The 69,978-nt window shown below is 49.8% G+C and overlaps 2 protein-coding genes across 2 annotated transcripts; both read right to left on the bottom strand.

Annotated features, from left to right (window-relative positions):
* Positions 1–26,918: 26,918 nt before the first annotated feature.
* Positions 26,919–54,294, bottom strand: LOC135278291 (TOG array regulator of axonemal microtubules protein 2-like). The gene is made up of 17 exons (XM_064384848.1): positions 54,094–54,294; positions 52,681–52,895; positions 51,677–51,837; positions 50,317–50,363; positions 49,903–50,114; positions 48,195–48,355; positions 47,698–47,744; positions 41,081–41,213; positions 39,379–39,484; positions 38,405–38,640; positions 36,730–36,882; positions 35,442–35,559; positions 34,351–34,454; positions 32,778–32,982; positions 31,388–31,605; positions 27,614–30,315; positions 26,919–27,160 (listed from the first exon to the last, which is right to left on the bottom strand). The coding sequence occupies exons 1-15, from the start codon at positions 54,131–54,133 to the stop codon at positions 31,597–31,599; spliced, it is 1,947 nt and encodes a 648-aa protein (XP_064240918.1). The 5' UTR covers positions 54,134–54,294; the 3' UTR covers positions 26,919–27,160; positions 27,614–30,315; positions 31,388–31,596.
* A 10,829-nt stretch (positions 54,295–65,123) lies between these two features.
* LOC135278290 (serine/threonine-protein kinase pim-1-like) lies at positions 65,124–69,078 on the bottom strand. The gene is made up of 9 exons (XM_064384847.1): positions 68,850–69,078; positions 68,630–68,736; positions 68,134–68,258; positions 67,892–68,013; positions 67,069–67,245; positions 66,671–66,820; positions 66,336–66,452; positions 65,585–65,719; positions 65,124–65,299 (listed from the first exon to the last, which is right to left on the bottom strand). The coding sequence occupies exons 1-6, from the start codon at positions 69,076–69,078 to the stop codon at positions 66,714–66,716; spliced, it is 867 nt and encodes a 288-aa protein (XP_064240917.1). The 3' UTR covers positions 65,124–65,299; positions 65,585–65,719; positions 66,336–66,452; positions 66,671–66,713.
* Between the last annotated feature and the right edge of the window lie 900 nt (positions 69,079–69,978).

Raw genomic sequence — 69,978 nt, 5'->3', positions numbered from 1 at the left:
GGCAGCCAGCTCAGCTCCCAGCGGTGCTGTGTCTGACACCCCCCTGAGACAGAGCTCTAACCCTGCAGAGCTGCCGCGGCCATGTGGAAAACCATCATGGGCTCAAGCAGGACTGCGGAGCTGGCACAGCTGGTGCTCCTGGATGTGCTGGGGAGCTGGCCGGAGCACAGCACGTGCACCTCCGATGGGGACAAAACGGGTGTCTTTGCCCTGGCTGTGAGTTTCTGCAAGTGGCCTTTGCTGGCCCCAAGGCTGCCTCTCCAGCAGCTCTCCATCCTCCTTCCCCCACTGCATCTCCCTGCCTCAGGCACTGGCCTGAAACCTGGCCCAGGGGCAGCTTCAGGGCCACCAGGCCCCCTGCTCCCCCCGCGTCTCTCCGGGCCTCTCCCTGCCACGCTCGGGCCCTGCCACACGGACACCTTGGCACTGAGCGCTCTCTCTGGGCCTTTGTCCTTTGCAGGCAACTCTGGTGATGTGGAAGGTCCTCCAGGTGCCCTGTATCCCACGTATAATGAAGGTGTATTTCCCACACCTCTTTGTGCACCTGCTCTTCCAAGTGTTCTTCAGCACTCTGGATATGCCAGAAGAGGTGGATACCTTCTGGAAGGGATGCCAGGAAGAACACGGCCTTGCCACCAGCCCCAACAGGTGCTCCATCCTAGAGCTCCTGTCCCTGCCACGTGGCCTGGGAAGGAGCCAGTGCTCCCAGTGTGACCTGGGCTTTGCTCTGCACACAGGTTTGCAGTGCGGACCCTCAAGTCCCTGCTCTGCCTTCTCCGCTGTGAGGATGTGGTGGTGGCAATGGAACGCAAGGGTGCCTGGGACACGCTGCTCTGTGCTGACACCCACCACTATGCCGTGGGTCTGCTGGCCAGGTGAGACCCCCTTCTCCCCATTGCTCCAGCCACTTGTGCTCTGTGCCCAAGGTGCCCCACACAGTCCCTGTGGCTGTGGGCCAGAGGCCCTTGTCACTGAGGGATGGCCAAGCAGACTGGAAAAGGCTGGGAGAGGAGGCTGCTCTGGAGCAAACAACTCCCAAATAGCCCAGGGCCCCTTGCTGGGAGGGTGGTGAGGAAAGATGTGAACTGTGTGTGTCACTCCTGGCAGAGGTTTGCCCCACTGGCTCAGGGTCTTGTTTCCTTTTTCCTCTTGTCAGAGAAATTCGCCTGTCATCCATACACTTTTGTTGTGGGATTGCATTCTACCTGCTCGGCCTGCTCAGCAAAGAGATGCCATACTGGGATTTCCCTGCCCTGGTGTTCATTGTGGAGGTGAGCCTGAAGGCCAGCGCTGCCTGGCTGAGCTGCCTCCCAGCTCTCTGCCCTCTCGTAGCCGCAGCTGCCTGGGACGGTGCCCGTGCCCTGTGCTGCTGCCTGGGCCCAGCCCTGTGCAGTTCCGGGCTGCTGCTGGCCAGGTGCCCTGTCACTGCCCTGTGCCTTTCAGGTCCTCGAGTGCCTGGACTTGAGGGAATGCAGCGACAGTGTTCTGGAGATCATGACAAAGAACCTGCGGAGCGAGGACGGGGAGAGGCGTCACTTGGCACTCCGAGGCCTCGTGGTGCTGGGCAAGAATCCCTTGATGGTGAGAAGGGGGCAGTGGCTGAAGCCCTGCCGGCAGTGTGGGGCTGGAAAAGGCTGTCACTTGGGCTTGGCTGGGCTTTGGGCCCGGGGCAGCTGCTCCCAGCTCTCCTGCCTCCCGCTTCAGCTGCCCGAGTGCTTCGGGACGGACTTTGGCCTCTAGGCCCTGCTGCAGCCGGGTGGCCTTTCACAAACTTGTGTTCCACACAGGCCGAAAAAATGTGGAGCCTGACTGAAAGTCTTGTGGAGCTCCTGGAGGAAAATGATAGTGACGTGATCAGGATGACCATTCTCCTACTCAGATATTTATTCCTGGATAATGGTACCCCAATACCCAGCTCCCTCGCCCTGCAGCTGGCTGAGGCGCTCCTGCCACTCTTTGACCGCGTAAGGCTCTGTGCCCACAGCCACGGCCACTGGCTGCTGCCCGGGCACTTGGTGCCCTGTGGAGATGCAGGCCTGTGCCCTGCTGGACCCGAAGCAGCTGATGCTGAGCTCTTTTGTTCTTGCTTTCATACAGGATGATAGCCAGGTGCAGCTGAGCTCCATGATGGTCTTTCAAGAGATGCTGGAGTTATTAAAGGAAGATGGAAAACATGCCCTGAAGTCACCCGTGCACCACAGCCTGCTGCCACTCTACTTCCACTGCCATGATGAGAATCAGATTGTTGCTGAGGTGAGGACTTGTGGCCGGCTGCTGTCTCCCTGGCAGGGGGCTGGGCTGCCTCCTGTCCTGGCGCCTTGCAGGCTGCAGCCTCCCCCAGGCTGTGGCACTGGGATGCTCCTGTGCCCTGGGCTGTGGGGCCATCTCCACGTTTCTGCTGCTCTCCAGTGTTCTCGGGAAACGCTGCTTTGTGCAGCCAAGTTCCTGAAGAGGAGGGATATAAAAAAGCTGGTGAAGGAGGAAAAACTGTGGAAGTTCAGCAAGTGCCTGGTAAGGACGACCGAGAATCCCCAACCTCAGCCTGGAGAAGGCCCCTGAGCGCGGTGCTCAGTGTGCGGGGCTGGCAGCTGTGCCCCTGCCCGCTGCTGCACCCAGAGGCCGCGCGGGCTCTTCTCCAGGCTGCTGTGGGCCCGAGCCGGGTGCCCATGGAGCCCCGCGGCTCCCCGGGCAGCAGCCGGCCCTCTGCCCCCTGCGGAGCCCGGCGCCAGCGGCTGCTGGCCGCGCCTCAGGGCTGTGCGGGCAGGGGAGGCCGGGGCTGGGTGCAGGGAGCGCCCGCCACAGGGGCTGAGCCCACGCCGAGCCTTCCCTGCTGCCGCTCTCTGCAGCTGGCAGAGGACACGAGCCGAGCGGCCGAGCAGCTGCGCCGGGCCCTGCGCTACCTGGAGAGCCCCCAGGAGCCCCTGCGAGAGGCGGCCATCAGGTTCATGGGTGAGCCCCGAGGCCGGGCTCCCTCCCCGGCCCGCCGCAGCTGGGCCCCAGCCCCGCCCGCTGCCCCGGCAGCGCCATCCGGGCCCGGCGCCGTGGAGCCCCGCCTGGCCCGGGCGCTGCTGCCGCCCTCTGGCAGCCGTGCCCTTGGGCGGCAGCGTGCGGCAAGGGCCCGGGCTGAGCCCTGCCGGGCCAGCAGGGCGTGTGGCCGCAGCGCTGGCAGCGCCGCTGGCAGGGAGCTGTGCCGCTGCCGCCCTGACAGGCTCTGTGTTCACAGGGGTGGCCGGGCGGCTCCTGAGGGGGCAGCCAGGAGAGCTCCTGATGATCTACACTGGTGAGTGAGGGCAGCGGGCTGACACCAGTGGTTGGCGGGTGAAGACCTGCAAGCCCTGCCCCAGCTGTGGAGGGCTCTGCTCCCGGTGCAGAGGAAAGCTGGTCTGGGATGGCCCTGACAGGGGACTCTGCTCGCATCCCCACAGGTCCAGGTTCTGACCGTGACTCTGTTCCTTTCTCTTGCAGCCCTTGAAGAAATGGCCAGTGCCATCAGCCTTGGTGTCGGAAGCCTGGCCATTGAAACCTTGTGCATCCTGAGGTCAGCAGAGCGGGCTCCAATCTCCAGGTTCCAGAGGCTGCAAGATCAGCTGCGCAGGGTGTGGAAGGCTCGGCCGCGTCTCTCGCGTCTCCGCATGCTGAGCTGCTGGAGCTCAGTGGAGAACTAATCCCAGAGGCTCTTTTTGCTGGGACCCCCTGAGTAATGGGGAATTTTTTTTTTCCTTCTAAAATGTTCTCCTTTTTGTTTGCTTTTACTTTATAAATATAGAATGCGTTATAATACACAGGCTCCAGGATGTTTCTTTTGCTGCCCTGCATCCACAGGGCATAGATGAGGAGGGGGAAAATGGTGCTTGCACTCAGCCAGCTGCCCAGGCGTGCAGTGCTGCAGGGACAATGGCCAGAAGCCCCTTGGCCTGTGGTGGTTCTGCTGAAGCCTTTGTGCTGCCGGCAGAGCGGGTGGGCAGGGCCGGCGCTGCAGGGATCCCTGCTGGAGCGGTGCCTGGAGATGGCCACAAGGCCTGTGGCAGGCAGGAAGCGCCATCCGTGTCCTCCTGGCCGTGTGCTGCTGGCTGCATTGCTGAGGGCTCCCAGGTGCCTCTGGCTGGGGCTCCTCTGGAGCTCCTGTGGGGCTGCGGCGCTGCTGCCGGGCAGCTTGGCCGGGCTGGGGGAGAGCCTGAGGGGCTGGGGCACTGGGAAGCCCTGAGCAATTGGGTGTCAGAGGCCATGAGCAGCCCCCTTGCAGCCGCCTTGTTCCTGACAGCCGGCTGCTCTGGCACTTCCTCAGTGGGCGTTTGGAGGGAACCCCTGGCATCAGGTGTGGAACCCTGGTCCGGGCCTTTCAGGGCTGTGAGGCCAGGAGTTGTGGGGCTGGGCGTGTGCCCTCCCTGTGCTCGAGACTGGAGCCCGCGGCCCCTCAGCCTTAGGCACTGAGCTCCAGTGCCTGCTTGCCGAGTCTTGTTCCTGTTGCCGTGGGGGAGGCCGAGCTCTCTGGCTTTAGGCAGGATTGAGCCAGAAGAGCAGCAACTCTGATAAGCAAATTAGTTATTATGAGCGCGCAAATGAGGCTCCCATCAGAGTGGCGGCTTAAAGGAGAAAGGGAGTAGCCATATAAAACTTCTTTGTGCACCAAGACCCTCGTGAGGAAAGGAGGCTGTGAGTATCACGAGGTTTTGGGTCTGGGGGGCTGCTGTGTGCATGTGTGAGTGTGTGTGGAGTATCTGAGACGGGGGCTGGGCAGCCTTGGACCCCCAAAGTGAGTGGGAGCTGCCGGTACCGCGTTTGCGAGATCTCCGCCAGGAGACCGGCCGAGAAAGGAAGAAAGCAAGAAGTGAACAAGGGAGGCCCCTGGGAGGGATTGACCAAGGAAGGAAGGGAGTCCCTGGTCCAAGAACCTGTGGGAAGGTCCTTGAGCAGGAGAGAGTGACTCAGTAAGGAGACAAGAAGAGTGATTGAATTAGTTCAATTTCCTTTGAAGAGTTGATAGCTAGAGGTTTAGTATGTGATGAAATAGTGAGAAGAGGTAACCAGAAAAGTGTAAAATAAATGAAGAAAGGAAGGTAGAAATAGATTGAGAAAGAAGGAGAAAATTAAAAAAGATAAGTGGAAATAGATTGAGAAAGAGAGAAAAATAAATAGGTGTAGAACAAGTAGTTTGAGAAGGTAGTGTGACAGAGGAATAAGTGAGGCAGTGGAACCACGGGGTGAGTGTGAGAAACCAAAATTCTCCTGCTACTGGAGTTTGGTGCCACAAGGGATAAGTCAGGGAAAAAGTAAGTGCCTAAACCCAGGGGTTGCGGATTGTGTGAAAAATTCGCAGGAATTTGGAGGATCTGAGGACAGTGAAGGAAATTCTCAAGAAGAGAGCATTCCTCAAGACAGCCCGCTGGGGATGATGATACAGTTTTAAGATGAATGAGAATCCCGAAGGGGAAAAAGTAAGCAGAAAATGATTAAGTATTGTATGTTTGAATAGACAAAGGAAATTATCCAGAAAAATAATTTATATCAGCCTAAGTTTGGATTATTTGAGGATTGGATTTGCCAGGCTCTAAATATAGATGTGAATTCCAAAGAGCCTGTTAATCAGGAAGAGAGTGAGTATGCTGCCTTACAGATCCCTGAGGGGAGAAGTGGGTTTGTTGCTCAGAAGCAAGAAGGTAAGGGTTACCCGTTGTATCCTTTATTAAGCAAAGAGCAAGCGGTCAAAAGGAACAGGCAGGAGCCGTGAGACCCATTGAATCATCTCCCACCCCCCTATGGACAACCTAAGCAGCTAGCTCAGCCTCAAGTCCCTGAGGGTCCCCCTGTGAATCCAAAGGCACCTCTTATTCAAGAGGAACCAGTGGCACACAGCACCAGAGGCAGGGGGAGGCAAGGGGAGGAGAATGATGGAGATGAGGGGGAAGAAAGGGAAAATCGATTATTACCCACTTAGAGGGGTTCCAATGGCAAATGCAGGACAGGGACCACCTATTAGTTATGTGAGTGCTCCCATAAATACAGGGGATGTCAGGGAGTCTAAGAAGGAGATGGGTGAGATGCAGAGGACCCCGTTGGAGTGGCAAAATAGTTGGATGAGGTTTTGGCACCAAACACATATACCCGGGTGGAGTTGCAGTCTGTCCTAGGAATTTTGTTTACCAGAGAAGAAAGAGAGATGATCTGACAGGCAGGGATGCGGATTTGGTACAGAGAACATCAGGGACCAGAGCGGGGTGATCAGAAATGGCCTGTGCAGGATCCAAACTGGAATAATCATGATGTGGCGCATAAGCAGAATATGAGTGATCTTTGGTGGACAATTATTCGAGGAATTTGGGAGGCAGTGCCCAGGGGGCAAAATATGGGAAAAGCTTTGAGTGAGCATCAAAGAAAGGATGAGTCCCCGGCAGCATGGTTAGAGAGATGAAAGGAGGACTTGCAATTATATTCAGGTATAGATGCTGATTCTGCAGCTGGGCAGGTTCTTTTGAAAACTCAGTTTGTGGCGATATCTTGGGGAGACATCAGAAAGAAGCTGGAGAAACGAGAAGATTGGCGGGACAGGGGGCTTCAGGAGTTCCTGAGAGAAGCACAAAAGGTGTATGTAAAGAGAGATGAGGAGAAGCAGAGGGCAGATGCAAGAATCTTGGTGGCAGCAGTTAAAGAAATGCAGGCAGCTTTGAATAGAGAAAAACCCCCAGGAAAGAACAAACAGCAGATGTCAGGTCCTATTTTTGGAAACCCAGGACCCACGTGCTTTTCTTGCCACCTGAAGGGACACTCCCAAAATTCATGCCCTACCTTTAAGGGTACAGGACCCACCTGTTTTTATTGTCATAAAAAGGGACACCTACAAAAAAGTTGTAGGAGAAAGCAGCAGGGTGAGAAAAATTTTCAGGAAGATTAGGGTGGTCAGGGGCTCTATTAAATGAAGGGGACTGAAACACCACCAGAAGAGCCCTTGATAAAGTTAAAAATAGGTCCCCATAGTGAAGAAATTATATTTTTAGTGGACACGGGAGATTCTAGGTCAACAGTAAGGAAATTACCACAGGGATGTAAGATAAGTCAGGAGAAAATTCCAGTAATTGGAGTTAAGGGAGAGGCTTTTCCAGTTCCTGTATTTAAAGGGGTGCAAATAAGAGACAGATGAGAGATTTGGAGTGAGTGACTTATTGTTGCTCCCGGAGGCTGAGAATAATTTGTTGGGCAGAGATTTAACAATAGCCTTGGGAATACAGATAAACCCCTGTGAAGGAAAGCTCAAAATCTATTCTTTAAATGAAGAGGATAATCTGGAAATTAATAATACCTTTTGGCATTCAGGTGAAGTAGGGAGGTTGAACATTCCGCCCATTCAAGTTGAAATACAAAATCCAGAAATACCAATCTGAGGGAAGCAATAAACAATATCACTGGAGGGCCGGAGGGGATTAAAACAAGTAACTGAAAATTTAATACGGCAAGGAATATTAGAACCTTGCATGCCACCCCATAATACTCCCATTTTACCGGTAAAGAAATCTGACGGGAGCTACAGACTGGTTCAAGATTTAAGGGCAATAAATCAAAGAACTATTCCTCATTTTCCCATAGTTGCTAACCCATATCCTTTGTTGAGTCAATTGCCCCCTAATTACACCTGGTACGGTGTAGTGGATTTGAAAGATGCCTTTTGGACTTGCCCTTTGGATGAGGGCAGTAGAGACTATTTTGCCTTTGAGTGGGAAGATCCGGATACAGGTAGAAGGGAACAGCTTGGGTGGATGGTGCTACCGCAAGGTTTCACGGAGTCACCCAATCTTTTTGGGAGAGCATTAGAAAATCTCTTGAAATCTTTTGAGTTGCCCAAAGGTATCTTCTTAGTCAGTGGGAATGGCCTAGAAGGGGGGGGGGGAATTCGTGGCCAGCTGATCCACTTGATACCCCCTCTCTTGTGGCCATGGCCAGAGCTGGGTGGGATGGCCCTGGCAGGACGGTCTCCTAGGATTCCCACCGATCCAGGCTCTGACTGTGGCTCTGTTCCTCTCCCTTCCAGCCCTTCAAGCCCTGAGGAGAGATGACAGCCCTTCCCAGGCATACATGTTAGTTCAACAGATAGTCAGTGGGAGAGCTGCAGAACTGGCACAGAAGAACCAGAGTTTGTTGAAGACCTGCAAATGCCATGGAAGATGAGACTGCCTTGAGACCAGAAGAGACCAGCTGGAGCTCCAGGCACCGCTGATGATTGGCACAGCTGAGACTGTGGGAAACTTGCATGGCTTCAGCCCTCTCCTTGCTTATAGATAGCTCCCTCCCTCCAGCCCTCAGACTCTGCCCATCCCTTCTTTTTCCCTCCATTCTCCCTCCCTTTTCACGGCTCTTTCCCTCTAGTCCTCAGATCCCGCCCTTCCCCTTTTCCCCACCCAGCTCACTCCTTTGCTTCGCCTTCCATTAATAAACAGTTTGGCTTCTTCACTTTGCCTGCATCCCTGTGGAGCTGCAGCAGAACAAATCCGGGGCCCTGGGACACACAGGCCCCTGCTGCCGTTCTCTGCCACGCCGTGTTTTGTGCACAGACCCAGAGGAACGAGGGCAGCTCAGGCTGGCACGGTCCCTGTGCTGAAGGTGCAGTTCCACAACCCTGTGCAGGTATAGATCCTGCTGAGCACACGGAAGGCCAGCAGTGGCACAAGGAGCCTGTGTGTCAGGAGCCAAGTCGTGTCTAAGGCCCTGCCACATTTGATCCGCTGCTGTGCACGTCAGCAAGATAATGAAGAACAGACAGTGAAGGAAACCTTATGGTTGAACTGGTGGGAATGTGACCCTTGAGAGAAACAATGGATTGGTCAATTGATGGGAAATTAACCTGTGAAAGAGGAACAGCACACAGTGGAGCTGTGGTTGGCATGGAGGTGGTATCAGAAGCCATTGCGGCCTCATCTGATGCGCTGGCCAAGTGTGAGATGACGTCCTAAGTGGGAAAACTGCAGAGGAGGAGATGTCAGGCCTGGTTCTGGTGTGGAGGGATGAAAAGGCCAAAATGCACGCCCTGTTGATGCAGGGGATGCCCTGAAGGTGGGTGGCCTGCCTGCCCCTCCCACTGGAGCACCATGCTGAGATCCCCTGAGAGGAGCCCAGTGCTCCTTGCTCCTCTCTGCTGACACGTGAGCCTTTGTCTGGTTTCGGGGTGGCCCTGGCTGTGTGAGGGGGGCTCTGTGGACGCGAGACAGCCGGTCCTGTCCCGCTGGGTCCCAGCAGTGCCTGGCAGCTGTCCTGCATCCACGTCAGGATGCTGGCCAAGAGCAGTCCTGGAAGCTGAGGCACAGGTCAGGGCCCATGGTGTTCCCTCAGGATACAGCAGTCCCGAGGGGTCTCCCTAATTCAAAGAAATCTGCAGACAAATGCATTGTCCACCAAAAGCCCTTTTCTTGAGCTGACGGGAGGGCAGGGTCTGCACCCCACCAAAATGCTTCTCTGCCATGTATAAATTTCAGTGGGTTGATGTAGGAATTGCATCAAAAATACCATCCATCTTTACCCTGCTGAGGTGATTGCATAGGCAGGGGGTTAGAAATACATTCTGTCAGATTCCTGTACTTGAAGCTGATGTGCAGGCGCTGGCCAGAGCGGTCTCCACGCCCTAAAGCAGCACTTCTTCCTCATGGCTTCCCTGCACAGGGCTCATTGCCTACTTGCCCTTCCTTCTTCTGCTAGAATGTGTCTAAAGCTTTTTTCAAGTCCCTCTCCTGTCAAGTTAGGCCTGCCAGGTTTTTCTTATGCTAACTGGTGCTAAGTACTTACCTGTGTCTGTGCTAAGTACTTGTTTGCTTATGTGAATTGCTTGTGCTTGTGTCAAACAAAGGCCTTGTTTCATCCTCCCTTTCTCTTTATCCTGATGCAAATTCTTTTGCAAGATTTCCTCCACAGTCCACAGGACATATGTACTGTTATGCTGCTCTTTTAATTTTCTACCACATCCATAGGTTCATGATGGTTTAGAGGAGGGTTCATTTTTTTGAAAATTAGAACGGGTTTGCTGAGGAAGCTAAAAATCTGAGGAGCTGTTGGTGATTGAAGATTTGTCCATCACAAGAAGACATCTGACTCATGATGTTCTCTATCTTTCTCTATTTTGGTGATGATTTTGGTAACTTCTTTGATACCAGTTTGAGTGTCCATAAGGCTCTGTGAGATGCATTTTTGACTTCTGCCACTGGCCATTCTATATTAGGCTGGTACAGCATTTGTTTTAGTACATCAATGTTCCTTCCAGTTTGGAATTTGGGTGCTTCATGATACACATCATACACATTCTGCATAATCTGAAGAGAAGTTATTGTGTGGTGCAGCTCAAGTCATATCCACTTTTGGTTGTGAATTACAAATAGAGAAGTTATTACCATTAGCAGTTTCATTAAATGAATCTGTTGTCATTGTTGTGCAAGCAGATCTCACACAGGCCAAAATTGGAATTACACAGTATTTTGTTGCATTCTTAATGGTTAATGTAAAAGACTGCAGCGTTCTGTTCATTCTATGTGAAACTGACCAATTGCCACCAAGTGTGGAAGTCTTTTTCAAACTCCTTTGTGGTTTCATTTTTAGGCATGATTTAGTTAATTCTCATGGTAATTTCCCCCAGCTCTCCTTTTTTTAAGTTTTCCTGAGATTACAAACTGTAGCCACAGCTGAGCTTGTCTACACTGAAATGCTAAAGAAATGTTACCCTGTAGTTTCCCCATAAAGCCAACGACTGCTGGAAACAATCCTGCTGTGTATTGTTGGCCAGGGTGGTTGATAGGTTAGCTGCCAGGCTTTGGGTTTGTGCAAGTGTTATCAGGGCTGATCTGAGAGGAGTTTGTGTCTGTCCAATATAAGAACTCACAGTGCTTCATTTATTAAGACTTCTTGATCAATAGAATTTCATATTCCCAGTTCAGACCCAAACCATCCCCTTAAGCCTTTTTTAGACCTATGATTTGGTGTCTGGGAATGCATCCATGACTCCCAGCCTTTTAGGCTTTGCTGTATGAATGGGTAGTATTGCTGTTTAATTTTGGATCTATTAGCCTGTATCTTTACCTCCAGCATTTTCAGAGAGTACCTTGGATTTAGAAGCAACAATTGTTCATTTATTTTTCTTACCACAGAGTGAAAGACTATATTATTTCACACATGGGTCCCGTGCTATGCCATTGTTTGCTCATGTAAAGTTGTTTGTTTTAATTTTAAATGCCTGTTGTGTGACCCGTTCTGTTTCGCTCCTTGTCGAGTACCCAAGGCATGGTAACTGGTTTCTTCAGATACATTGCCTGCCTTTAGGCAAGCGTTTCAGAAACCTTCAGAAACCTTACACTGGCCCCTGGTAGTATTACAAAGGACACTTACTTTACTAAATTTCCCACTACAAATGGCTGAGTATTCTGAGTACCTCAGCCCATAAGAGGATGTAGTTGTGCTGTCAGGAGTCCATGCATATCTGGGTTGCCATCACGCGGTCATGACATTGGGCATGATATACCCTAACAGGATGATTGTGCTCCCGGCTTCCCCTCCAACTGGATTGGTGACTATTTCTGATGGCCTGGAATATGCCAAGAATGAAATTCAGTTCTCAAAAGCAGATGCTCTGTGAGACCTGTTCCACGTACTAAGCATACCAACAGGACAATTTATTATTCTAGTGGCACAAGAACTGCCTGCTGGAAACAATATGTGTTGGTCGCATTCCTGGCGGGCTCAATTCCTGTATCTCTGTGTGATGATGGTCCTCCCACCCCACCTGTGCCCTGCAGAAGAAGGGAACTATCTTGTGCTAGGTTATCGTCTCCCATTTTAATTTGCATAGCGCAAAATCCTGATAGGAATCACATTAAAATGGATTCACACGCTGCTTGTTAGAAATCTCACGGATGTGCATGGTCACAGTAATAATCACAACTAAAAGAGGTTTGTGAGTTTCAAATTCACACACCATAGAGGTCCTGCTTTCAGGTGGGACAAGAAAGGCTGGCATGGAGTCAGGTTTTCCTCAATCTTCAACTGCTTGGTCATTAATCCTTAAAATAGCATAAAGTGTTTTTACCTTATTATTCCCTTTTAGCCAATTAGGTCCCAAATATTTTTGAATGTTCCATCTAGCAGGATCTCGCAGGCCAAGGAGATCATGATGGTAGTGACAGTCACCTACTGTGGCTTGGATTCTGATCAGAAATATCGGGAAGATGATGACGGTGTGAAGCGCATCTTGGTTTCTTCTGTTCTTTCTGAGGTCCACTTGTGTACTCCTCTTGCCTTTTGCAGAAGTCTTTTAATTCTGGAACAGTGTAGCCAAGAGGTTAACGCTTCAAGCCTAAAAGGCTGTATTAGTGATTAAAAGTACTAAATAGAGTCCTTTCCATTTTGGGGTAAGAGGCTTTCCCCCAGGGGATTTGATGTATACCTGGTCCCCAGGCTGGATTTGTGGAGAGGAGCATCCTCTTGCTCCTCTGCTCAAAATGTGTTGATATATTTGATGCAGTGTCCTGGTTTCGGGCAAGTTTGGGAGATAACCCCCAAAGGGGCTTCTCTACAAAAGCAGATTCAATTGCCCCTCCCCCCTCCAACTGGTTGGGGAGAAAATATCTCCTTGGAGAAAAGTGGAAAGAAACCTGTTTATTAAACAATAGAAACCAAACAATATTAAACAATAAAACTTCTCACTGATCCAAGGAAAGCAAACTCAGAACAGTCCCCTCCCCGGGTTGCAGCTTGGCTCACTCAGTCTTTGATCAGTCTCTCTGGTGCTGGAAATGCTGCTGCCCAGGCCCGGCCAGGGGGCCACAGGTGGAGCTGCCGGTGCTCTTCTGCGTGTTCAGTGCAGAGCAGGCTTGAACAGGTCCAAGAAAAAAGGAAAAAATCACAGTCCAGGGAACTTCTTTGCCTCAGCTAGCTAAAACTAACTAAAAGCAAGAAAAAGGAAAAAAGGAGGTCTGTCCGGCTGTCTGTCCATCCACAGACAACACAGTCCAGGAGCAGGAATGTGGAGGAGTGAGAGCAGTCTGAAAACAAACTGCGCGCTTCTTCCCTCCCCTCCTCACTGTCTGGAAGAGAGTCTTAAAGGTGTAAAACTTATTATTCAGTATAAACAGAACAAGATGATTGGGGATAAAAGTATCATATAGTCAACACAGGACATTCCACCCCTTATCCCCATATCGTCACCTTACTACTAAAACTAATATATATATTCTAACTCTACACACACATACATTATACATCTAATATACAGCTATACACAGACAATGGTGGCAACATTCATCAAACAGTGATATTTATACATGGTTCTCACCCAACAATCAGATCTCCCTGAGGTACACATCGTGTTCTTCCATCTTTTTGCATTATCCACCATGTGCAACCTGGTCCCTGAGCAAAAACAACCCCGCAAATGGGTTTGTCTGTACTCGAGGCAGGATTGATCCAAACTGTCTTCCCTAACAAACCCCTGACATGTACCACTGGGACTTTGTCTCCATCTACTCTATGCAAAGGCTCTGATTGGGCAGGGCCCACTCGGTTAGTAGAGCCTCGGGTATTAACTAACCAGGTGGCCTTTGCCAGATGCTGCTCCCAATTTTTGAAAGATCCCCTACCTAAGGCTTTTAAGGTGGTTTTTAGCAGCCCATTGTACCTTTCCACTTTGCCCGAAGCTGGTGCATGGTAGGGGATATGGTACACCCACTCAATGCCATGTTCTCTGGCCCAGGTGCTGATAAGGCTGTTCTTGAAATGAGTCCCATTGTCTGACTCAATCCTCTCAGGGGTACCATGTCTCCACAGGACTTGCTTTTCAAGACACAGGATGGTGTTCTGGGCATGAGGCACAGGGTAGGTCTCCAACCACCCTGTGGTGGCTTCTACCATTGTGAGCACGTAGCGCTTGCCTTGGCGTGTCTGGGGCAGTGTGATGTAGTCAATCTGCCAGGCCTCGCCATACTTGTACTTGGACCACCGCCCACCATACCATAGGGGCTTCACCCTCTTGGCCTGTTTGATGGCAGCACACGTCTCACAGTCGTGGATAACCTGAGAAATACTGTCCATGGTTAAATCCACCCCTCGGTCTCGTGCCCACTTATAGGTGGCATCTCTCTGCCCTGATGACCTGAGGCATCATGGGCCCATCAAGCTAGGAATAACTCTCCCTTGTGCTCCCAATCTAGGTCTATCTTGGACACCCCTATCTTTGCAGCCTGGTCTACCTGCTCATTGTTTTGGTGCTCCTCATTGGCTCTACTCTTGGGGACATGGGCATCTACATGGCGGACCTTCACAGGTAGCCTCCCTACCCTGGTAGCGATGTCTTTCCACTCTTCAACAGCCCAAATTGGTTTTCCTCTACGCTGCCAATTAGCCTCTTTCCACCTCTCCAGCCATCCCCACAGAGCATTGGCTACTATCTATGAATTAGTGTAGAGGTAGAGCTTTGGCCACCTCTCTCTTTCAGCAATGTCCAAGGCCAGTTGAACAGCTTTGAGTTCAGCAAGTTGGCCTGATCTACTTTTTCTTTCAGTTGTCTCTGCAACCTGTTGTGTGGGGCTCCATACGGCTGCTTTCTACTTCTGATTCATTCTTACCATGAGACAGGAACTATCAGTAAAAAGAGGATATTGTGTTTCTTCCACTGGCAGTTGGTTATATGGAGGAGCTTTTTCAGCACGTGTCACTTCTTGTTCTTCTTCATCAGTGAGACTGAAGTTTTTACCTTCTGGCTAGTTTGTAATTATTTCCAGAATCCCAGGGTTGTTCAGCTTTTTAATACGGGCACACTGTGTTATGAGAGCAATCTACTTATTCCATGTAGCACTGGTGGTATGGTGGGTAGAGGGAACTTTTGCTTTGAGCATCCACTCCAGTACTGGTAGTCGGGGTGCCAGGAGGAGTTGTGCTTCAGTGCTTATTACTTTTGAGGCAGCTTGGACTCCTTCATAGGCTGCTAAAAATTCTTTTTTTGTTGGAGTATAGTTGGCTTCAGACCCTCTGTAGCTTCCACTCCAAAATCTTAGTGGTTGGCCTCGAGTCTCCCTAGGCACCTTCTGCCACAGGCTCCAGGACAAACCATGGTTCCCGGCTGCAGAGTAGAGCACATTCTTCACATCTGGTCCTGTCCTGACTGGGCCAAGGGCTACTGCATGAGCGATCTCCTGCTTAATCTGGACAAAGGCTTGCTGCTGTTCAGGGCCCCAGTGGAAAGTGTTCTTCTTACAGGTGACTAGATAGAGAGGGCTCACGAACTGACTGTACTCAGGAATGTGCATTCTCCGAAAACCAATGGCGCCTAGGAAAGCTTGTGTTTCCTTCTTGTTGGATGGTGGAGACATTGCTGTGATCTTGTTGATGACATCAGTGGGAATCTGACGCCCTCCGTCTTGCCACTTCACTCCCAGAAACTGGATCTCTTGAGCAGGTCCCTTGACTTTGCTCTTCTTGATGGCAAAGCCAGCTTTTAAGAGAATCTGGATGATTTTTTGTCCTTTCTCAAACACTTCTGCTGCTGTCTTCCCCCATACAATGATGTCATCAATATATTGCAGATGTTCTGGAGCTTCACCCTTTTCTAGTGTACTCTGGATCAGTCCATGGCAGATGGTAGGACTGTGCTTCCACCCCTGGGGCAGCCGTTCTAAATGTACTGCACACTTCTCTAGGTGAAGGCAAACTGAGGCCTGCATTCTGCTGCCAGTGGAATGGAGAAAAATGCATTGGCAATATCAATAGTGGCATACCACTTTGCTGCCTTGGACTCAAGCTCATACTGGAGCTCTAATATGTCTGGCACAGCAGCGCTCAGTGGTGGAGTCACTTCATTCAATGCACGGTAGTCCACCGTCAGTCTCCATTCTCCTTCAGATTTACGCACAGGCCAGATGGGGCTGTTGAAGGGTGAGTGGGTTTTGCTGACTACCCCTTGGCTCTCCAGCTTTCAGATCATCTTATGGATGGGAATCATAGCATCTTGAGTGGTTTTATACTGTCGACGATGCACTGTGGAAGTGGCAATTGGTATCTGTTGCTCTTTTCTCTTCAGAGGCTCTATTGTAGATGGATTCTCAGACAGTCTAGGCAAGGTATTCAATTGCTGGATGCCCTCTGTCACTACAGCTACTATCTTAAATGCCTACTTCAGTCTTTTTGGGTCTTTGAAATACCTACTTCGGAGATAATTTATGCCCAAAATACATGGGGCTTCTGGGCCAGTCACAATAGGGTGTTTCTTCTACTCATTTCTAGTCAAGCTCACATCAGCTTCTACTAAAGTGAAGTCTTGTGATCTCCCTGTTACACCAGCGATAGAAACGGATTCTGTCCTTACATGTCTTGATGGAATTAAGGTACACTGTGCACTAGTGTGGACTAAAGCTTTATACTCTTGTGGTTCTGATGTGCTAGGCTAACGAATCTACACTGTCCAGAAAACACGATTTTCCTTAGCCTCTACCTGGTTAGAGGCAGGGCTCTTCTAAGCTTGGTTATCTTTCTTTTCTTGGGCATATATCTTAGAGGTTCCTTCAAGGGGATCGGACATGTCATCATCATCATCATACCTGGCAGTTCGGCTATGGGCAACTGGAGTTGCTTTTCTTGTAGTGGAACTTCTTCTCTGAGCTCTGTCTTCTTTCAATTCATGCACCTTTCGGGCCAGAGCAGCGGTGGATTTTCCATCCCACAGCCTCATGTTTTCTCCACAATCACGCAGAAAGAACCACAGCTCAGCTGGTGGGGTGTACTTTCTCTCTCTATCTGGGGAACGTCTGTGTTGGGTACCAGAACTTTTGATCTGTACTGCTGAGATTTGGAGAAGGTCTTCTTTAATCTCCTCTCTGAGCTTCTTATGATTCTCCTCTATCTTATCCTCTAATCTCTGCAGACGTGTTTCCACTGCTGCGATTCTGGCATGTGTTGGGCTATGTACAGCATCTGCATAAGCTCGGAGGTTCTTTGCCATGTTAAGCACGGTCTCATCCCTGTCATCCCGCTTCATGATAGCTAGAGCAGAAGCATATTCATGTGGCCCAAGTCGTACCAGTTTTCGCCACATCACAGATGTGCATGGTACCAAGTCTGGATTCCTAGTTGTTATGTCATCTGAGAAGATAATCTCAGCCACTGCCATTTCTCTCAGGCGTTGAATCCCTTGTTCTGTGGTCTTCCACTGTGTTTGCTGCATGTAGAGATCATAGGCACACAGGTATCTTTGCGCCACACTGTCCAAGACCAGAGGCTGTGAGGGTTAGCTCCCCTCATCATGCCTTGGTCGATGACAGGATCATGTGACAGGGATCCCAAATGCCTCGCTTCCGTGCCGTCCAGAATTGTAGCCTCGCTTGCAGCATCCCAAAAACGGACTAACCAGCTAATTATGGATTCATCAGGTCATCGGGTGTAATCCTTCCTTAGGCCACGCAGGTCCTTCAGGGAGAAGGACTCAATATTGGCCTCTGATCTTGTGCCAGTTGCTTTGACTCCTGATTTTATGTCAGGAAATGTTGAGGGTCCTTCTCCTGCATCATCATCATCATCATCCACTGGTCGATCGGTCTTGTCTGTGCACTTCCCTCTTCTAGTGCTAGTAGCAACAGCCATTGGTTGAGGCTTATTGTCTGGTTTAACTGCTGGCTTAGGCTCACTATGTGGTTTAGCTGCTGGCTTTGAGCCTGGGGTGTTGGCTGCAGCCTGAGTGACTGCGATAGCTCTTGATGTATCTCCCTGCCCTCTTTCTTCTGTCTGCTGCCCTAGAGTATCTAGCAGTGTGTGATAAGCATATGCTAGGGCTTAGCTCACTGCAATGATCTTTTTCTCCTTAGGGTCATTATGATATTTCTCTTTCAGATATTTCTTCACCGTAGCTGGGTTCTGAATTTGTTCATGGGGAAAGTCCCAGACTATAGGGTCAGAGAATTCTTTCAGGATTTGGCCCATATTTTCCCATTCTCCACCCCACTCAGGATTCTCCACATGTGGGTCTACTTCTGGGTCAGGGGTCTCATCAGCCCTTCTAGACATCTCAGCCCTCATTCTAGAGAAGCTGAAGACCATATAGAGGAAGCTTACCAGATTAAATACCAGAAAGATGGTGTCTTTAACATTCAGGGGAAACTGAACATTCTCCAAAAGTGACGTAACAGATTCAAAGGAGAAGAAGGAAAGGAAAGGCTGGAAAGCCTCATTCCCGCTCCTCCTCTAACTAGCTGGGTGTAATTACTAATAAATTCTCAAAACATACTGTTAGAACTGGGATGCAGGGTAGGACAAAGGAACCATAAACCACACATATCGTAAACAGACGCCAGTATCTTTGTAAACGCCCTATAAATCATTATCACCAAGGCCAGCACAATAGCTAATCTAATCCGTGTCTTTTTACTGGAAAAACTACATGATAGGGACAATAATTTTAGTGACCAGAAAGGTATTGAAACCTCAAAAAGGTCTAGAGACCAGAGCCACATAAAGGCCTCCCCAAGAGATATTACAAATTCAAACAACACGGCTACTGGATACTTTAACTTACTACACAGCAAGCATAACCAACCTGCAATCAATAAAGGGGTTTCTCTACTTTCTCAAGCCCTACATTGGGCGCCACTACCTGTATTTGTCCTGGTTTAGGGCAAGTTTGGGAGATAACTCTTAAAGGGGCTTCTCTACAAAAGCAGATTCAATTGCCTTTCTTTTTTCTAACTGGTTCGGGAGAAAATATTTCTTTGGAGAAAAAGTGGAAAGAAACCAGTTTATTAAACAATGGAACCCAAACAATATTAAACAATAAAACTTCTCACTGCTCCAAAAAAAAAAGCAAACTCAGAACAGTCCCCTCCCCGAGTTGCAGCTCGGCTCACTCAGTCTTTGATCAGTCTCTCTGGTGCTGGAAACGCCGCGGCCCAGGCCCAGCCGGGGGTCCACAGGTGGAGCTGTTATTGTTCTTTGGGGGGTTCAGTCTAGAGCAGGCTTGAACCGGTCTAAGAAAAAAGGAAAAAAAAAATACAGTCTAGGGAACTTTGCCTCAGCTAGCTAAAACTAACTAAAAGTAAAAAAAAAAAAAAAAAAAGGAAAAAGGAGTTCTGTCCGGTTGTTTGTACATCTGCAGAAAACACAGTTCAGGAGCAGGAATGTGGAGGAGTGAGAGCAGTCTGAAAACAAACTGTGCGCTTCTTCCCTCCCCTCTTCACTGTCTGGGAGAGTCTTAAAGGTGTAAAACTTATTATTTGGTATAAACAGAACAAGATGATTGGGGATAAAAGCATTATATAGTCAACTCAGGACATGTAGTTAAAAACATTTTGTGGATTTTAATTGTAATTTTTTTTTGTTTTGCTTACATTTTCATGGTTTTTACGCTTTTGTAAAAAAGCCATGGGAGAAGCCTTTTTAATGAATAAAGGTAGTGGAGTTGTGAAGGCCAGTGGGCCAACAGGGAAAAGTCTACAACTGTCCCCTGGATGGAAAACCCCTCAAGCAATAACCACTCTTGTCAAGGTGAGAAGAAAGGCTTCTTCCAGCATGCCTTGCTGTGATATGCAGATTCAATGTATCCCATTGGCCCTTCCCACTCTCTCCACCCCTGTGCCCTCATCCCATTGGCCCTGGTGTACTGTCCCGCCCCTCAAGAACCCTATATAAAGCTGTGCTTTCCCTGCCTGAGTGGCTCCTAGTCCCCAGACTTTCGTGAAGAAGCAGCTCAATGAAGGCTCTCCTTGGAACCCCACACAAAGACCCCATCTCTCTTTCTGCGTCGCCTGGATCTCAGAAGAGCAGAAATCACCCTGCATGAGCGCAGTCGTGCCTTGTGCTCCTGAGGAGTCTTTTCCAAGACACTTCTTTGGGAAGGTACTCTAGACAGCCACCCGGCACGACAAGTGGTGCCCAACGTGAGGCAGCAATGCTAAGGGCCCTGAGGCCCTGATGATCATTGATTGCCAGTGTACCAGACACGCTCCCCTTGGTAAGAAAGGAGAAGAGCTGAGCATCAGAGGCAGCAGAGACCGGGTCAAGACCAACAGCCCCATAAGTCTTTTTTTTAAAAGTGCTGTCAAGCTAGGACAATTTTATAAAGAAGACCCAGGTCTCATCCCCAAGAGCTTTCAGGCCAAGATTGCAGGAACCCCCAGTCCTAGTGTTGCATGGGGGAAAGTTTACAGGGACAAAGATAAAGAAGGGAACAATAATTACAAAGGAAGAACAGGACATTTATAAACATTTTAAAACATTTTTACATTCTTATGGGACAGAGTTTTCTAAATGGGATCTGAAAAGAATTGTTTGGTGGCTTTACAACACTTTTCCTGGTGCATCTGCAAGACTCCATATTTACCATCAACTTTTGGGACCTAGTTTGTGTGAAGAACACTCACTATGGCACCTGAATTGCTGCCCATATCCTCTGCCATCCAAGAGACCTTACACCATCATGCAGCACATCGAGGCCTCCTGCCTTTGGTCACGTCTCCCATAAAACCCCTTCTAGCTTCTGTGAAGCTCCCCTTATTCTGCCCCTCTCTGATTTTCCCATACCCTCCCCAGTCCCTGATCTGGAGTAGTGTTGGCCATGCCATCCCAGACCCTCCTTTTCAAGATGGTAATGGTCACACCACCTTGAAACTGTTTTCCAGCTCTTCACCTTCTCTTTCTGGCTCTGATCTCGCCTCTGGCTCTGCCTCTTCTCCCGAATGCACCACCTCTGGAGGCTCTGACCATTCCATCATAGGGCACGCCTCTTCTAGGGAAGATGGAACCAGAGACCCCGCTCTGGAAACCATTCTTTTTTTTACTCTGCCAAAATGGTGGCGCCCATAACCCCCCTACTGGACCCCAGACAACTTGCTACAGTTAACCAACATACAACATCAGGGCTTCTACTCCCTCTCCTGAGAGGGTCTCCCCCTTAGTTGCCTCCACCAGCACCATACAGCCCCTCTAAAGCCAGGCTGATCCATCAGACAGTTTGGGACATGTGTTCCAGTGTCGAGAGCCTCCTTGGAATGCGGCCATTGCCATCCGGACTCCCCAAAGAAACTTCATATTCAATGAATTTGTGCCTGCGCCAGTGACCACCGCCATGGATTGCAGTGGCAGGCATGTCCAGCATGCTGTGGCAAACTGCATTCAACAAAGTTTGACACCTAGAGCTCCCAAGCGCCGCCAGCAGAGGAGAAATCATCACCAAGCCTGCTCCAGACAGCAAATTAATGTAACTGTACAAGTTTTCTATAGAAATCATAACACTTCCCCTTTTATTCCTCCTTCCTGGTAAATATATTTTCAGTTGTATTTAGATAATTTTAAGTTTAACCAAGTTCTAGATCACCTTGAAGATGTGTTTGTTTGATTAACCTTTTACAGCTCCCCAGTCTTCATTAAAAAGGAGTAACTTGATTTAATAGTATTAATTGAAGTGATGTAAGCTATTCAATACCAGTACTATTATTTTGTTGGTTAAAGTTGATTTAGTTTTTACAGACTGTTATTATCTCTTTCAATTTTAATATATACAAAAATGTAAATAGTTCTCAACTAAAGTTACAAGAATTTAATATGACAGAAACAATCCTAACTCCCATTATTCATGTTAAATCTTTAAATGCCTCTATTTTAATTAATTGGAAAAATCGAGTTTTTAGAATGCACTCTTTATACCCTGTCTATTGTCCTTTCTGCAAGGAACCCCGCAGAAAGACAATATCATATTGTAAAAGTATGTGTCTGTCATAGGTTAAGAAGGAAGTGAGTTTTTTTGGGAAGCTGTGATTAAAGCAATCAGTGCTTAGATTTGAATATTGGCACTTAGCTTGGCCACTGAAGGTATGGAGTGCCTTTGAGAACACCAGGGGTGAAAAGAGCAGAGAACTCCTAAGAGAACTTTCTTGGTCCCAGTCCGTGAAGCAAGTCAGACCTTCCCTACCCAGCCAGGGCTGGGTGGGGGAGGCGAAGCCTTGCGGCTGGGTGAAGTAGGCTGGAGCTTCAGGCAAAGGAGGGGAGGTGAAGGCCTTGTAAGATGAAAAAGTGGAACAGCCCTGAAAAGCATTGAGCCACCCCCTACTCCCCAGGAGAGAGAGAGAGCCAGTGCCTGTGCTGCCTTAAAATTCAATATCACAGCCTGACAGCACAGCTGGCCAGAAGGAGAAGTAAGGGATGTGGCACAAAAAAAGTGCCCAGCAGCCGTGGGAGTTCTGATTGTAAGACAAGGAGTGATAGTATAGAATACTTGAAAGACTTAAAGGGAAGAGAAAGAGGAAAAAAAGGAAAAAGAAAAGAGAGACAGTGAGAGTGAGAAAAAAGGACTAGTTTACTTAGATTAACGGCATTAAGTTGAGAACAAAGAAATGAAAGAAAAGACTTTCCTTAAGTGTTACTTTGATTATTACCTTAAACTTATTTTCTTACCTATACCTTTCAATCTTTACATATGTCAAAATTATTTTCTTGTATGTACCCCTTTCATGTTTAATCTTTCCATTAAGATTCTTTATTGTCTGAAGTTTAGCTAAAATTATCAGTTCTATAATTGTCATTTACTTGTTAATAGTGTTTCACTGTTCATTCTTATGTCCCCGGGAATCCCTTTATGAGTTGTCCTAATGCCTCTAGAAGTTACCCCATAAGTATGAAGGAATTTAAGTTGAAGAGTATTCTGGGGCCATAACTTAAAGATTGTTCTCCTGTTTCTAAAAGAAATAAAAAAGGGGGAGTTGTTTTGTGCCCCCGCCCCAGGTGGCAGGGATTCTACCCAGACAGACAGCATGGGTTGAGGGGTGTGATTTAAAGAAGATTCCACCCCTCCACCCTGTGGGGCATGTCCCTGGAAGTCCGGAAAAAGGCATTCCACTCCATCTTGTCAAAGAAGGAACGGCTCCAGAATGTTCTTCCTTTCCTGTACCCCCATTGGTTTCAATTCTACTGCAATGTCCTCACCTTAGTTTTTTCCATTGGCTGTCCTCCTCGAGCCACCCATTTGCAGTCCCCTGCTCCTTCTGCTATTGGACCCTGACCCTAAATGCCACCCCTAGCCTGTCATATAAAACCCATGACTACCCCCTTGTTTCTTGTCTTGGTCGCTGGCACAATAAAGGATCGAGGCTTTTGCTAAAGCAAGAAGCATCCTGTTGCCTGCCTTTCCCTGTTGGTCATCGGTGCCTGCCTGAGGTCTGAGACTCCAGGGCCCAGGGGAGTTGTTGCAGCACAGTCCCCATCCCACTCAATTTGGAATTTTAGGAGGTGGCAGGCCATGGGGGGCCACAGGCCCCTGGGCTGGATGCAGGTCCCTGGACACGAACGCCAGCCGTTTTTCATGGGAAACAAAACTGACCAGGCCAGTTTGCTGATGTCCTTTCCAGGAGGTGCTTCCCACTGCCAGGGCAGCCTGAGCTTTAGGTGGTACCAGGTTGCCTCTGGGAGACATCCTGCGCCGTCTGGGATTTCAGGAGGCAGCAGACTAGTTGGGGCCACAGGCCTCTTGGCTGAATGCAGGCCATTTTCCATTGGAAACAAAACTCACCACCCCAGTTTCATGGTGTCACTTTGCAAGAGGCACTTGGCACTGCCAGGGCAGCCCGAGTTGGAGGTGCTGGCAGCTTGGGTTTGGGAGACATCCTGTGGCATTTGGGATTTTAGGAGGCAGCAGCCCACTTGGGGTCACAGGCCTCTGGACATGAATGCCAGTGGAGGAAAGATATAATGTTAAAAGCATGGCCCAGGCAATGCTCCTTTGACAAGTTCTGCCCTGAGCTTTCCTCAGGAAGATCTGAAATGTTCAATGTCACCAGCAAAAGCTCCTGCAATGGCTGCTCGCCATCAGAGCAGGGCTGTCAGCTGTGAAACAAGTGCTGCCACAAGCAGCAGCTTACCCAGGGCAGCAAATCAAGAGCTAGGAAGGAGCTGATCTGAAGGCCAAACTTCCTTAGCTCCTTCTAAAAGAGCTGGAACAGTTCCTCATTCCAGTGCGGTGGAATGCTGGGCACCACAGTTCTCGGTGAGAACTGGGCACAAGTTTTCTCTCACTGAGTGCTGTGATGGTTTCTGGAGGAGCTCTGGGCTTTTGTGCGTGCTGGCCACAATGAGGAGAGAAGGAATCAAGTGCACTGACACTCCTTTGCCTTGAGCATAACCCAGCCTGGACCAAACACACTGAAAGGTTTCCCCTGCCTCAAAATGGCAGGTCCACTGTTTGACAACTCAGGTTGATTTGGTGTCAAGGAATTTCCCTGAGAAATACTCAGTTTGTCTTCCTCTCTGCCTTTCCCTCAGCAGCCTTGGGGATGCTCCTATGTGAAGCCATCTGTCTCACAGAGTTTGAGACAACTTAAAACAGGATACTGTGCAATAAGTCGTCTCCTCTAAACTGTTCCAACAATCCCTTTCCAGCAATAGGAAATTATTACTAATAGATGAAAGTGGAAAAAAACCCCAACAGTTTATTAACAAACAGATCCCCCTATGACACGTGTTACAAGGTGGAGCCGGGATCTCTCTCAGGAAGAACAGGAGCTGTCATGGAGTAGTTCTAGCAGCTGATGAAAGCTCGGTGGCTTGTCTGGCATCGACTTTCTGCAAGTGGCAGAGCTCCATGGAACAGTCACAGCAGGTGAAGCTGCTGGGCTGGAGCTCCTCAGTGCCTTTTCTCCCTGGCGTGGCTCAGCTCACAGACTCTTGGGCTGGGAGCGGGGCTGTTCCACTTCTGCCAGCACCATGTCCCTGGGCTTGGACAAACAGTTTTCTGCTAGGAGAGCCCTGCACTCTGTTCCACATCTCTTTCAAAAAGGCCCAAACCAACTCCAAACAGTCAGTCTACAGCAGCTTTTCACAATGGGCTGCAAAAATCGAGGACTGCTGCAAGTGAGTGTTGGAAGGCTCTTGTCTTGCTCCTGCCAGCAGAATTCTCTGTGATTTTATGCAATTTTATTCAGATGCAACAGGAGAACTGAGGTTTTTTATTAAAATATTCCATAATGAGTAACAGGCCTCGGGAGCATGAGGTACAGAACTGACATGTGAAAGCATGAGCATATCCTCCAAAGTGGCCAGTTTAATTGTCCATTTTATTACTCTTCTATTTACTCTACACTAAGAAGGAAACGCAAGCTTTGCTTGGAGGCAAAGCAGGCATGGGATACACTAGGATCCCTCGCAGGCTCACCAGGGCTGGCAGTGACAAAGCAGGCAGACTGCTTCATTGAGAACCACTACAGAGCTACATCCCAATGCGCTTTTAAGTACTATGGTATTATTAAGAGCTCCTTTTCTGCATGAGATACAAAAAAGGAGGTCCCAAATGATCTTCATGCAAGCATGCAGTAAAGACCTGATCCTGCTATCCTAATGAGGCTTTTGCTTTGGCAATTACACTCTTCCCATTCATCTTTTGAGGCAAACACTTGTGGTTTTCCCCTACACCCTTGCAAGGCTGGCAGTTGCTGCTTCCCATTTCCTGTTCTTCCCTAGAGCCAGTACAGTGGCTGCTTTGAAACAAAAAGCCCTGAGATCTGGATAGCTTGAAGGAGCATGAAATGCTAATTGAGTGTTCCTGGTGGTCATACCCAGGTCTGCACTTCCCAGTGCTCTGAAGCAGCAGCAGAAGGACCGTGCATCATTCCTGTTGGTGGATGTTCATGTTTCTGGTGTGCAAGAGCAATGACTTTGAGGAGGGACAAAAATGCCCCAATTCAAACAGTGGCTGTGCAAGGAGATGTGAAGTTTCACTGCCTTTTCTAGGATATTTTAGAAAGATCTAAGAGAATATTGTGGCATTGAATAGGTCCCTAATTTTGTCTCCAGAGAAATCCCCAAAGGCCACATTCACTCTGCTGGTGATAGCAACCCCAGCAGCTCACGGGCTAGTTTTCCCTGCAACATGCCACCCTGCCTGGGCTTTACTAGGCCAGGACTAGACCCATAGCTAAGCAAACACATGCAGCCAGGTGACATAGAGTTTTTCTTTCAGAAGACCTAATTAACACAATCCCATGCCGTTTCTTCTGTAACATCAGTAGGTGGCAACCGTGAGAACTTTGCTGGCAAAAGGTTACATTTTGCACTGGGCCTAGAAGTGTTTTTCCCTAAGGCAAAGCAAAGTGAAATGTGAAGTTCAAAAGCTTCAAATGCCTATGAAAGGAAACTGCAGAATAATTTCTGGAAAGGCAGCATTGTCAATGATCATGCAGCCCAGCAACAGCTGGAGCTGCATCCAGAATTGCTTCTTCCAGCTGTGCAGGAATTCATTTCAGTGGCAAGCACTGTTCCATGATGAACAAATTGTCCCCTAGCTCTGGGCTGAATGGCACCCAGGCTGCAGTACAGATTTGAGGAACCCTTGTCACTTGTTATTGGCCTCCCAGTGCACTCATCCTTCTGCAAACAAGGTGCAAACAACACAGCTGGGCTGCTGTCCTGGGTAAATATACATACAGACGGTTTTTCCAAATCAGTGCATCTTTTCCCAGTGAAAGACACGAATTCTTCTTACCTATGAAATTGTGATTGAAGACACCTGTGAGCCAGATCTGTGTGAGACTGCAAAGGAGCAAAGCTTTGGGGTTTGGACACTCTTCTCTTTGTTTCTTTGCTCAGGCTTTTTCTGAGCACAGAACACACCTATGTAGAAATCTTTTGACTATACAGGATCTTTTGGATCCATTGTCCCCCAAATAAGTCGACAGGTGGCCCTGTCGTAATGCCAAGTAACAAAGAGCAGCACAAATGACACCAAGAAAACATGGCCAAAGAGGAAGAGGAGAGGCCCAGTGAGGAGGAAAGGATGTGGTGAGACACCGGCTCATTGAGTGAGCTGCACTCCCACCATCTCTAGGCTAGCAGGACCTGGTCTCACATTCTTCTCCTGGTTTATTTAAATTTAATTTATTTATTTACTTCTTTTTCATCATCAGTATAAAATATATACAATTAAAAATAGGTAATCAAGATTTAAAGGTACAATCAAAACACATTTATTCAAAACTACATCTAAGGATCAGAACATATGTACATCTACTACAAAACCTAACATATAAATCCTATTCTTCAAACAATATTCATACAGGCAGCAGCTTCTTCCTGAACTTGGAGAAAAGAGAGCTCTTCTGTACAGCAGGCAAGGACTTTGTGGGTAAGGCACCATGGGAATTGTCCAGAGGAACCTTCTCAGTAAGACTGTAACCAGTCCGATCTGCAAAATGGAGACACAAATTTTAACAGGGGCCACAATGCAAACCTAAAGCAGCTAAATTCCATATCTCATGGGACAGACTTCCTGCAAACTTCTAAAGAGCTGCACAGGGAAACATGCTCCTGCTGGCAGGCACTTGAGGCAGGCCAAGGGAAAACCCTGGCCCACTTCCACAGGAATGCCACAGGAGCACCCTGGCCTCTGGGCTGCCCTGGGACAGCAGGGAGCCCAGAGCCCTGTGCTCTCCAGCAATGGCTCAGCTGCACATGCACCCTCCTGCTCCTCTGCCTGCCCCACAGCTGAGCAGCCCTCCAGCTCCACGGGGCACTGGCAGCAGCACAGCTCATTGCAGGGGCACATGCAGGCACAGCTGTTCATTGGCAATGTGCACAGGCTCGCTGGGCTGCCACAAGACCCTTCCTCCCACCAGAGATCGGCCCAGCTCCCCCTCACCTCTGTGTGAGGCTGAGCCATGATCAGCCTTCACCTTGTCCTCAGTCTGGAGTTGCTTCAGGCCCCCCATGCCATGACTAGGAAGGGCGATGGAGAGAGAGGGGGCAGGTGCACACCCTTCCTTAGCATTTGGTCTCTTTTGGCACAGCTAACAAGGCAGATCTGGAGGTGTCCAACTCAGCACGTTGTCATCTCTCTGGAGAACATCATGCCTTCACCAGCCCAACATTTTGGAGAGGTTTTCCCGCACATGTGGAGGTTGGCTGGCAGCACATCTCTTCAGCTTGGTGCCCATCACCTTGTGGAGGGCAGAGGCAAGCTTGGTGGCCACAGTGCGGACATTGGCGCTTCGCACCGGCAGCGCCTTGTTCTCCAGGAAGGACCAGAGCACGGGCAGGGCGTCGTGCTGGACCACTTCAGGGCTCCTGGCATAAACCCACTCCACAAGCACTGCCGGGAGAGAGACACAGCTTCTCAACCACCAGCCTCAATGCAAACAGGGATCTACCTCTGCTTTTGCTAACTGGAAGCCTTCTGGCTAAGATCAGCAAAATAGCACAGAGCCCCATGATCCACAAACGGGCAAAGCAGCTGATCATCCTGGAAACAGAACCACCAACCCCTCAGGACTAATTTCTCCAACCACAGCCTTGTCCCTGTGGCAGACTTTGTACCTTTACTAAATTATTGCACAATCACTTTCTGCATGAGCAATGAATGAAATGTCCAGTTGCTTTTTATTTCCATTAAGAAGTTGTCTAAACCCACACTGAAGATTTGGAAATGCACCATAGAGAAGAAATGGAGGGATTTCTAATAAAAGGGATGATTCCATTTTCATAACTTTGATGTCAAGTGCCACATGTTTAATCTGGCTCTTCCCTTTGCTCAGTGGCACACTGCAAAGGGCAGGATTAGAACACACCTCAAAATTCCAGCCTACCAGAGATGGCTGCTGCTTGACAGTTGGATTGGAAACATCAGTGACTAGCTGGTGTCTTTGGCAGAATGCTTCTGGGGCTTCCAACAAGCAGCTGTTTCAAACCTCAGGGTGCCTTAGAGAATTATCCAGACCCCATTGCTATGGCATTTGAGCATCTCCACATTTTAATGCCATTTCCCCTCCCATTCTTAATGGCATTTTTTCTTATAATGTCCACTGAACTAGGGGCATAGAGAGAGCAAAATGCTACACAAGGGACTGAAATTCATCCAAAACACAAGTATTTTCTCATATTGTCTCTGAAAACTGCTCTCTGCTCATTTTCTGAACCAAACTATGTCAAACACAGACAAAAATTTACTACCAACAGGCTCCTTGCATGGCAGATTTGGCTGAAAGATCAAATCCTGAAAAGCTCTGGAGACCATTCTTATTTTCTGATCAGGCAAAATGTTATCTAGTAGCCATTTATTATTCTGTGGTGGAAGAGACTTCATTTTCTCTATGCTTTTAATCCACTGGCAGTCATCAATATTAAAACAGCTCCTGAAAGTACCCAAACCCCAATTGTGCTAAGCAGGAAAAGGGTTATGATACCCATTTTAACATGGGAATTCATTTGAGTTTAAATACAATTAAAGACATTGGTGACTATTGAAGGTAAGGAACAGCTGTCTCTTCCTACTGAATCTCAGAGAGAACATCTACTTTTTCTAAAGTAGTCCTAATTTATGTTTCATTCCTTTATTTGAAAAAGAGATCAAAAGATCTGTAAAACTAAATTCCCTGTTGCTGGAGATCTACTTTTTTCAAAGCTCTTTAAAGGGCCTTTGACATTCCCAATTGCTGAACATGCCCTTTTGAGATTCCCAATGAAGACACAAAGTGTATTAAACCTTGCATTCAAAGATGTTGGCCTAATTAGCAGTGGCTTTAGCCCCAGTTAAAGCAAGGCTATCAATAGTCTGTTCTACTATATATTGGGATTATAATTTTCCCATTCCTTGGCTATTGCTGACATAGCAAGCACCTCTGAGGAATCAATTATCAGCTGCATTTGTAACATTTGGGACAGTGCTGACACAGGCAGACAGTGTTTGCACACCCTGAAATGCTCAGTCCAGTGCCACTTTGGCAGCACAGGCAGGGAGCCTCAGCACTCTGCTTCTGCCCCTCTGCCCCCAAAGGCTGCCTTGCACTAAATCCCTGCCTCTAATACGTCTGTTGAGTTTTGACCTAAGCTGTGACCCCAGGCTCTGCACAGTTCAGCCTCAAAGCTTTCCAAGAGAAAAACAAGAGTTCTGTGAGGACAAAACAAACTGGTCCCCTGAAACAGCATTTGCCACCATTTTCCCGAAAAGATGACAGATGTCCCTGAGCTTCCAAGAGAGGAGCCAGCTGGGGTATTTTGAGCCCCTCCCTTTCCTGGAGCTGGGTTCTGAGATGCCCCAGTGGGAGCTCAGCCCCGAGGCCGAGCTCTGCCCCCATCTCAGGTGCTGCACAGCTCTGCAGCAGCCAGGGAAACCTGCCAAATACACCTGCCTTGGGCACTGGGCAGGAGGGACAAGCTCAGCACCTCCTGGTTTGGAGGAGCTACTCTGCTGTCTGTTCACAGGCATTGCCTGTAAATACTCCCTGGGAAGACCTCTTGGCCTAGAAGGGGAGGCCATACCTGTGATACACTCCGTGACATCCAGCAGAGCTTGGCCACTCAGGTGATTCCACTGGTAGCTGAACTCCTTCAGCAGTGACACTTTATCTACAAGTGAAACATGTTTCTGCTCACTTTTCTGAGACCATAGGAGAAAGGACAGTGCAGAGGGAAAGGGTAGGGGCAACCCCATTCTATAAAATAAAGTACATTTCTGCTGGTTTTTGAATCCTTTTCTTCTTTCCTTCCAGCCTGCTTGGCAGGGTTTTAAATTGCAAAATAAAAGCTCTCCTTTCACATTTGTAAATGCAAAGTTGTCTGCTGTATCAGGAGCTATGTTAAAACATTTCCCATCAGGGACATCAAGAGTTCAGTCACATGTACGCAGTGAAAAGATTTTGCATCCCAGAGCAAAAAGGAAGAACCCCATACTTGGGACACAGAAAGGCACCGAGTCAGGCAGTTCCTGAGTTCACAGAGCAGCTGAGGAGGAGAAAGTGGCAACTCCCCTTGAACACCTGCCTCTTCAACACTCCTATTTTCAGGCACATTTCCTCAGTGTGGCATTTTCAGAGCTGACATAAATCTGTGTGGCAAAGGAATTGAGAGCAGCCTTTGCCTATGTAGTTAACTGCTGTAGACATCTTGCCCCATGCAAAACAACATGTGGAACAGGGCATCATTGACAGCTGGGTTTATACCTGTTTGTTATAAAGAAATGAACTTGGGGAATCCTAAGTTCCCCTTTGAAAATACAAGACAAAGAAGAAAAGGGGAAAATAGGCAGCTAATGCCTATCATGTAGAGCATTCCCGGTGGCTGCTCTGCAGGAGCTCTGATGGGTCAGTCTCCCTTCATGCCAAGAGCATTTGGGAAGTCAAACGGGGCCCAAGCAAACTCCAAACCCCCTTTGCCTCTGAACTGTAGCAAAGCTGTAGTCTGGGACTTGCTCTTCAGACAGGCAGCACAGAGCCAAGGGCTCCTGGGACTTTTGGGAAATGCTGATCACGTTCAAGCCTGTTGGGGGACTGGTGCATAAGGACTGCACCTGCACAGCTTCTGAGGGATGCCAGCTGGAGCTTTCCACAGACAACAGCAGCTATCAAGGCACTCAGCACTCTCTTGTGTCAGAGAGACAGAGACACAGGTGAGGAGAGTCCTTGCCAGGGCTCAGCCTTACCTAAATGAGCAATGGATTCTTCCAGCGCTTTCACAGCTGCGGCACGAACCCTGGGGTCCTTGGAGTTCAGGTTCTTCGTTATTCCTTCCACCAAACCAATGATCACCGGGTTCAAGGCATCTTTCAGGACGCCTGTGATTTCTGCCAGCACATCCAGCGCCTTCTGCTTCACTTTCTTGTGGCTGTCAGATATTCTCAGGACAAAATATTCAAAAAATCTGTGAAGAGAACAAACAACATGAAAGCTGGATTCACATGTTCTTGTTTGAAGAGTCGATGTAGCAGTCAGCAATGTAAAAGGTGAGAGTGATCCTTTCTGTCAGGTCAGCACTTGCTTGCACAATTTCACTCTTTTCCTGTGGGCCACTCACTGGAATGGTGGCGCAACCTCATGCTGCTAGAAAGATTTTCTTCTGTTTTTAAGATGTTTGATTGGGGAGAGCACAGTTCCTATGGTATTTCTCTTCATCTATAAATCATTAAATCCATTCCATTTCTTCATGCTAAAGACTACCTTTGCTTTAGAAGTATGGAAGCAGATGTTTACAATGCCCGGTTTTCTATACAGTTGCCTCAAGTACTGAGGGCAATTAGGATTTTGCCAAAACTATGGCAGGAGGAGATCTAAGTTTTCTTTTGTTTGTCTTAGCGGCAGTATCTGGAGAAGTGCAGGGCTCTGATCAACTCTTCCAGGATGCAGAGCATTTCTCTAAGCAACAGGTAGACTTCTGGAATTTAATGAGCTGTACAGTTCTCATTAGAGCAGCTTCAGTCCCTTGACAGACACATCATCAGGCACCTTTTCTTGGAGAAAGGGGAAAAGCAGCTACTGGGAGGAGAAGGCAGAGATGAGTCCTTAGCTGTTTTCCTCCTTTTCCAAGGAGAAAAAAAGACCCCCCAAGAAGGGTGAGCTCTGTTTTTACCAAGAGGAATAGGAACAAGGATGGAAATGAGAGCCAGAGTTGTGCCTGGGCAAGACTAGATGGAGTATATGGAAGTATTCTTAAAAAAACCTGGGTTTAAACCGACCCAGTCTGATCTTCTCTTCCCTAGGTAAACCCATTTTTGGTCTAGAGAATAATTGCCATGCTTTCAGTGGCTGGATTGCCTTTACTTAACCCAGCTGGGAGTAGGAGAGAGCAGCAGTCACACCAGCAGAAAATTCTGTCATCATCTGATGAACGGCATCAATAGGCACCTGCCAGACATATACAGCTGGACTGAAATAACTTGTCTTGAAGCCTGGACCTGAATTAAATTTGCCTGGGTAAGAGGGACCAGCATGTCCCAAACAGCCAGGATGGAATGCCAAGACACACTGAATTAACTTTACTGCTACAGGCTTAGGAAAGGAGCTAAAGGAAAGGAGCAATGAAGATACCCTACATACTTGGACAATGTTAGTGGAGATGAGCTGGGGGCTAGTTTTGCACAGGTCTTGGAGGAGTGACACTCCTTCCATGCGCGTCTGAAACCCCTTGGCCTCCAGGAGATTGTAAAGCTTCTGGAGCAGCTCCGTTTCTTCCTCAGCCGGAGGTAACGTGACCTGGGCTTGTGCACGGTGTAGGAGGCATCCATCAGAGGTAGATTTCACTCTGGAAAATAAAACCAAATTAGGACCTGTCGGTGATAATATCTTCAGTTAATTGTGAGCAAAACATCTTCAGGAGCTTTCCTCATTATGTGATTTCAAGCTGGAAAATCATGAGGCTCTGAAAAACAACGTGGACCTAATGACAATCATTTTGGGAGACAATCTGCAAGGAACATTCTTGCCAGTGCTCACTCAGGAAAACCAAGAGATGCATCTGATCTATCTTCAGATGGCTGCCAAGGCACACAGTTCACATTGCTTTGTGGAGAAAGAGAGACACTACTTCCAAGTTTAAGTGGCTCCTCATATGGGATGTTTGTGTCTCATAATAAGGAAACTCATCACTCCGGAGAAGTGTCTCTACAACCAGGCATGACAATCTGCAAAAATAGCTCAGATGCATCTGAACAGATGAACAGGGCCATATGTGAAGGATTCAGAAAACCAGTAACAGAGATAAAAACAGAAGCCAGACATCCCAGAACTATGCTCACATTTTATTTGCTTCCCTAGAGACTAGATCCACAGCTTAACAACCCCACTGGGAACAATTCTCCTGGATCAACCTGTCTCTTCCATGACCATGGAAAGATGCTAGCTATGCTACTGAGGCATGTGGTCACTTTCCTGCCACTGCTGAGCATGACAGAGCTAAATAAATCCCCTCTGTGATCAGAGGAGAACAGGTACAAGTAGCTCTGCAACTGCCGTGAAGAGACAGCAAGGACCAAATTCCTGTCTTAAATGCTGATTGCAGCACAGGACAAAAGAAACCAAACATGCTGTCTCCATCAAGCAAATCATATGAAGGACAGGAATATCAAGACAAAAAGTACATATTGAGACACCTGTTGCCTGAAGTTGATCAGGAATTGCATTGCTACTTACTACTCAAACTTGATACTGTTTCAGGGTAAGAAAACCATGATTCAGCCAGGCCAAACCACATGCATGAGAACTGCATCTTTGTGGAATGGCATCCTGCTTCTAGACTGGGACTTCTCATCAAAACACCCATGTGGAAAAGACTCCACTCAGATGAAAAAAAAGCCCTGGTTGAATTTCCTTGTCCAAGTCAGGCAGCAGAAACTTGGCCCTGTCACAGCCTCCATAACACTGCCCTTGTCACTGCACTGGATCATCTGAGCTGCAACCAATGGGGTCTTTTTGTCTCCCAATTTTTGTGAAAACCCCTCCAGAGAAGTTGTGTTCAGCCTAATGCAGAAGTAGACTTTTTTTATCATAGAGCATTTGTAGGGAAAGAGAACAATCTGTGGCACTGGCCATCTCTGCCAGAAAGATTTTCCTGAGGAAGAGACATGTAAAGCTTGTCATGTGCTTTGTCACATCTGAATAAAGTGCTCAGTACCGTTTGCTAGAAGACAATGTGGCCTGGGGCTTCTTGGAGCCATCGTTCCTCTTCTTCACCAGCTCCTTGACAGATGGGTATTCAGCCTTCTGGTTTTCCATCCCCTACAAAGACATAGAGAAACCCCATCAATCTTTAGAGTATAAAATAGGAAATTCCCTGCTTAAAACACAAGTTAGAACCAGGATCACTGCTACCAAGGCTTAGGGAAACATTTCCTAACTTACAGATGGAAACAGCCCAGGGATTCAGTGATGCCAACTCTTTGTTTTCAATAGCCCAAGGCAGGTTATGGGTGCTACCAGACTGAGCAGCAGTCTAAAATCCCAAATTCATTAGTCTTGAGCATAAATGGGAATAATGCAAACTGGCAGGCAACGAGTGTTCGTAAACAACAGAAGCAACAGAAAAAAATGGACTCTCTGGGGATTGGCCCATTGTGTTGGAAGGATTTGGTTCAAGACTCACTCTCCCTCTGCCTGAACAAAGGCATGCTCCCTTCTGTAATGTCGATTAAAAAAAAATAAAATCCCCGCCCCCCCCCAAAAAAAAAAAAAACAAAAAACAAAAAAACAACAAAGGAGTTTCCACAGGATGCTGCTGAATTCACCAAGCTTTTTCCAGTTCCACAGAGCTTGACAGCAGGGCAGTATTCCCAAAAGACTGTAATTGTAGTAACTAGGATTGACTTGGCCATCTTTTGTAAATTTGGAAATTTTTAGTACTACTACTTCCAGTATCTTTTGCAAAGACTCTGTTCTTTTCAGAAGCACTATTCTCACTTAATTGCTTTACTGGGCAGAGGAGGGAGAGCATGGTGGGGCCTTACACTTAAATGTAAACCCATTTGCTCTCTTTCCCTTTCTTCTTTGTGAATGATATTGAAAATATTCCAAACCCCACTTTTTCCTTAATAATATCAATTTCTTTGTGGTCTGCAGATGAACAGGCTGAGGATTAACACCTCATTCCCAGGAGAAAAATTATTCAGTAGAAGAAGAATGAGATCAAGACAGATTGGGGATGTTTGATCTCACATTAGCAGTGGCAATACTTGTGTAAAGGAGTAATTTCTCCTGCCAAGCACTTACTTTCTTCTTCATTCTTGTCAGAATATCCTCCAGGTCACAGGTGGAAAGAGATCGTTCCAAAAGCATTTTAAATTTTTGATGATTGAGCAACATCTTCACCATCTCCTGTCCATAATGCCTAAGGAAGGAAGGGAGGGAGGGAGGGAGGAAAGGAAAGAAAAGTGAACAAACAAAGGAAGAGTGTGAACAGAAGAGGCTTATACCTTAAACTCATCATGTGCAATCCTTGCACAAGAAGGCATTACCTACTCAGCAAAGAGGGAGATTTACCTCCACTTGACACTGCACAGTGCTGTCAGATGAACACAGGAGGCAAGAGGAGAATGTGGGCAACAGAAAAATACCATTTCACTCTGAAACTGTGGGTGTGCTCCTGTGGGATCAAAGGATCCCAGAGAACAAGCAAAACACATCTGCTTTGTTGTCAGAGCCTATTAGCAGTGTCTTGCTGCCATTGCACAATAATTTGCCTTTCTTTAACTAGCAGGGAAGCCAGGACAAAACACCTCCTGCATCCTATTGATTATTCTATACTTTATGTATGCACAGGGGCAGCTAGTTGCTCTGGTGTTCTTGGCAGCTATTAATGGGAATTTCATCATCAAAGTAAGAGGATTTTGGTGGTTTGGGTTGATTTTGCCACTAGGAAATCACAGTTTTCTTCAAGAAGAAATTTGGAGGTCATTGAGCCACAGATAAAAACATTCTAGAAATCTGCAGAAGGGGTTTTATAAAGAGTGAATACATTGTCTAAAGACCCCTGAAATATTTCTAGGAATGTATTAAGTTAATGAGAAACAGATGTTTGGGATCCTTCAGTGATGAATATTAGCCAACACTTTGGCTTTGTGTTGTGCACCTAAAGACAATGAAAACTGTTGGACTGGCTCATCTGAGCTCTTTTGATCTCAGTAAAGAATCCTTCAAGCCACAGGAAGTTGGCAATGCATCTTTTTGCTGGCCAACCTCAGGTTACCCAGTACAGTCATTTGCCCAGGCAAGCCAGAGCAGTGGTCACAGCACCAAGGCTGACAGAGCTCAAGAAGCATTTAGACAATGCTCTCAGCACATGGAGTAACTCTTGGGGTGCCCTGCACATGGCCAGGAGCTGGACTGGATGACCCTGATAGTTCCCTTCTAACTCAGCATATTCTGTGATTCTATGACCCTTATCCACACATTGAGGTCACTTATTATTGCCTTGAGTTTCCAATCTTTTGTGCTTTTTCCTTTATGGCCAGACAGGGAACGGTTTTCCTGTTTCAGGAAGTGAAATGAGGATCATTACCTTGTGTCCTGGTGACAGTCCTGAGCAAGCTTCCCTGCCACGTGTGCCAGCCTCTCAGCCCTGGCTGTGCCTGCCAGCTTTGTGACTCCAATTCTCTCCATCAGGGACAGGAGGAGCTCGGCCCCACACTTCCGCACCTGGGCGTGGCGGCTCCTGGGAAGGAGAGAGCAAACCCTGGGCCACAGGGAGAAGGAGCAGCAGCAGCACAGGCCTTGGCCAGAGCCTGCTCCCTGTCCTTGCTGGGGGAAGGAGGCCTGGCTTCTCCCTGCAACTTTAGACACCGCTAGAAGGTTCTGTCCTCAGGTAAACACAAAGCTAGCATTCTACAGAAGGACTGCCTGCAAGGCAGAGGGAGGAATTCAGTCTCCCTGCACTCTCTGATACCCAGCTCCTTTCACAGTATTTACTCTGAGAAAGATTAAGGAAATAGATTACACATTAATGATTTAGAAATTAAAGACACTTCATGCTGACCCATCAGAGGGCACCCAGTACACAGAGCTGCAGCGGGATTGAGGCTCTTTCCACCCATGATCCCCAAATCTGCAGACCTTTGGAAAAAAAAAAATGCAGGGAAAACATGTTGTGGGCCATGAAGTTGCAGAATATCCAGCAATGCAGCCTGTTTCTTCTGTGAGGCTTGGCAATGGATACATCTGAATGTTTTACCCTATTCCAAAGCTGAGGAAAGGAGGGACAGGCAGTTTAGCCAGGCTGTCCTGTTCTAGAGAGTGTCTCTTGGGAACTACCAGGCCCAGCACCAACATTTAAGGCAGCATGTGCTTCAACTGTTCCATGGCAGTCAGGCTGTGGAGGTGCCTTTAAAGTGATTCATCATCCCAAGGCTAACATGAAACATGAGTTTGAATAGAAAGTAGAGTTCTATGGCCAGGACAGTCATACAAGAGTCCTTTTGGCAGGAGCTGCACCTGCTGTGCAGGCTGTGCCACACCCAGCAGATTGTCCCCCATGTGCTCCACGCCCCAGCAAGTACCCTCCTCCTTTCTCAAGCTAATGGCATCATGAGGAGACATGGTTTTCCCAGGGCCTCTGTGGTTAGTGCTGTGAAATACCAAACACCACTCACAGCTGCAATTGCAATTGTCCCTCTTGCCACAAAAGCACAAGGCTCTATCCTCAGCCTTTGCAGGCACTTTCACTTCCCCACCAGTCACCACAGCTAGGAAAATCTGACAGCCTGGGAGAACTCCAGGAAGCAGCAGGAAGCTGAGTCAGAGGAGCTTTCATCTGGGTATCAGAAAAAAGGTTTTTCACACAGAGGGTGGTTGGGCACTGGAACAGGCTCCCAGGGCAGTGGTCACAGCACCAAGCCTGACAGAGTTGAAGAAACATTTGGACAACAATCTCAGGCACTTGGTGTGACCCTTGGGCTGTTCTGTGCAAGGCCAGGAGCTGGACTCAATGGTCCTGATGAGCCCCTTCCAACTCCCCATATTCTAAAGTTCTGGGATTCTGAGAACTAATAGGCTGCAGGAGGGCAGAAACAGGTGACAAGAAGAGAGAAATGACGTTGACTGGTGAATGAAGTCACTGAGTTCACAGAAGATGCAGCATACAGGACCCTTCCCTCCCACCATTCCCATTCTCTGTCTCATCCCTTCTCCCTCCCACACACTAGAAGGTGAAGAATATCACTAAAAGAAGAACAACCTACTTGACTCCCATGTCCATGAGAGCAGTCATTGCTCGTGCAGGAGTCACATTCTCCACCATGATCCCCAGGGTCTGACTGGCTGCTTTCTGAACAAATTCTGGGGAGTTGGACACCATCTGCAGAAGGACCCGAGCAACCTCATCTACCTCAGAGTCCATGTTCTTCTTCAAGGTCACAAAGAGCTCTCCCAGAGTGACAATTGCAGAGTAGGACACCTTGGAACGGAGGTTGGCCACCTGGACAAGTCATGAGGGGAAACATAAGAATCACCTTGAAAAGAAAACCAGTTGCCTTCAACAGAAGTCCTAGAAAATGACAACACATCCCACTGTGTCCAGAGGAACATCAAAGTACAGTAAGAGCAGGAGAGCACAAGCACAGAAAGGCTTTTACTCTGGCACCAATTTCTGGTCTCACACCTGCTTACTGCAGGCCTAAAAAAATATATTTCATTCAAGTGTTCTACTTAACTCTTCTAAAATGTTCACAGCTTTGATTTTAAGCCCTTTGACTAGAAAACTGAAGCAAGGGCTGCTTTCAAATCATAAAAGCACAAATCATAAAGATAGAAGAGTCAGGTGCTCCTGTTCAAAAAACAACACCAGCAGCTGAAGCACTCAGCCAGGAAACAGAAAACACAGGCTCAGACCCAGAGACCAATTTGCAGTGTTGAATTACAGCTTGGGCAGAGACTGGGACTCTGGCAAATAACCTCATTAGTGTCTCAGTTTCTGCATTTGCACATTGCATTATAAAGGCACCACACTCAAAGACACATGTCAGATACCCGACCTACCAGTAAATACAGCTACATGTACCCACAGATCCTACAGATAGCTGACAGAAATTAGAAATAGAAGGTCTAAAAGCAGAAATGAAGGCAGACCCTGAGCACACATGGAGATGAACAAGCACATACCTACTCTACACACCATGTATGAAGTATGTGGGACAATTCAGAACAATGTTCTCACCTTGCTGGTAACTGCCAAGCAAACGTCATGAAGTCTACACAGCAGGACCTCTGAATGGGACCCAGCCAGGTGTTTGATGTTGAAGAGTCCCTTCTCCTTCATCTCCCTGAAAGGCAGAAGATTGATTTTTTCTCTCCACCAAGGCAGCACCCTCTGAGATTATCAGGCTGGCAGCTCAGTCAAACAATGGGAGGTGCTTTTCAAGGAGTACTTAATTTAGTTGTGGAAAAGGTTGCCACAGGATGATGTGGCTGTCAAAAGCCTACACAAATCCAAGAGGTGAATAGAGGGGTTTCAGAGTGGCCATTTAAGCAGACAGCCTTTCTGAAATCTCTGGCACATGATGCCCCCCTGGCACTGCTTCCTAGAAGCTGTAGACCAGACCAAACTGCTGTTTCTTGTCACCTCCCTGTGCCTGTCCCTGAGACACAGTCCCACCGAGATGTTATTGGGGCATTTTCCTTTTTTGTCAGCCCCAGCAGGCAGTTCAGCACTGAGAGTCTGCACTGGCACTCTGGAGCTGAGTTTCCCCTCTGCCATCTAGGCCTCTCTCTGTCACTCCCTCCACTCCACCTCACATATTCCCCAAAAAAAGCACCAGGATGTCCCAGGAGATTCCACCCCTGAGCAAGAACTGTTGAAACTCTGGCTTTTCCCAAAACCCCCTACCTAAAACAACCCCCACAACAGCAACGTGTTATTTAAAAGGTGCAAACAACTCTGTCTCTCAGCACTTTGTGCAGGGCCTCAGCTACAGGAAGGAATGTGAGGCATCAGGGCTGCAGCACAGGGCTGGTGACTGATCCCACGGGCACCCCTGAGCGTCATCTGGATCCCCCACACCTGCAGAAGCTCTCTGCACCTCACAGGGCACCCATGAGAAATGGGGAAGAGAAAGCAGAAGAGAAAGGACAAAACAAAGGTGACTGCACAAGGAGATGCATCGTGGCAGATTTTTCATGCTCATCCCAGTGTGTATGGAGTCCTTACCCCTGTGTGAATGAAGCATCTACCAGGGAGTGATCAAAAAGACATTAAAAAGAAAACCAATATCACCTAACATTTGCAGGGTTATCACCTCTGGGCCTCCTTCTGCCTGTGTATAATTTTGGGACACATGGTGAGTATTGACAAAACATCTCAGGCCCATATGAAGCAGTGAGAAGGAAAAAGTTGAATTCCAAAAGTGCAAGATTCCTAGAGGATTTCATTTCTTTTTCCTTCTCTTCTGCCATGAGCCCTTCAGGAGTAATGAGAGGCTGAGGGACTGGACAGCACAACTCCCTGGAGGAACTCCCTGGAGCTGCTTCTGGGACTCCCATGCAGGAGGTCACAGGGAGACGCTGTCACCTGCCATTGCTGTCAGCAGTGGGGGCAGAGAGGAATCTTACTCAGTCCCACTGGGCCAGTGGCCCAAGGCACCCAACTCTCTACACTCAAAACTTCTGCCATCCCCTCAAGGTTTCCTTTGCAGCTCCATGGAACAACAGGCAAAGCGAGGAAGCAGCACGGAGCTGCTGCAGCTGGAGCAGTGCTGCAGAGCAAGGCCAAGAAAAGGCTGCTCTCAAATCTTTATCCTCTCACTGCTCTGGAGTGCCCTTTGTCTACTCTGGGCTCTCGGGGGCTCAGAGGTACTAGCAAGACACGATTCTAACCTACGTTAATGCCAAGAGGGACACAGAGTGAACAAGGCCTTTCTTACCAGTCATCGCTGCCGAGCAAGGAGAGTGCCTCCAGCAAGGAGTGCTGTGGGTCTGGAGAGGCTCTGTCCTTCTGCCCATGCCCACGGAGCGGCTCCTCTCGGCGCGGGGCACCAGTGGCCGTCTGCGAGGTCACTGCAAGGAGAGGGTCGGCCATGGGCGCTGCGGCCCGGGCAAGGCACCCCGCCATGGAGCGGCCTGCAGCCCCATCTCCCAGCCAGGGTTCCCTGTGGTGCCAGCTGGCACTGGCTCAGAGACTTCCCTGCTCTCTGGCTCCTGGGGCTCCTTGCATCCTCCCAGCCCCCCAGCTGGGCACAGCTCCAGGCTAAACCTGACAATTGCCCCGCAGCCCCAGCTCCCCAGGGCCACAGGTGCCACGGCCAGCGGCAGGTTCCTGCGCCCGCAGAGCTCCCGCTCCCTGCCAGACAGCGCTGAGCAGCAGCACTCGCTGCCCAGGAGGGAACCCCTCAGTGCCCCTCTTGTCTCAGCACCCTGATTTCCCCAGCCCGGAGGACAGGGGCACTCTGCAGCTCCCTGAGGAGAGACCTGCAGCTGCCTGGAGACAGCACCAAGCCAAGCCTGAACAGGCCAGCCCTGCTGGGCCCGGCTCAATCCTCACGGAGCAGCTACCAGGGAACAGCCATACCTGACCCTTCCCACCTGACAGCGCCTCTGTTCCCACAGACTGCAAATATTCTAGACAGCAGGCAGCTGAGTGCACATACATTTTAGTATCCGTACTATTGGGAAGGGAGTACTTTATGGATGTTGTTCTTTCCAAACATCATCAATCTGTACTCTTTCAGAGGTGCACACTGCCTGTATTTCAAAGATGCTGAGGTGAAATTGGTCATCTAATGGATGTGTTTGCAAACTCAGTAGGTTCTAAGCTTTCTCTGGTGGAAAAATGTAATTTCCAGACTAGACAGTTGATTAAAAAGGTTTCCAAATGCACTCTGAGGATAAAAATATGCAAATACAGATCCACATTGTTGGCAGACACACTCTCTTGTTGATCAGTTGACCTGGGTTTGCCTTAATTAAATTTTATGGTAAGGAAAAAAACTTACAGGGTATGAAGAAAATCAGATGATAAATGCATTTCTTAGGAAACCCATTTGTCATCAAAAGCACTGCCAATCAAAAATTTCATGTTGTGCACTAAAAAGCTCCTTTTCTAATGTGTAGATGAAAACATTTGAGCTGTCTACAATGATGGAGTATAAATATTGCACAGAATCTTGATGAACTGCCCTAGACTTTATAGGGTTTTTGTGCTACCTTGCATATTCTCACCAAGTATGGAGGAACCATAACAAGAAAAATATTCAGACAGGAGCTAATCTGGGTGTCCCTGAGGTACCCCAGCCACTGACACCAGTGATGTCACTGCAGAAGTCTGTAGACATACACATCTGCATTCAGTATGAATGGAGAGACACCTCAGGCTAGTTCTGGTCAATTCTGGGCATGGAAGTAGCATCACTAGAAAAGAGCATTGAAGTATCACTCCTAGCTGGCATCTTCTTATCTCACCCTGCTTGGGATCACAGCACAGGCAGGCTGCCCACAAAGGAGAGAAAAGAGCCACTAGGGACTGTCTGCTGTGTATTTCCTGCAGGCAGCAAACAGCCTGGGAGCAGCAGGCAGCCCCTCCTGGTGTCATCGGCTGCACATGGCTGCTGTATTTGCTGGGTGACACAGGAGGCACTGCTTGTTCCCTCTTGGCACTGCAGGCTGTGGGATGGCAGCAACGAGGAGCCTTCGGGCACTTCTGGGAGCAGCAGCAGCACGACTGCACCAAGCTGCTGACTGCCCTGCAGAGACAGCCCTTGCTGGGATAGCAGAAAAGCTGGCTGCAGAACTGGACAGCAGCACAGGCAGTGGGCCAGATGGTGAGTGAGCAACTGATGGTGGTGGTTCTCGCAGGTGCACGGTGAGCACACCCTGGCAGACTGCCCTGCAGCTCACCCTGCAGTCACAGCTGCCTCCTGGCACCAGTGCTGTAGTTTGGACTATCAGGATGGGCAAAAGCCAGAGCTCAGGCCTTTACACTACTTGATTCAGCTCAACTTTCCAACAGAGCTCTAAGAACCACTGCTCCAGCACTCCCAAGCTGGAGTAACTCAAAAGTAGATTTGCTGCTCATTCTCAGGACAGACTACGGACCCAAGATCCCAGCTGTGCTGGCTGAGGCAGGAGGCAGTTTGTACTCCTTGTGCAAGGAAAAACCTGTGTGGAAAAAGCTGCCATGGAGCAGGCTTACCTGAGGAGCTGCGTGGGAAGCTGCCATCCCCATGGATGATGGGCCTATTGGGCAGTAGGGACACATTGTCCTGCTTCTTCAAGACCTTCTTCTTCAAGGCACTACCAGGGTGTTTTCTCTGCACTCTAGAAGCTGTGCCATCAACAGGTGGTAGGCTAAAGTCTGCAGGGACCAAAGAGGAGCTTCTAAGTGCAAGGCACTAGATAAGGTAATGATGGAAAGGGTGAGAAAACTTGCCAGAGCTGGGTAACATCTCTTTGTTATCCCAAAGAACTTCACATATAACAATGGCACACTAATATGGGAAAAAGAATCACAGATTCCTAGAAGAGTTTGGGTTGGAAGGCACCTTTAGGCACCATCTAGTCCAACACCTGTGAGCAGGGACATCTTCATCCTGATCCGGTTCCCCAGGGCCCCATGTAAGCTGGCCTTGAACACCTTCAAGGATGGACCAACAACAGCTTCTCTGGGCAAACCCTTCCAGCTTTTAATCCCCTTCCTTTAAAAAAAATATCTCTAATATCTACTTTAAATCTACTGTCTTCTAGCTTCAAACCAAATTGCAGCAATGCTTCCCCTAAGAAACAAGGAAACCCAGTACTGCTTTGTTTTTGTTTTCCTGTTCCAGAGGCTGGCAGGGGAAGTTACCAGAGAAAGTGCAGATAACCTTGCGTGCTGCCCTGGGGCTGAGTGCTGCCTCCTGAGGGCCCTGCTGCCGCCCTCGGGCAGCGCCCACAGCCCTGCAGGCAGAGCCTCAGCTGGGATTCAGTTGGGAACGCTGCTTGCTCCCGGGGCTACAGCAGAAGCACTGCCTGGGGGCTTCAGCACAGCTCTACAGCACCAGCTCCTCAGCAGGGAGTGGCAGGAGAAGGATCTCTGGTGTTTTCATGAGAAGGAGTTGCATTTTGTTTCTTCCAGGTTGCACCCTGGTTGAAAAGCATTCTTTTGGACTCACCTTGCCTGGAGACTGCTCTCCAGGACAGAGTCTGAAGCTCTAGTGTGCCTTGCAAGACAGAATTTTCTACTCTGAAAGACTTTCGAGGTGAAGGGGGGAAACTGATATTCTGTTACTGACTCACTGAGGCCATGGGCAAGACACTTCATGCCCCTGTATTTTTCTTTCAGAAACCGGATTAAATCCCAAGCAAGCTTCCACTCAAATGCAAGTGGAACAGTCCCCCAGTCTGACTGCAACACTGTGCAAAGGGCAAGCAAGTGGTCAAAAAGGACCACCACAAGTGTAGCCACCACTTACTTGCTTCAGCTTCATCCCCGGGCTCAACTGTCTCCAGAATGGGCTGCAAGGATGTTTTCCTTTGCCTCCTTTTCTTCATCTCTCTCTCCAAATGCTCTGCGTCCTTCCGCTCTAAGTTCTTTTGAGCCAACATGCACAATGCAGCACGGATCTAGGTGCAATGGAAATGCATCATAGACTGTAAGGAGAGACACACAAACCAGACACATCTCCTCAGGAGCACAGAGTCCAGAGTCCACAGAGTGCCATAGGTTTCAATGCAGCTCCATATCCATTCCAAAAGTTTCAGAGGAATGTCTCCCGTCCTCACCTTGGCAATTACAAACAGCCAGGTGGAACATTTCTGTGCCACAACCTTACACTGCTCCAACTGCAGCCTATGTCAGGAAGCCCTGCTTGAAGCATGAAGGTCATAGGAGTGCTCCAAGACAGAGGAAGAGCTGACACGGCCAGTGAGCAGGCAGTTCGGTTCCTACAGGCCATGGCAGGAGAATAAAAACCATGTGCAATATCCAGCAAGGAGGGGTAATTAGCTGTTGCTTAACACTCATGGCCAGGAATTGCAGCTGTTTCTCACTTCCTGGCTTCTGAAGGACTCAGCTCTGAAGGACTCTGAAGGACTTGGTCTCTGACATCAGGAGACCAAAATGGGGAGTCATATGAAAACAAGCTGCAGAAACACTGCTGTTAATGAGCAGAAAACTTGAGAATGAGAGGGCTGTGACATACAGCCAGAAAGGTAACCAGGAAAAATCAAACTCTCCCATTTTCTTTTGCAGCCTTGCTTACACACAACATTAGAATCTTTGCTTCTCTGCTTCCGAGGATGCACTTTGCTTACATTCACTGATGTGTAGCTTATTCTGTCATTCAGAACTTCTCTAAAACAGCCTTTGCACATAAAGAATGCTTCTGACATGACCTTAGCACCATCTCCAAACCAGGCACCTTGACACCACTGGAAACAGCCAAGCAATTGCTCTCTAGTTGTCAAATATATTCCCAAGAGAATCCACATTGCCCAGGAGAGGATGATTATGATTTTCAGTGACATTTTGGGCCAAGCACTAAACCGCCACTGGAAAGGAATTCTGCTCATCCCTGTCCTTCTCCCTTACCTTTCCAAAACCTTCCCTCAGGTCTGTGTCACGCGTAAGACCAGGATCAGTGTGATGATCCATCTCCTTGGCCCGGCTCAGTGGGAGGCCTGGAAATGAAAGCAAAGGTTTGTGTAAATCTCTGGCAGATGTCAAGCCCCCAAAACCACAATGCTGGGCAACAGGCAAGACAGGTTCCAGATTGCAGAGCCCTCAGAAGACACAGAGACTGTGACTGAGAGCAGCAAGGTACAATGCCTAGAGCCTCTCCCAAGGGATGGGCTACTGGCAGCAGACATGACATTACTCTGCTGGCCAGCAGACTGAAACCTGCTGCATGATGAAGGCCCCAGCCCCTGGATCCTGGAGAGCCTCTGTGTCTGACAGAGATGGGCAGAGATGGAGATTGCTCTTGACAGCAATTCTTATCTGCTCTTATTCATGCTGATATTAGTAAGCATCTTCTTTTGGTTCCTAAAAGTCCCAGGTTCTAATACCTGGATGCATTTAGAGCAACATTTTCTTCTCTTTGTTGGAATATTTTAGAGGACATGCAAAGAAAAACTTAGCATTGCAGGAGTGTTACCCAAACATGAACTGTGTTCTTGGCACCAGATAATTCATTTTCCCCGAGGGTTTCCTTCTGAACTGTATGAGACTGGGCCAATTTTGGGCCAGCCTGATTAAAGGCTGATTTTCTAATTGCAAGAAGAACAATGGAGCTCATTCTGAAATACTCTCCAACAGAGCTGTTAGAGCTAAGAGAACTAATTCTTTACATGGCTTCACAGAGGGTAAATTCATACAGCAGCCAAGCAGTTTGAGAGGAATCCCTGTCCTAAAATGGGATTCCTTCACCCTGTAGAATGCTTCAGTCAGTAATAAAAGTGAGACAGCTAAGGATTAATGATATAGGTCATTTCTAGTCCAGAATGAGTCCAGAAAAAATGTCACCTTCCTTACTGAGCAATACTTCCCCCTAGCTGTATTAAGCATTCCAGCTGCACATCAGCAATTAAGGAGTCATTCCAAAGGGGCTGTACCCAGGATTTGCCAGAACTAACCCGGATCAAAGGGACCAGGTCATCTGATCTCTTCTTCTGCATCAGCAGAATTATTTCTTCAAGTCTCATCTGTCCCATCATGACACAGCCAGAGATGGCAGAGGAACAACAACAGTGTCATTGGGGCTTTCAACTTGAAAGCATTGGCTGAGCCAGATGCACCAGAGAGTGCATTTTGTCTGGCCCAATTCCACTTGTCAGGGATCAGGCAAGGCAGGGAGGGAGGACAAGGCAGAAGGCATCTCCTCCCTCAGCCTCAGCCTGCAACACTGACACAGGCAGAGAGCCAGGGAAGAGATTTGTCATGATGGACCTGCCATAGGTGGCTTTGGGCTCGTGCTGTCACAGGATGACAAACTCAGACCCTGCATAGGATGCATCCATTTGGAAGGCTCCTTCTCCCTGACAGGAAAATTTATAAGTACATTCTGTCATAGGAGGTTTCTCTATTTCTGCCAATACAAAACCAGGCAATGTCCATTAATGTCCATCCCGTCTCAAAGGGTTCAGCTCAGAAAGTGCCCAAAGGAAAGGATTTCTGCTACAAAAGCAGGAGGAAGAAGTGGGAACATTTCTCATTTTGTGCTAAATGCCTTGTTTTCCTTACTAATTGTGACATTAGGAAGGCTGCAGGGAGATAAAAGGCATGTGCAGAATGGAGAGGAATATTTCCTTTTCCTGCACTGCATTTCCAGGGCCACGAGGTACCACTCCAGCTCCTGCCACTCAACACTTCAGACTGCAGGAATTTTCACTGCACTGCCAGAGAATACTCCCAGTGACTGGACTCTGGGAGAGTCCACTGAGCACCTCAAGCAATTGAAATGCATTTAAAGAAATTTTTAAAAGAATGCGTTTTAATCAAGCTTTGCAAATGTCACCTCTGAGTCAAGACCAAAATGGTCATTTTAGGACAGACATGCCCTGTACCTACCTGCATGTTCAGAGTTCTCCTCCTTGCTTCTGCTGCTGGATCTTGGCCTGCAGAAAATGGAGGACAATGAACATGTGAGGAGGTAGAAAGAGAAAGGAGGGAATGGCTGTACCATGAAAGGAGGAAAACCGCCGGAGCATGGGCACTCTGATGAAGGAGGAAATGCAGCACAGAAACACACCAGGATGCAAAGCTGATTCATTGTCCTTAAGCTTTCCATTGCAGGAGTCACAGAGAGCTGGCCAAGCTCTGTGTGAAACAATAGCCAAGTCCAGCAGAGGACTCATCTTGAGGTGCTTTGAAGCCCTGCCTCCTCTTCCCCACCACCACCTCTGCTCTTGGCACATTGGTGTTGGCTTTGACATTGTGCTGGGTCATCATAGATCGGCAAAATGCCTAAATACATGGGACACCTGGCTGTGCAAAATAACCACACTTTGGGATGGGAACACACAGGTGAACAGCACACTGCAGCAGCAGCAGACACCTTGGCTTACCTCATCTCCTGGGACTCCTGGGATTCCAGCTGCGGAGAGCTTTGCAGAGAGCCCACAGCACTGCCAAGAGAGGGACTTACTGCCTTGCCTATGGGGGGGATCAGAGGTGGTCCCAATAACCCCTTCTTCATATCCCCTCCACTGGAATACAGCAAGGAAGCCTGCAAAGAGTAGAACACAGTGCTCAGATCAAGCATGCAGCCTTGTCCCCATTCATGCCTCAAGACATTTAGATGTGCATTTAACTGTGACCTGGCAGGAAAAGACAAGGCAAACTGATGGAGCAGCTTGGCCTAGGATGGGGAATGTTGACCTAGGAAAGGGAAGTGGTGAGGGAGATCCCAGGGCACATATTTGGCACCTCTCCCCTTGAGCTCAATTTTCTACATTCCCAGCTGGAATTCACGTATTTGACATCAAAATTTTCTGAGGTGTCACTGCCTCCACCTGGAGTATAGGGTGTCATGGGAATGGGTTTAGATCACTATTCTCTCCCTGCCCCTTAGGTACCTCACAGCCAGTGCTGATCTCCATTCATGTCCCCACAAAGCCATTCTGCAGGAGGCCAAAACCTGCTCTTCTCAAGCCCCTCATTTCTTCTGCTGCTGCCCTTCCCTCCTACACTTCCCCAGCAGCCTTTGAGCCCAGATGCTGCTGCTGAGCTCGCAGGATGCTCACTGCTCTCCAGCCCCCACACATCCACCATCTCAGCCTCACTGGCATTTAGGATGTTCAGCAGAGCTCCCTGCCCTGCTGCTCTCTGCAAGGTCTCTGCCTGCCCAAGTTCCTCCAGGGCCCCCATGCCATGGCCAGGAATGGGAATGGAGGCAGCAGGGGCAGATGCACACCCTTTGTTTGTATCCCATCATTTTTGGACCACCTAAAGAACCAAATCAGGACCTGTTCAACTTCAGTGAGAGGGTCACTTCCTCTCACGGAGACACTGGGCCCTTTCTCAGCAAGGCTGAAATCAAGTATCCAAGCCTTTGATTGGACATTTTGTCTACCAAAACTCTTGTTCATCTGCCTCCTCTGCACCCCATGGCAAACCCAAAACAACTGCAGCTCCTGGCCCTGCTGCCAAGGCAATTGTGTGCCTGGGCTCTGGGCTACTCTCCCCATGGCCACTTCCCACCCCTTCCCTCTGGACAAAGCCATGCCACAGCACACAGCTGCGCAGAAGCTGATGAAGTCTAGAAATAGCAGCAGAGACAACTGTGCAGAGGGCATGGCTGTACAAGTTAAAAGCTGAGACAACCTGGAACTGACTTTGCAGGACTGCCTGCTCCAGCAAAGACCTTTTTCCATCCCAACCAGACACAGCTGACAAAAAACACCACCAAGACATAGACATGGCTCACAGATACCCATAGGTTACTAAATCTAGAAGGACAGCTTGTCCAGATTGGACAACTTTAGCTGCTCAACTTTAGCTGCTGCTGGTGTTTTCTCAGCCATGAGACAGAGGAGGAACCACAACAGAGCCCAGAAACCATTCAAAGACCTCTCCTGTTATTGACACATGCTGAGGATATGAAGTCTGCACTCCACAGCCACTGCAGAGACAGCCTGAAGCACAGTGTCCAGCTGAGCTCTTCTTTGGCTCAGCTGCTTCCCTGAGGTCACACCACAGGAAAAGATCTCCAATCTCTGCCTCCAACACATAAACTGAAAATCTACTGCACAGGACGTAGTTTGGTCTCCTTACCTTATAACATTTTTCTTCTGAACTCTGCTCCTGGTGTTTTCTACTGTCATTATCATAGCCAGTGCCAATGTCCTTGTTCTCTTTCTCCATGCTGTACATTTTATTATTGTTAGAAGAAGGAGAGCTGATCCTGATGGGAGGCAATGGCTTTGAGGGAAGGAGCGAAGAGGGACATGGCCGGAAAGACGTGGAGAAAATGAACCTAGTCATGCCTGCAAAGTGGAGGAATTTTCACTGCACCACCAGAGAACACTCCCAGTGACTGGGCTCTGGGAGAGTCCACTGAGCGCGTCAAGCAATTGAAATGCATTTAAAGAAATTTTTAAAAGAATGCGTTTTAATCAAGCTTTGCAAATGTCACCTCTGAGTCAAGACCACAATGGTCATTTTAGGACAGACATGCCCTGTACCTACCTGCATGTTCAGAGTTCTCCTCCTTGCTTCTGCTGCTGCATCCTGACCTGGAGAAAATGGAGGACAATGAACACGTGAGGAGGTAGAAAGAGAAGGGAGGGAATGGCTGTACCATGAAAGGATGTAAACATTCTTAGCGTGGGCACTCTGATGAATGAGGAAATGCAGCACAGAAACACACCAGGATGCAAAGCTGATTAATTTTCCTTAAGCTTTCCATTGCGGGAGTCACAGAGAGCTGGCCAAGCTCTGTGTGAAACAATAGCCAAGTCCAGCAGAGGACTCATCTTGAGGTGCTTTGAAGCCCTGCCTCCTCTTCCTCACCACCATCAGTCATTCCTCAACTTGCATCCTAACTCCCCAATTCTGCTGTCTCTCCTTTTGGAGCCAAGTGGCTCCTACAGCCACACTGAAGCAGCAAGAGCTGCTCAGCTGAGACACGAGACTGTATGGAGGGCAGCTACTTTTGTACAGATGCCAAAGCTTGACTTTGCCTGCTCGTGCCTTAACCTGGTGACAGTCTCATGCTACATGTGGTCAGAGCACTGCTGTCTCCGAGAATGCTATGACACCTCCTGGCTCTTTCAAGAACAAAAAGGCTTTTTCCAATTCAGCTGCTAGGGGAGGATATTCAGATTGCACTTTAAAAGCCCTCCCAAAGATTTCCAATTCAAATGATACTTCTGTGTCTCCTTCTTTATTGTTATCACTCAGATAAGCTTGACAGCTACATTTTCTCTCCCATATACAAGCCAATATCTTTCCATCAGGTACGGTCCTATAACTCTTGTCTACCACCTTGCCCTCTTTGATCTTAAGCCCAGATCAAAATATTAAACATTGATCAGATTATATATCTATACCCCAAAACTTCTCTGGCATCTCATTTCACAGTGGAGGCCCAGGCACAGAGAAAATATTCCTGATGTTTACAGAAGCAGCACCTGAATTTGCAGACCCCTCTCCAGTAGCCAGTATTGGCCCATACATAATCTCATGGGTGCAGGAGTTAGCAGTCAAGAATGACAGCATTCAAATATCTGCAGGACCCAGACCCAAGCAATTCACTTCCCAAAAAAGAGCACAACCATTACAAAGGGAATCAATAGCCAAGTCCAGCAGAGGACCAATCCTGAGGTGCTTTGAAGCCCTGCCTCCTCTTCCCCACCACCACCTCTGCTCTTGGCACATTGGTGCTGGCTTTGACATTGTGCTGGGTCATCATAGATCGGCAAAATGGGGAATACACAGAGGTTTGCCTAAATACATGGGACATCTGGCTGTGCAAAATAACCACACTTTGGGATGGGAACACAGAGATGAACAGCACACTGCAGCAGCAGCAGACACCTTGGCTTACCTCATCTCCTGGGACTCCTGGAATTCCAGCTGCAGAGAGCTTTGCAGAGAGCCCACAGCACTGCCAAGAGAGGGACTTACTGCCTTGCCTATGGGGGGGATCAGAGGTGGTCCCAATAACCCCTTCTTCATATCCCCTCCACTGGAACACAGCAAGGAAGCCTGCAAAGAGTAGAACACAGTGCTCAGATCAAGCATGCAGCCTTGTCCCCATTCATGCCTCAAGACATTCAGGAATGCATTTAACTGTGTCCTGGCAGGAAAAATCAAGGAAACTGATGGAGCAGCTTGGCCCAGGATGGGGAATGGAAAGGGAGATGATGAGGGAGAGACCATGGCACATATTTGGCACCTCTCCCATTGTGCTCACTCTTCTCCAAAAGTGGCTTCATTCCCAGCTGGCATTCACATATTTGACATCAAGGTGTTCTGAGGTGTCACTGCCTCCACGGGCATTTTGGATGTCATGGGAGAGGCTTTATAACTCCCTGCCTCTAAGGTACCTCACAGCCAGTGCTGATCTCCATTCATGTCCCCACAAAGCCATTCTGCAGGAGGCCAAAACCTGCTCTTCTCAAGCCCCTCATTTCTTCTGCTGCTGCCCTTCCCTCCTACACTTCCCCAGCAGCCTTTGAGCCCAGACGCTGCTGCTGAGCTCGCAGGATGCTCGCTGCTCTCCAGCCCCCACACATCCACCATCTCAGCCTCACTGGCATTTAGGATGTTCAGCAGAGCTCCCTGCCCTGCTGCTCTCTGCAAGGTCTCTGCCTGCCCAAGTTCCTCCAGGGCCCCCATGCCATGGCCAGGAATGGGAATGGAGGCAGCAGGGGCAGATGCACACTCTTTGTTTGTATCCCATCATTTTTGGACCACCTAAAGAACCAAATCAGGACCTGTTCAACTTCAGTGAGAGGGACAGTTCCAGCCAGGGAAAAGGTCTGAGAGCTCTGCTGACAGCACAGAAACTGAAAATTGACCACACTGCACTTAGCTTGGTCTCCTTACCTTATGTCCTTGTCCCTCTGAACTCAGCTCCTCTTCTTTTCTCCTGCCCTCAGCATACCCAATGCCATCTTTCCCATTCTCCTGCTCTCTGCTGCATATCAGGCTTGGCTTGGTAGAAGGATTGCTCTTCTGGATGGGAGGCAATGGCTTGGAGGGATGGAGCATAGAGGGACTGGCCAGGGAAAACCTCTTGGCAAGCGGGTCGCCAGACAGGCCTGCAAAGTGGAGACACAAAATATAAGAGAAACCAAAATGCAAACCCAAAGCATCTGAAGCTCCATATCTCGTGGGACACATTCCCTGCAAACTTCTAAACAGCTGCACAGGGCTACATTCTCTTGCTGGCAGACACTTGAGGCAGGCCAAGGGAAAACCCTGACCTACTTCCACAGGGATGCTACAGGAGCACCCTGGCCTCTGGGCTGCCCTGGGACAGCAGGGAGCCCAGAGCCCTGTGCTCTCCAGCAATGGCTCAGCTGCACATGCACCCTCCTGCTCCTCTCCCTGCCCCACAGCTGAGCAGCCCTCCAGCTCCACAGGCACTGGCAGCAGCACAGCTCATTGCAGGGCCACATGCAGGGCACAGCTGTTCCCTGGCAATGTGCACAGGCTCTCTGGGCTGCCACAAGACCCTTCCTCCCACCTGAGATTGGCCCAGCTCTACCCCCTCACCTCTGTGTGAGGCTGAGCCATGCTCACAGGGGAAGAAGTGAGTTAGGTGAATTCCCACCTTTATCATTAACATATCTAATGGGTGTGGCACTCAATGGGAAGAATTTTTAATTTTAGAGAAAATTTATTTGGGTTCATTTTTCATGGAACTAGCCTGCATTTAATTCCTATGAACAGTATGGAGCTGGGAAGTCTGAAGGGAAAAGGCGAAGGCTCCAATGATAAGAGGAGAAAATATTCCTTCTTCAGTCTGGCCTGTGAATGCACAGGAAAAACCCACACCGCTGTGACTGCTATTTCTGTAAACCACCAAGTCCTGTCAGCAACAGGCAGGCCTTATTGGTGTTTCTGTAGCACTGTAATACCATCCTCAGGGTTGGACCTGACCAGCAAGCAGAGGAAGAATGGGAAATTTATCTGTAGTGAGACCTGACATTGATGGCAAGGAAAGCAAGAGGACTTGCGTCTCATGACCATGTCCAGTCTGTGCTCAGCTGTGGCCACAGTCCCTGTCCTGGCTGACAGTATGAGTGATTTGGCTGCTGTCAGAAAGGAGAAAGCAGAGTAAACTAATGACAGAATGTTGTGATGCCATGGGCATCCTTGTAGGATCATCTGTATCTGTCAGCCACCTACTCTGACCCAGAGCCAGCACTGAGCACCATGGAGCAGTTTTCCCTGAAATATGGTGGGATTGTTTTTCCATTTGGCTTCAGCCTTTCAGCTCCTTCCTATGCTCACCTTTTCCTTCAGAGGTTTTTCCTTTTCCAGTAAACTCCATCTTTGAACCCGTGCTTCTGCCTGGCAGAAGGATCTGGGTTTGAATTTGGGAGCACTCTCAGTGTAGCCAGCGACAGGAGCTTGGTGCCCAGCCTCAGAACAAGGCCGGGTGACTCCGATCGCCAGCGCTCGGCACAGAGAGGCAGAGCCAGACGCGTCTGCTGCCGCTGCGGCCGTGCCAGCCACAACCTTCACAGCCTTCACAGCCCCAGCGTGGGGCTGCCCCTTTGTGACACAACAGCCCATGGGGCTGCCCCTTTGTGATGCACTAGCCCGTGGTTCTCTCATTTCCATGGCTGCAAAACCCCACCCCAACTCCATCCCTTTCCCTTCCCTTCCCAAGGGCAGCCAGCCTTAAGCCCAGCCTGGCCACGCCTGAGGGTTTCACACTGTCTAGGAAGTAAACCCTCTCCAAAGCTACTTTTCAAGTCCTTTATTTCTGGAATTCCCACTCAGTTCTGGGTTGCAGCTGGTTGGTGTGGGAATTGGTTAATTTCTCTTCACATCAAACAAAGTGCTGGGACACAAACAATGGCACCATGCTGTGGAAGTTAAAGCAGCTCTGCACTCCCCAGTAGATGAGCCCACAATTCAGCTGGCCGATAGCTTTAGGGAACTAATTGACCATCCAAACATTCCACTTTTGCTCTGCTTCATTGTTCCAGGGGTTTATTTCCTGCTTTCTTGATTGCAGAGACACCCAAACCCAACATAAACATCATCTTCCTCAAAACATTTCTGACCCTGGCAGTTCCTGACAATTCAAAATTTTCTTCATAGAAATAGCACTTGGCAGGTCATTCTAAAATACTCTCCAACAGAGCAGATAAAACTAATCATCCTTGATTTGGCAGAACTAAGCCTAACCCACGGGACACGTGGGTCTGATCCCTTCTTCAGCATCTGCAAAATTATTCTTCAAGTCTCATCTCTCTTATCTATTCAAAGATCTCTGCATTAGATGCCCCCAGTGTTCAGTGGGCTGACATGATCAGTGTATCTGTAGGGTGTAAATTGGCCATGCAAAGTTCTCCATTGTTGTGCAAGGGGTTTACTCCTGCTTTCTTTCCTGCAGACACACCCAAACCCAACATTACAACACCTGCCTCAAAGCAATTCTCATTTGGACTGTCCCTGAAAATTCAAACCTATACTCAGAGTGTTTCCCTGTCCCCAGGGACAGGCTCCAAGGCTGGGCTCTCACCTGCATGGAATGAAGAAGAGCTGCTGCCCTTGCCAGTGGCTCCGGGGTCTGGTGATTAGGGCTTTGAATGCAGCTTTTGTACACACACTGCCTCTCTGGGCCAAGCAGCATTCCGGGACATTGGCAGCACCTCTGCAGGCCAACATCCTCCAGGCACAGCTGCAGGAACGAGATTGCAGCAAGTTCTGGCTGAAGGAGTCTCCAGGCTGCAGCAGCCCTTCACCTGCAGCAGAATCATCTTGTGCTGCCGTGGGAGAAAGCAAAGGGGGTGACGGGCTCTTTGCAGATGAGGGTCTCCTCCATGTGCTGCTGCTCGCTGGGCTGATACAGCTGCTGGTGCCCTCCCCTGCAGATGTACCAGGAGCCTGTCTGGAAAAATAACACTGCCAGTGCCAGTGCCAGCCACCAATCCCTGCCATGGCCCTGCCCGCAGGGCGTCCTGCCTACCAAACTGCTCCAGTCAGGTGATGTCAGACACCATCAAAATACATTCAAACTATGCATTTTACACATTCTTTCCAAATCATGGCCATGCAGTCCACATGCTGGAGGCAGACTGCTCTTGGCAGAATGGGGGAAGCCCCAGCAGCTGCTCTCCCCATGGCTGGATGGCCATGGCAGCAAAGCCAAGTCTCTCACCGTGTCCACTGCTGTTGGGACCCAGTGCTTTGGACATGTTCTCACTGAACTCAGGCTTCTGCTACAGCAGTATTGTGCCTTCACACATTTGATAACTAAGAGTTGGAATGGTAAGGACTCGTTACAAGAGCTACCAAATAAAAGGGGAGGGAGGGGGTGAGTGAGTTAGAATAGTTTGCTCCTTTTTAATACAAGCATACCTGGACTGAAGCAGGGACACTGGGCTAATCGTACTTGCGACTGGTTTGTAAGCCTTGTCTCTAGCAATTCCCACCAGTCTGCAAGCATTTTTTAGTAGAAAGGGGTAGATAAATTTTACTGCACATCCATGAGTAAGTTGAAGCCAGAACTCCAAGTACAAAACAAATACTCCCAAATCGGCCACCCATGGGGAAAGGAAGAAGAAAAGCAGGTGAAACAAGTGCCACTGCAACTGAATTGCCTGCATTCATCCCATGGTCCAGCCTTTGCGGACAAAAGCACTTCAATTCAAACACACAGCTTAAGAGCAAGGAATTCAAGTGTTTTGAGAGCATTTAAAACCTGATTCCTATTACTTTCAAGGAAAGGTAGATGCTAAATTCCTTAAAAACACAAATATGTGTCTATTTGGGACTGCATCCTTCAAAGCAGGAATGGAAGTTCAGAATTGCAGAACTGTTTCCATTGGAAAAGGCCTTTAAGATCATAGAGTCCTCCCAATAACCTGTGACCACTAACACTGCCAAGGCAACCACAAAAGCATATCCCAGGAAATGTTGGGAGATGAGACATCTTTCTTGTCTCCTTTGTCTCCCCAGGAGCCCCTTGGCAGGAGAAATGCCCACATGGGCTTTATCTGACTCCTTTCCAACCAGCCTTTCCCTCACTCCCAGGTGGCATTTGCTCTGCAGGCTTCACTAGCTCGTTCAACCCAGAGGAGCACTCAGAGGAGAAAATGCTGCCTGGCGTGGGCCTGTCTGATCCCTGTCCCATCTTGATTCCATCTGCCCCCTTCCCTCTCCCATCAAAGAGACCGAAGGATCCCCCACAACCCCACGGTACTGCAGCAGATCCCGGGCACGTTCCCTCCTCCGCTCCTTGGTGGCCCTGGGGAGGCTCCAGAGCCCTCCCTGTGTGCGGGACAGCTGCTGCAGCACCGCTGCGCCTGCGGGCCAGCAGCGCCCAAGGAGCAGCTGCGCAAGTTCAGAGTCTGAAACAGAATCCTCAGCGCACACAAATGACAACTGGCATTTCAGGGGCTGGCAGGAGAAGCTAAATCCATCTGCTCCTTGCCCCTGCTAGCCATGGCCACGGTGATGCAACTGGAAGAATTGCCCCTGCCCAGGAAGCTCTCAGGTAGAAGAGAGGAGCAAAAGCCACGTGTTTCTGAGCTGCTAGCTCCCAGTGCCTCAGGTCTTCCTTCCAATTGCTAAAGGGTTTGGGCTATTTTTACTGTTTCAACCCTTGTTGTGCACCCCTGTGAGCAAGTAAGAACCACAAACCCTCTCCCTCAAAGTCTTGAGGTAGTGACAAAGCAGAACTTGTTCTGGTGATTTTCTCACTTCTAAAAGAACTTCTAAAAGAACTAAAAGAACTCACTTCTAAAAGAACTAAAAGAACTAAAAGAACTTTTCTCCTGGTGATTTTACAATCCCGTGCAGACTCTGACAGCAAACCCATGCTGTAGAGGAAAGATTGACCTTGGAATTGTAGGGCACTTTCTGGGTGGGTGTTTGTCTTGGTTTGACCCGGAAGTGAGTTTTTGGAATGGTTATGGTCAAACCAGTCAGTGGCCAGACTTGAAATTGGCACCTGGTGTGGCCACTGGGATTTGGATACGCCTCTGAGAACACACAGTGGTTAAAAGCAGAGCATTCGGAGAGAAACTCCGTCTTTGGAGTCCGGCAGGCAGGTGAGCTGGTCTGACGTCTTCCCCCTGCCCAGCTGCGTCTGGGTGGTGGAGGGGAAGGCCATGCGGCCTGTGGGGAGAGAGGCTGGAGCCCCTGCAAGAGGCAGGGGTGGAGGAGAACTGGGACCGTTTGGGCAGCCCCCCGGGGAGAGAGTGATAGAGTCTGTGCTGGCTTGGAATTTGATATCTCCTGCCGGCACCACGGCCAGGAGGAGAAGCGCGGGGGCGCAAGGTGCCCAGCCGCTGGGAGACCGGGCTGAGCTTTTAACTCTTTTAGTATTGAAACAATGGAAGCTGTAAAAACACTGATCCTCCCCAGCTGTGAGTTTAGAGAGGACGGAGGATAAGAAAGAAGAAAGGGTTTGAGTAGTTGAAGAAAATGCCAGCAGATGCGAGTACCTTAGATGGAAGAGATGATTGGAGTGGCTTTATCTGAACTTTTCTCTCACATAGCCACGAGCGAAACAAATTTCTTCCAATAATGCAGAGACTGCACCTTGAGAGAGGCAGTTGGCCGGAAGCCAAGAATGATAAGGCCGCGAAGAGAAATAGAGAGAACAAAGACAAAGGGGGAAAGTGTGGTGGAGCCCTCTGCCTTCAGCGAAAGATCTCTGTTCCTGAGACCCAGACCCCAAGAGAATAAAAATATAGGGGGGACAGGTGTCCCAAATGGTAAGAGGCGGCCACTTCTTAAAACTGGGTGATGCATTCTTAAAAGGACCTAAGGAGCAGTTTGGATCCATGGCCGGTAGTGAGAGCGCTGGACATAGGAAGAAAATGGTCACCACAGCAGATTCTCTCGGGGCGGCTGCCACGTGTGACACAGAAGCACAAGAAGTTCCAACTGTGTTTCCGAGAAAGGACCATGGTGCAAGAGGGAGACTCCTCTCCCCTGATGAACTGGGGGGAGCATGTGTGAAGGAGGGTATTGGACTGAGATTTGAATGTTAGAGGACTAGGGGGAGGAGGAGTGTTTTGGGAGTGTTCCATTGTGGATTGTTGTGTCTGTTTTTTTCTTTTTCCCTTATGTTTCTGTGTTGTAGATTATTCAAGTGTTGTGTTTTTCCCTCCATCCCCAGGTGGGAGCCTGCTTTGTTCTGTTTCCGGGTCACATCTCACAGTAACCATTTTGGAAATACACCTTTCATGGGGGCCCTGGCATTGTGCCAGGGTCAAACCATGACAGGCATAAAGGTGTCACCTCTTGTTCTTCAATGAAGTACTGCTCAAGTTCATTACTCAGAGCTCTAATTTGCATTCCCTTTAAAACCTGCTTAATTAGCTGCTATTCTCTGTTACTTTACCAAATGTCCCTTTTTTCTTGAGACTGTGTCTTTTTTTTTTAGACAAGTCTCAGTACTCCATTTCCAGCAAAAGGTGTCACAACAACTCTAACATGGAATCATGACACACCAAGTGCTGCAATGATGACAGTGACTGCCACAAATTCATTTCACAGCAGCCTCCAATTTGGGAGCCAATCCCACCAGGAAGAATTTTCTCCTTTCTGCCTCTCTCCTCCTGATCTTTCTATCAAGGAGATTCCTGATGGTTGGATATCAAACCCAGCACTGCCAGACATTCCTGTAACATTCCTGCCCTAGAATAGCCCAGGTTCCTCCCTGGCCAGCAAGCAGATAATCCAAGGCTGTGTGGTTCTGCAGAGCCTCATTTGTGTTGGTTGGAGCTCACAGTATGTGCTATTGGACATTTTCACTGCATCACTTATTATTTCTTGTAATAATTGATTTAGCTCTAATATAAATTGGGGGCAGCCATGCACAGCCAGGGGTTTCCGTTTCCCCAGTGGGCCATTGTTAAGGGCTTGGAGCACACCTGGGAGATGGGTTCTCCATGGGGACAGGTTCCCATCTCCTCATTTTGTCAACTGCTCTTTTAACAACCCCTTCACCTGTTCAATCAATCCTGCAGCTTGTGGATTGTCTAGCACATGAAAAACCCAGAAGTCTTAATGTCTTTATTTCTCACAGTAATAGAAAAAGCACTCTGCATCACAGTATCAGCAAACCCTATGAAAATACCCAATTTCATCCTGTCCTCCTTTATTCATTACACACAATATACAAAGTTTACCACTGACATTTGGGTCGTGGCCAGTCCTTTTCTGTAGGGTATTTAGTGTTACAGTGAGCAGCCAAAGCTAACAAATTACAGTTTTCAACATTATTTCACATTATCCATTTTTTATGGGAAGAGGAAAACAACTTGTGTTTTTGGGAAGACGAGGGTGAATTTTGTTAATGACACATTGGAAACAACACCAACAGAAGGAAAAACTGTTGTTGGAACACTCCCACATGAAGTGACAGAAAAAGGTTTGTGTCTTGAGCTCAGGTTTGTTTGTGTGATATAATAATATTAATATTAATAGTAAATAGTTTCACTTGCACAAATGAACCTGACCTCAAGATTTAAACTTTCCTCTGTCCCTCTATGTGGGAGCATTCCAAAACCAATTCTTCCTTCAGTTGGTGTTGTTTCCAATGTGCAGTTAACAAAATTAATCTTCGTCTTCCCAAACCCACAAGTTCTTTTCCTTTTTGCATATGCAATTTTTGGATGCATTTTAATACATCTGGCATTAAAAGACTTTTAAGTGCTTGCTCACTGCTCCAATCTCTTTTTAGGGCATGGTTTCTGTTTTACCAAGAAAAAAAAGGAAAAAGAAAAGAAAACCAGGAATTTCTGGCAGGACTGATTCCTCATATTTACATTTAACAAGTGACATTTTGCTCTGATCTGGCCAGACTCTGCCAGTTTTGTTTTACCAGTGGGCAGGGTCAGCACCAAAGACACAGACTGCAACTGAAGGAATCAGTGTCATTTACTGCATCTCAAAGCAGCAAAGGATCACAAAAGGAGCAGCTCAGCAATGCACTCAATCATCAGAACCAAAGATTGCCTGCAGTGATTAAGAAAGATCCAGCACCTGTTACCCTCAGCCTTCAGCATCCCCCAGATCCACACAGCAGCTGGGGGAAGCTGTCCCAGCCAAGGGCTGCAGATCCACTCCTGGACACTGGGAATTCCTGCAGGTGCCTCCAGCCACAGGTGAGGCTCCAACCTCGCTGTGAGAGGGCCCAGCTCTGACAGTGCTGAATGAACAAACTGACAGCACTTCCAGTGTGGGAACATCTGGTTTCATCCTCCTCTTGGGTTCCTCCCAAAGCCTGGTCAGGGCTCAAGGAGGAACCAAGGGAGCTGACTTTGATCCTCCAGCCCCAAACAAGGCCAGATGTCAGATTTCATGGCCTTGTCCAGCTTCTAAATACAGAAAGGTCAATACATATTTCACTAATAAGTGGCTACATCCATCACAATGCTAATGACCATGCATATTTCATCAGTGAGCATATACAAAGATAACCTTTGGTTGGAAGGTTCATCCAGAAGTCACCTTTGGCTCAGGGCCTGCTGCTCAGGCCTCACTCAGGGCTGTTATCCAGGCCTTGGCACTTCAGGGACATGGTTTAGTGCTGGGCTTGACACTGCTGGGTGAACAGCTGGACTGGATGAGCTCAGAGGTCTTTTCCAACAGAAAGGATGCTGTGATTCCATTATTCTATCCGCTGCATTTAGCTAGGTCTATTTGAGCAGCATTACTTTGCTCTAAAAGTTCCCTCTTGCTCAGCTCCTGTGGCCTATGGCGGCAGCTCCTTCAGCTCCTGGTGCTAAGCTGCTCATGCTGAACGAGACGACTCGGAGAGTTGAATACAGTCCATGCAATTCCTTCTGGGACACAGAGAGGGGAGGGTGTGGAAACAGGAGCATTGTTTGGTATGGCCTCCTCTCTGCCCTTCATGCCTTTCAGCGCTGTGAACCAGCCAAGAGCTTTCTCCAAGAGTGCAGTGAAGCAGCTGTTCCTGTCCCAGGTCTGGCTCTCTCCAGTCTCTGACCTCGCCTGGTTTTGTCCCTCTTGCTGTGCCCTCTCTTCCCCCAAGGCTCAGTGGCTGCTGCCCAGGACTCTGGGACTGGCTCAGATCCAGTGGTCGAGACTCTCCTTTCTTTGCCCTTGGAGCTGCCTGGGCACAGCAGCCTTTTCCATCTGGAAGCTCCCCATGGACTGGGAGTCCCCAGCTCCGTTCCTTGCACAACCTCCAGGAGCCCAGGGCTGCCATCTCAAGTCCCTGCTGGCACTGGGGGCTCCCAGGTGCCTCAGGCTGCTGTGACACCGCTGCACACAGGAGGGAAGAGTGGCAGGGGCTGTCCTGAAAGTCAGCTCCATGTGCTGCTGCTGCTGCTGCTGTGGGTCATTTGTCCAGCCCTGCCCCAGAGTCAGGAATCAGAACCAGGCCCTGCTGCTGCTCCCTCGGGATCAGTCCCAGTTTGGGTGTTGCTGTCAGGGCCAGCAGGAGCGGTGGCTGGAGCAGCAGGTGCTGACAGTGCCCCAAGCCCTGGGGCTGGAGGGGTCCCTGGGCTGGGCTGGGAGGGAGCTGCCCCTTGTTCTCCCTCTGCCCCAGGCAGAGCTGGGCTGGGCACAAGTGGGGCAGCACAGCCAACAGGGAGCCTGCGAGTCTCTTCCAGCCCTGGCTGCTCAGAGTTTGGGCCTTGGAGCCTCAGGTGGCCAAAGGCAGCTGCTCCTGGTGCCTCTGGGTGTGCCCGTGTTCAGCAGTGCTGCTCCATCAGTCTGTGCCCAGCAGTGGGGAAAAGCCTCAGCCCTGCAGGGCCAGGAGCTGCCGGGTTCTGCCTGAGCAGCTCAGCCAGCAGGAAGGGAGCTGCTCCATATGGGAACCAGGAGCAAAGGGCTGCAGCACCTCGTGCTGGGGCAGAGCCCAAATTCTGAGAGGGAATAACAGAGTTATTCATGTGCATTGGTGTGTCAGCACTGCAGGTGCTGTGCCTGCAAACACAAGGTTCAAGATCTGCAAAAGAATTCTGCAGCTCTTGACTGGATCAGGATGTCAGCAGTGCTGAACTCCAGCTTAGTCCAAATGAAACACATCACACCTCTGCTCATATCTGCTAGATAATTTTCTTCAGGGTATCCATAGAAAAGGAAACAGAGGAGGAGCCTACATTTTCATTGTTTATCAGAAATATTTCTCATTTTGCTGTACATTCCTTTTGTAGGACGAGTTCTCTGTTAAAAACACTGGACAAAAAAGGAAAGAAAAAAATATGAAAGATAAAACCAAAAAAACAAATGTGTAGTGAAAATCTTTGGTAACTTTGCATTAAGAGGATTTTGTTTGCAATATTATGTTATTTTAAATTGTGACTGAATCAATAGGAAATTGAAAGATCTATTATGCATTTATGCATTACTGTGTCTTGAGTGTAAAAATATTGCAGTTTGAAATTTGGATTTAAAGTGTTGCAAATGAAAGTTATAAATCCCAATAGATTGTGTGACAGCAGCTTTTCCTAGAGGATGTGCAGCACTCTAAGGACTTCATCAGTGGGTTTGGGGGTACTTGGACCTTTGTCCTGTGCCACTCTGAGAATGTCATAGAATGGAACTTCACCTGCCACCAGCCCAGGTCACCCTCTGCCACCAAAGCTCCTTGGACCTGGTGTCCCCCAGGCAGGCACAAAGTGTTTGAGCTGCTCCCCCTTTTGCACAAACCCACAGAGAGCTGGGATTTTTCCAAGTCTCATGTCTGCATTGGGCCAAATTCCTAGAGAAGCAGCAGCCCATCCCAATGAATATGGCGAGTTATGTGGATGGTTGTGAGCTCCACTTCCTACCTAGAAATCTTGAATCTGCTTCTGAATGCTGCTCCTTCAGCTCTTGGACGCCTTCTCCCACAGAGTAGGGAAAAAATCCCCTGGCCACCAGTTAAATGGTGAGTTATGCAAAAGTTACTGCTCTGTGGGAAACCCCTATCCATCCATATCCTATTAATATATCCATACCTGGGGGTGTGCATGGTTTTGTCTTGTGTACAAAGGAAGGAGTGTGCAAGCAACATGACTGACACTTTCACTGTCCATGTTCATCCCATACCCATGGGTACAGAGACATTATGGTAACCCTGGCACAGACAGAGCCTTCTGCCCATGGATACAGAGACATCCAAGAGCCCCTGGCACACACAGAGCCTTCTGTCCATGGATACAGAGACATTCAAGAGCCCCTGGCACACACAGACCCTTCTGTCCCTGGATACAGAGACATCCAAGAGCCCCTGGCACACACAGACAGAGCCTTCTGTCCATGGATACAGAGACATCCAAGAGCCCCTGGCACACACAGAGCCTTCATTCCATGGATACAGAGACATCCAAGAGCCCCTGGCACACACAGACCCTTCTGTCCCTGGAGAATGGAGCGTGGTGGGTGGGGGCGGTTGGTGGGCAGCGAGTCCCGGACAGCAGGCCAGACCCGGCTCCAGCCCTGCCAGGCCCTGCCAAGGCTCAGTGCCAGCTCCTCTGGAATGGGAAAGCCCTTCAGCATTGTCCCTGCCCAGAGGGGCAGTGCTGGCCTGGCAGCACAGGTTGTTTTCCCCTCAGGCTGCAGGAGATGAGAACACACCACTTGCCAGCACTGAGTGCAAGGCACAGCTGCGGGTGCTCCCCATGAACCTCAGCTCTGGGAGCACTGTCTGTCCCAAGCTCCAGGGGCTGCAGTGGGAGCCCGGCTGGGCTCTGCCCCGGGGCCATCCTGCAGGGACAGCTGGAAACAGGGAGCATTCAGCTGCCACAAACAGCCAAGCCAGGGCTGCAGGGCAGCTGCTCCAGCCTGGACTGCACTGCTGTGTGCTGTGCTCTGGGACTGGGGCTCCCCACACAGGGGACTGGACTGGTGTGCCAGAGGAGACAGAGAAGCTTCAGCTTCAGCCTAACTGAGGTGGCTGCGTGGGCTGGGAAGAGTGGGGAGGCTCAAGGGGATTCACAGAGCTCATCCTGCTGCAAGGATGAAGAAAAGGGAGTGGGAACTCAGCAGTGAGGAGAGCTGAGGGCTGGAGAGTGGCTCTGAATGACACTAAAATCCCACTGGACCTCTGAGACATTGCTGCTCCTCAGCCAGTGACAGCATGAGTCCCTAAACCTGGGGCTCGGCCTTCCTTGTGGTCAGGGGCAACACGGAAGGCCAGCAAGTGATGGAGACTGCAATGGGCTGGGAATTCACTGGGGGAAAAAAGGGAGCAGTTGAGAAGTAAAAGGCAGGTGGGGGAGAGAACTGTTCAGAGAAGGGCTGAGCTACATCTTGAGCAAGCTGAAAAATGTCATTTGGAGTCATCCCAGATTGATTTGATTTCAGAAGGTATTGAACGATTTTAATTTTTGGGAGGTGTCATGTTTTCCATTGGAGGTGTCCACGCTGCAAACTTGAGCTGCATTGTCAAAATGCTCAAGCAAGTCTGTGCTGCAGGTGACACCATTTCTTCTTTGGCTGATTCCAGCCCGGTGCTGAGCTCCAGCAGAGCCCTGCCAGAGCCCAGAGCAGCCTCAGCATCTGCAGAGCCTGGCTGCAAGGAGAGAAAGCAGAAACTGCCCGTCAGCTGATGGCTCCTGTCCCCTTGTCCCAGCTGCCCGCAGTGCCCAGGCCGTGCTGGCCGGGCTCAGAGCTGTGCCCAGAGCTGCCCATCAGTGCTGCCTTTGGGAGCAGGGCAGGAGGGCAGGACATGTGCCCAGCCTGCAGCCAGCCATGGCACATCCACCTGCTCAGCAGCTGCCCAGAGCAGGATGCTCCTGTGCTCGCTGCCATCTCCAAAAAGCTCTGATCCCACCCTGCCAAGCAGACGGGCACCCACCTCACGCCATCCATGGCTGGAAGAAAAGCTGGTCCCAAGCGATGTCCTCAGCCTGCTCCAAGGGCACGGCCCATCCACGCTGCAGCTGGTCCCAAGCACTTCCCAATCCAGACTGGACCACCTAGAATGCTTCCTCTAGAAAAAAACAAACAAATTGTTGAAAAGAGGTTAGAGACAAAAAGGGAAAAGAAGAAGAAAGGTCAAAACTCTTAGCTCTGTCAGAGCCTTGAGGAAGGCCCAACCCCTACATGCTAGGGAAAAATCCAGCCATGGGTGAGGGAGGTCCACACTTTCTCTCTTTCCCTCTGCACTGGCCCCCAAAATAACCATGATCCCAAAGCAAACAAGGGCAGTGGAGCAGCCCAAGGCCTTCCTTGCCTGCACAGCAAAGCAGCCCCTGCACAGGTTCTGGAGTCCCACCTCTGCTCCCACCACGGGGGTTTGTGTCGGGCTGGCTGCCCCAGCCCCAGCCCCAGCCCGGGGCACGGTGGGTGCTGGGGGCTGTTGGCAGGGCCAGGAGCCCACTCCCATTTCGTACCCACCCCAGCCCATCCCACCAGCCCTGCCAAAAAAGCAGCTGGGCAGCTGACTGAAGATTTAGTTCCATCTGCCCCAGCAAAGGGGAAACCTTTGCATCCCAACCAGGCTGGGCAATGCCCAAATCTGGGAGCATTTCCCCACGTGTGGACTCATCTGCAAACTCCCTGTGGAGTTTGGCTTTGAAGAAGGTGCCACAATCATAGTGCATCACCTTCAACTGCTGGTGGCCAGGTTGAGGAAGAGGTTGTCATCCTTGATGTCATCCTCGCTGTCTCCTGCAGCAGCAGCCCCACCCGGTACAGCTTCTCCAGGGGCTCCTTCTCTTTCCCTGGGGTGAGACCAGGCTGTCAGGGCTCTGCCCAGGGCCCCAGCTGTCAGGGAACCAGGACAAGCAAAACATGCTTGGATGACAGCCACCAGGGCTGGGCAGAGCAGCTCAGCTCCAGCACAAGGGCTGCGTGTTCCCATCCCATGACCCTGGTGCAGTGACACAGGCTGGGTTCCTTTGCTTCTCATTGCCAAGGCATGAGTGCAGCTGTAACTTACCAGGGCCCTGGATCAAAGTGTGCCTGTGGCTCTCTCCCTTCTTCTACGGCAGATGAGTATCCTGCATCCAAGGATGACAGAACAGCTCTTCTAATGAGGGTCTGGCCAAGGGGTGCATGGATAAACACCACCCGATCAGATTTTGGCACTCTGGGGAGAGAAACCAGAAACTGCCCGTCAGCTGGAGAAGGCTCCTGTTGGCTTTGCCCCACTATTCCCATGCCCAGGCCATGCTGGATGTGCTCAGAGCTGGGCCTGAACTTTCCCATCAATTCTTGGTTTTGGGGGAGAGCAGGGCATGTGCCACCTCCTCAGCAGCTGCCAGAGCGGGATGCTCCCGAGCCCGCTGCTGTCTCCCAGCACTGGTATTGCACTCATGCCCAGAGAAGAGGATCCACCTGGAGAGAGCCGTTGTGGCAGCGAGAGCTGGCCCCAGCTGAAGTTCCAGCCCCTCCTGAAAGGCATCTTCCCACAGACCATCTCGTGCAGCAGGATGCCCAGGGACCAGATGGTAGCTGGCTCGCCATGGTACCAGCCAAAGCGGGTCCATTCCGGGGGGCTGTATGATGGTGTTCCTGTGGAATACAGATGGAGCTCATCAGGGGGATGCTGCTGCTCCAGAGCCTGGCCCCAGCATCCCTGGGCGGGCGGGGGCTGCATCAGTGGCACACAGGGTGACCACTGCCCTCTCACCAGCACCTGGGACTGGTGTACAAACTTGGGATTGCAAAAGAAGCCACTGGTGTGGGAAGGGGACAGTGGAAGCCCTGGCTAAGCCTGACCATGACATGCAAAGGAAATACCCACTGCGTGCTGGGGAAAAACCATGCCCTCATTCTCCCTGCCTGCATTGCCCCAAACATATTATAAAGGCAAGACAAACAGGGCAAGTGGAGCAGTCCAAGCCCTTCCTCTTGCCTGCACACAAACTGGCTGGGACACAGGTTCCAACCTCCCTCTCTGCTACCCCCACCCACGGCTGTTTTTGTCAGGCTGGCTGCCCCAGCCCAGCCCCAGTCCTGGGCACAGTGGTGGGCAAAGGCTGCCAGCAGGGCTGGAAGCTGGCTCCCCACCCAGCCCTGCTCTAAAGCAACTCAGCTGCAGATTCAGTCCCCTGAGTGGCAGCAAAAGGGAGAATCCCCGCTGCCACAGCCAGCTTGGGCTGAGAGATGTTGGGCCATGAGATGCCAGGAGCGGGAGCACAGCCCTGTGTAGGCTCACCTGCAAAGTGAGTGTAGGCTGTGTCTTGCAGGTAGGTGCCACAGCCAAAGTCAATCAGCTTAGCCTGCCCGGTGGCCAGGTCAACCAGGATGTTCGCTGGTTTGATGTCGCGGTGCAGGACCCCGCAGCTGGTGCAGTGCCGCACGGCCTCCAGCACCTGGCGGAACAGCTGCCGCGCCACCTCCTCGCGCAGGAACCCCCGTGCCCGAATGAAATGCAGGAGGTCCTGAGAGTGCTCTGGCCGCTCCAGCACCATCAGAATGTCGCTGGGGAGCTCAAGCCACTCCAGCAGCTTTATGACACCGGGGAAGCCAGTGGACACCTTGTCCTGCAGCACAACCTCCAGGGGAGCGCTGGTGCCGTCGGGCTGCGGGAGGAGCACGATGCCGTCAGTGGGGCCAATGCTGGGCCAGGGCTGGGCAACCCCTCAGCCAGCCCGGGATGCTCTGCGCCCTGTGCTGGCCCCACGCCCACTCTCCCTCGAGACGTCCTGGTGGCTTCCACCATGCCGGGGCTCGGCTCATCCCCGCCCGGCACGGCCCGGCTTCTCCCGCGGTCCCGGCTCACTCACCAGCTCGCTCCAGTGCCGGATGCGGTTCCGTGGCACCCTTTTGATGGCGACCTGCAAGCCAAGGGGAGCAGCGGGCTCAGCTCAACGCCTGCCCTGCCCAGCCCCATCCTCCTCCTCCTCCTCCTGCGCCCCCTCCTCCTCCGCCCGCCGCCGGCCCCGCCGCTCACCGGGGCGCCGTCCGAGAGCCGCGTCGCCGAGCAGACGCTGCCGAATCCGCCGCGCCCCAGCAGGGAACCCAGGCGGTACCGCTCCTGTAGGGCCTCCTGCGCCTTCCCTGCGGGCGGGACGCGGCTGTCAGCGCTCGGCCCGGGGCCAGCAACGGCCCCCGAGCGCCCCTCACCCGCCCCGGCCCGGCCATCCCCCGGCGTTCGGTTTTCGGAACGCGACAGGGGAGGTTCGGGGCCGGCGGCTGCGCTGCCGAGCGGCGGAGCTCGGGCCGGGCAAGCCGCAGCGGAGGCGGCGGGAGAGGCAACGCCGCCTGTGTCCTCCGCGGGCCCCGGGAGGAGCCGGGGCCGGGGCCGGGGCCGGGCTCGGGTTCGGGCTCGGGGTCGGGGCCGGGGCCGGGGCCGGGCCAGGCGGAGCCAAAAGCCGGCGAAGCCGCCCCAGCCCCAGGCATTGACGCCCGCCCAGCAGCGCCAGCGCCAGCACGGCCAGAGCCGGGCTGAGGCCAGGCGGCGGCGGGACGGCCGGGGGCGGGCACGGGGCAGCCCCGCCCGGGGCCGGGGGCGGGCCGGGGGCATGGCCCAGCCCGGCACGGGGAGAGGGAGGCGGGGAGAGGAGAGGGACGGCGGGAAGGGGAGAGCGGGAGAGGTACGGGGCGGCGGGAAAGGGAGAGGAGAAGGGAATCTAAAGTTTCTTCTATCGCCGCTACTGCTGCTGCTGCTGCTGCTGCTGCCGCTGCTGCTGCTGCTGCTGCAACTGAAGCTCCGGGGCCGTTTGTCCCCGTGTCCGTTTGTCCGTTGCCCGCTCGCCCCCGCCCCGAGCCCCACGTTCCCCGAGGGCAGCCCCTGAGCCTGTCCAAACACGGGAACTTTGCCGAGTTCAGCCAAGAGCCAGAGTCTGGACTCCTGCACAGTGGCTCAGGAATCCCCTCGGTCCCTGCTGTGCATTGTCCCTGCTGAGGGTCAAACACTCTCAGAGCGCATTCCCTGAATGCAGAATTTGTACCTGACCCAAGCACTGCACTTACCTCTCCAGCATTGATTTCCAAGAAAAACAGGGGAAGCCAAAGTGTGTCTAGGTCATGGTATCTTAAAATGTCTAAAACTTGCCAACTCATGGATCTTAGAAGTGATCTTAGAAGTGAGATCTGTTTGGAATTAATGGGATGGACAACTAGTGCAAGATGGAAAAGGGGAGCATAAAAACAATTCGAGAAAAACGTCTTGAATTGTTTCAATTTTCATTTAATTTCTTAAAAGCTCTTTCAGTTTTTCCAGAATCTTCTCCTCAGTACTGTTTGCTTTTTCCAAGAACCTTTCCCGGAGAACGAGGTGCAGCTTCTGTCACAAGGTGT

This window comes from Passer domesticus, chromosome 11, assembly GCF_036417665.1.
Source record: "Passer domesticus isolate bPasDom1 chromosome 11, bPasDom1.hap1, whole genome shotgun sequence".
Lineage (NCBI taxonomy): Eukaryota > Metazoa > Chordata > Aves > Passeriformes > Passeridae > Passer > Passer domesticus.
This window is presented reverse-complemented; position numbering and strand designations above follow the sequence as displayed.

Coding starts and splice junctions, on each gene's coding strand:
- LOC135278290 (XM_064384847.1), bottom strand. CDS start 69,078: ATGCCTGGGGCTGGGGCGGCTTCGCCGGCTTTTGGCTCCGCCTGGCCC. Junction 67,246..67,891: donor AGCCTACACTCACTTTGCAG/GTGAGCCTACAC, acceptor TGTATTCCACAG/GAACACCATCATACAGCCCC. Junction 66,821..67,068: donor GCCACAACGGCTCTCTCCAG/GTGGATCCTCTT, acceptor TTCTCTCCCCAG/AGTGCCAAAATCTGATCGGG.
- LOC135278291 (XM_064384848.1), bottom strand. CDS start 54,133: ATGGAGTTTACTGGAAAAGGAAAAACCTCTGAAGGAAAAG. Junction 50,115..50,316: donor GGAGAACTCTGAACATGCAG/GTAGGTACAGGG, acceptor TCCACTTTGCAG/GCATGACTAGGTTCATTTTC. Junction 39,485..41,080: donor TTGCTCGGCAGCGATGACTG/GTAAGAAAGGCC, acceptor TCTGCCTTTCAG/GGAGATGAAGGAGAAGGGAC.